This window comes from Heterodontus francisci, unplaced genomic scaffold (genome assembly GCF_036365525.1).
Source record: "Heterodontus francisci isolate sHetFra1 unplaced genomic scaffold, sHetFra1.hap1 HAP1_SCAFFOLD_51_2, whole genome shotgun sequence".
Taxonomy (NCBI): Eukaryota; Metazoa; Chordata; class Chondrichthyes; order Heterodontiformes; family Heterodontidae; genus Heterodontus; species Heterodontus francisci.
The window spans coordinates 2,737,406-2,809,494 of NW_027141369.1; the positions used below are offsets into that span (position 1 = coordinate 2,737,406).

The following is a 72,089-nucleotide window of genomic DNA, read 5'->3' on the forward strand; positions in this document are numbered from 1 at the left end:
TTTCATGTTGTGCATCAGGTCGGTTCTGCTTTTTGCTTAAATAACAGATGTCATCTCTGCTGAGTAGGTGGGGAAGAAACAGTTGCCCACCTCCTTCTGGAATGTGTCTTTGCAAAGCAGGTGTGGAAAGAGATGCAGTGGTTTTTGTCGAGATTCATCCCAAGCAGCTCTGTAACACAGGAGTCTGTGCTCTACGGGCTGTTCCCAGGGATGCACACCGAGATAAACATCAACTGCTGCTGGAGGACCATCAATTTGGTGAAAGAAGCTCTTTGGTCTGCCCTAAACTTGCTGGTCTTCCAGCGCAAAGAGTTGTTCACGACCGAGTGTTGCAGACTGGCACATTCCAAGGTCCAGGACTACGTGCTGAGGGACACACTAAAGCTTGGGGTAGCCACTGCAAAGGCTCAATGTGGAAAGACCACTGTGTAAGGTCCTCCCGCCATAGTGAACTAAGGAACTGGACCCATGGGAAACCCCTCGGGCTGTATACACCAGATATGATTTTGCTGTAAAATGTACATGGCAGGTAAAATGGAATGGAAGGGTTGTGAGGCAACTCACCCCTCTATTGAAGAAAACTTAATGAACCAGATCGAAGAAAGGAGTGAGATAGAGAGTAAAATAGCCCTGGTCTGTTCCTACTAACCCCCCGACACCCGACTTAAAATGGCATCATTTTCTCCTGCTTCTGCACATTCTAATCCATTGATGTTTGCAAACCTTTCATCTGTCCCTTTAATTCCTGTTTCCTAATCCATTGATGTTTCACAATATCCCAATCCATTGATATAACTCAGTCCATAGAATTTCCCAATCCAGATATTTTCCAGTCCATTGACTTTCCCAATCCATTAATGGTTCCTGTCCATTGACATTCCCAATCCATTTATATTGCCTGTGATTTCAAAGCAACTGTGGAATACAAATAGTATCAGTATTATCAGATGCATCGAGATGAGGTGCAATAGCACCTTTGCACTTTTTGGACTGTCAACTTGTGCTGTTTTGAACTGTTTTGGAATGCATTTTTTTTCCAGATTTCTATGCATGAAGTATATTTGTAGGAATAAAAACCTGGGAATTCATGTGCATAGTTCTTTGAAGGTGGCAGGACACATTGAGAGAGTAGTTAGCAAAGCATATGGGATCTTGGGCTTCATAAATAGAGGTATTGAGGACAAAAGCAGGGAAGTTATGCTGAACCTGTATAACGTTCTAGTTTGGCCATGAGCAGAGAATTGCATCCAGTTCTAGTCACCACACTTTTGGAGGGATGTGAGTGTCCTTGAGAGGGTGGAGGAAATTTACCAGAATGGTTCCAGACATGAGGGATTTTAGCTGTAAGGTTAGGTTGGAGAAGCTGGGGTTGTTCTCCTTGCAGCAAAGGAGATTGAGGGGAGATTTGATAGACATGTACAAGATTATAATAAATATGACAGATTTAGATAACTTACAGGGCTATGGGGATAGAGCGGGGGAATGGGACTGAATGGATTGATTTACATGGGCTTGATGGGCAAAATGACTCCATGACTCAATGACTCTCTCTGCTTCTCTCTCTCTCTCTGTCTCTGTCCAACGCTTTACCTCTCTCTGCCTCTCTCTCTCTGTCTGTCTTTAGCTGGTCCTCTAACTTTCTATTGCACTCTCTCTCCCTCTCTTTCTCTCTCTTTTTTCACTCTCTCTCTCCATTACACACATATTTATGAATCACATGTCAAAGATGGAAACATAATGAAGGAATGGCTGCGCCCTTGAAAATGTTTCCGGCAGAATAGTTAAATGTTTAAAGTTTCTGTAGGGAGTTTGACCTGAGATGGTGGGACACAAGAACGTGAGGTTATTAAAGTCTTCAGCAAATGTAATGGGAAATAATTTTCTTCACTGGTGAACCCAAAGGAACAAATATGGCACCAGAATGAGAAAAGTCAGAGGATTGAGAAACATCCAATGGATCTTCACATATACAAGTCAGCAGACCCACAGAGATACAGTAGATTGAGAGTTCAGATCCAGTCATAGACTGGACAAATATCGAGCCAGTGCTTTTTTCTTTATAAACCCAACATCTGTCCACTTGGCTATTGCACCTCGTCTCGATGTATCTGATAATACTGACACTACTTGTATTCCACAGTTGCTTTGAAATCACAGGCAATATAAATGGATTGGGAATGTCAATGGACAGGAACCATTAATGGATTGGGAAAGTCAATGGACTGGAAAATACCTGGATTGGGAAATTCTATGGACTGAGTTATATCAACGGATTGGGATATTGTGAAACATCAATGGATTAGGAAACAGGAATTAAAGGGATAGATGAAAGGTTTGCAAACATCAATGGATTAGAATGTGCAGAAGCAGGAGAAAATGATGCCATTTTAAGTCGGGTGTCGGGGGGTTAGTAGGAACAGACCAGGGCTATTTTACTCTCTATCTCACTCCTTTCTTCCATCTGGTTCATTAACGCATCCTCTCTCTCTCAGAGCGGTGGGAATCACTGGAACCCACACTTGCTGCTCAGGTTGTTTGGTTCCGGGAAAATACACGATCCACATCAGATTGACAGGAAGGATAAATGTGATTCATAGCCAATCATATTCCTTTTGGTGATGTATGCTCAGCCTTGTTATATCAGCAAAGGCAGCAGGAAATGCAAATCCTGAAGAGTTTTGATAGAGTGAAGAAGGAGAAAGTGTTGCCAGTGTCAGAAGGGTCAGTAACCAGAGGAAACACATTTAAAGTAATTGGCAAAATAATGAGAGTTTATTTATTTAGAAATACAGCACTGAAACAGGCCCTTCGGCCCACCTAGTCTGTGCCGACCAACAACCACCCATTTATAATAACCCTACAGTAATCCCATATTCCCTACCACCTACCTACACTGGGGGCAATTTACAACAGCCAATTTACCTACCACCTGCAAGTTTTTGGCAGTGGGAGGAAACCAGAGCACCCGGCGAAAACCCACAAGGTCATAGGAAGAACTTGCAAACTGCGCACAGACAGTACCCAGAATCAAACCCTGGTCCCCAGAGCTGTGAAGCTGCGGTGCGAAGCACTGCACCACTGTGCACCACTGTGTTGTGATGAGGAGATTGTTTTTTCAGCAATGTGTTGTTCTGGTCTGGAATGCAATCCTGAAAGGTCAGTGGAAGCAGATTCAATGGTAACTCCAAATGGAATTGGATAAATACCTGACATGGAAAATATAACAGGGCAATGAGGGAAAGGACAGGAGTGCGGGATGTGGGATTAATAGAATAGCTCTGTTAAATATCCAGCATATGCAAAGTAATAAGGTTCAGTGCTTGGACCTCAGATATTTTCACTCTATTAATGGCAGAGAAGGCTCGAGGGACCATGTGGCTACTCCTCATGTTCTTCCCAGTGTCCAGGATGAAGTGCAACAGGACACTGATTTCCAGATGGTTGAAACAATCAGCGGAAAACAAATGCAATGGGCATCCTTCAGGAAAACATCACATTTAAGATGAGAAACTAATCACAAGGCATGGAGGAAGATTGAACCCGTGATCGTCACTTTACGAAACTGACGCCTGACCAATTGGCAACCATGCCTCTGGGTAATTAGTACCTGAGGCTCCAGAGCAGGATTTGTGATTCTTTTTCAATTTGGTTGAAACAGCATCGAGAAACATGCACAGAAATAAAGAGGGATTGTGGAATGGGTAACAGATCCTCATTTACATCATCAGCATCATGAAATCTTCATTCAGACGTTCCATTCCCATCCTCAGCTTTTCTCACATCTGAACAATAATATAATTGAGTGGACATTGGGTTGTTACTGGGCAGATTATGTAAATAGACTGTGTACATCATCACAGGAAGTGATGTAATATAATCTGTACGGCACCTCATGGAGAGTTGTCGATGAAACCTTCCATGCAAGAAATGTAGAGTAATCTCAGGTTTTTTTTAACCATCAGACTCTTATAAATTCTGTACTAAGACTTGACAGATATCAGAATATTATATGGGGGCCACAGTAAACCAAAGTGAAGATGGAGAAATCTTTGCCTCTACCGGAGAACTTTGAAAAGGTCACTGGACTGAACCAAGCCGAGGAGTGGCCGAGATGGTTCCAGAGGTTTGCAAGAGATCGTACTGCATCGGGTCTCGTGCAGAAGCCAGACATGGAGCAGGTCAGTACGCTATTGTATGCAATGGAGGGAGTGTGGCTGCAACATCCTCATGAAGAACAGAAGGTTACGTATGAAGAAGTTATTAAGGCACTCAAGACCTATTTTAATTCAGGAATAAAATGTCATCGTGGAGCCAAATTTAAAACGCTGCATTTGCTGACAACGCAACCACCAGGTGGTGCTGTACTAGCACATGCGCAAATGCAGCCTCTTCCACTGAAACATCACTGTCTGTGACATTCAGGCAGCTGCCAGGATTAAAGATGGTGCAATTCAATGTGTTATAGAAAACAACTTCGACCCAAAAAGACTTTCAAAGGTTGCCGTCGCCGCCTCCATCCCACCCCCAACAATCCCCTGCTCCCTCCTGAGCATTCGCCAGTTATATAGTACCAAGTCATCTTAATTCACCTAAAGTGAATTACTTTCGGAGCAGTGACTGTCGTTTCAGAAGCAAATATGGCACATATCTACACAATGGACATGTTTTGGTTGATACTCGGAGAATGTTGTGCTGTTTGAAGTCTCATCAGAAGGACAGCACCCCTGACAGTGCTGCACACCCTCTGTAATTCAGTGAAGTTTCATAGAGTCATAGAGTTATACAGCACAGAAACAGGCCCTTCGACCATCATGTCCGTGCCGGCCATCAAGTACCTATCTATTCTAATTCCATTTTCCAGCACATGGCCGTAGCCTTGTATTCTGTGGCGTTTTGAGTGCTCATCCAGATACTTCTTAAATGTTGTGAGGGTTCCTGCCTCTGCCACTCCTTCAGGCAGTGTGTTCCAGATTCCAACCACCCTCAAGGTGAAACATTTTTTCCTCAAATCCCCTCTAAACAGTGCCATCCCATTCTCCGGACGATCATTCCCCGCTTCCCCCATCCCACTCTCTGACTGCTCACTCCCCGCTTCCCCCACCACCACCCCCATCCTGCTCTCTGGCCGCTCACACTCAAGGCCATGGGATCTGCCGCTTCCCTCCTCTCGGCCACTCGCTCCAACATTACCCCATCACCCCTCGAGGGTCGCCTTGCTTCTGCGGGTGGTGCGGTGATGAATGATCAAATGTTGGAGCGAGTGGCCGAGAGGAGGGAAGCGGCATGGCCTAGAGCTAGTGTCTGGAGGGACGTGGGAAGAAGTACGGCATGAGTGGACGGAGAGAGGGCAGTGTGGGGATGTGGGTAGCGAGCGGCCGGAGGGCGGGGGAGCGGGGTAGCAGGGAGCGGGCAGCGAGTGGCCTGGAGTGAGTGGCCGAGGGGGGAGAGCGTTTTCTCGCGCATGCGCCAGTTAATCCTGGAAGACGTAGGCTGAGCATGCGCAGCATCTCAGAGCGCAGGAGACTGTTTGTGCATGTGCGAGCTTGGAGCACTCTGATGACGTCGGCTGGCCGCTGCATTGTCAGGAATCACTTTGAATTTAATAAGCGTCCAAAACAGAAAGGGGAGAGTATTCACTCATTTATCAATGACTTGTACAAACTCACGGAGGTTTGTGAATACGGCAACTTAAGAGAAGAGCTGAATGGAGACAGGATTGTGTTCGGGGTATTACACAACACCCTTTCAGATCATCTACAGTCCAGGGCTGATCTCACATTAACGAAAGTGATTCAATTGAGCAGACAAGCAGAGGTTAGAAAGTTTAACCAATCCGTTGTTCGAGGGGACAGGGAGAGTCTGATCTCGAGAGTAGCAGACTCAATTGAATTCGGAAAGAAAACAAAAGGAAAAATTAGTGGTAAAAGACAAGAAAGATGGGAAGAGCATCTAGTGGTAGCTGCAACGAATTGCAGTAGGTGTGGCCGAGAGAGAAACAAGTGGGAAAACTGTCCCGCCAAAGAAGCTGAGTGTTTTTCCTGCAGAAAGATGGGACACTTTCAGTCAGTGTGTGGCAGTAAAATACCAGCACTGAATATAATTAAAGGGAAATTCCCAGAGAGCAAAAACATTAATGAAGTACAGGATATCCAAAGTGTGGAAATACATTTTTTAGGTGAAATCCAGAAAGCAGGTGAGAGTTGCTGAACGACAGAAATTCTTAAATATTTTAAGATAGAGGTAGATAGATTCTTGATAAACAAGGGGGTGAAAGGTTATTGGGGGCAGGTGGGAATGTGGAGTTGAGGTTAAAATCAGATCAGCCATGATCTTATTGAATGGTGGAGCAGACTCGAGGGGCTGAGTGGTCTACTCCTGCTCCTAATTGGTATGTTTGTATGTAAGAAAACATGTTCTAGATACAATGAGAACTGTCATTTGTTTGGAAATGGATTTGAACCCCCTTTTATCAAAACATTACAGAGCTTTAATTTTTCTACAATTAACAGACAAATCCTTGTGGAGTTGAGATTGACAGAAACAATGGGCTGGATTCTATAGAGCCCTCAACGTCGAGATCTGTGGTGGGGGTGGGGTGGGGGCCGCCTGATGATGGCCCCGGATGAGGCCCGCCACGGACCTCAACGCCGGCAGGGCCTGGCTCGATATTGCCGGCGACAGCGAGGCCTTGTGGGGGACCCCCACCGCTCGGCAACGGGACCACAAACCTGCATTAATTATTATCCCATCACTTCCTGATATCCCGCTGCGATCTTCAGCCCAGTGACCGGCACTGCCGTGCCTTCGGAGCCCCATCCGGGGAAATGAGGTGCAACATTGGTGGGGAGGGGGGAGAAGGTAAGTTTCTCAGTGTGGGGGAGGGGGGACGGAGTCAAATTAATGTCATAGGTGCAGGGGATGGTGGGAAGGGTTATAGTTTACAGTTTGTGCAGTTTTGGGCGGAAGGTCAGATGGTAAAGGTAGGTTTTGGGAGGGAAAGGGCAAATAATTAATTTAACTGTTATTGGGAGGATGGGAGAGAGGCAAAAGCAATGTATTTATTTCATTTCATTTAATCTTCCTTTAAATATTTTCCAGTAGGACTAACAGCCCTTTAAAAATGGCTGACACTCCAGTCCAGTACTAAGGCAGTGCTGCACTATCAGAAATGCTGTTTTTCAGGTGAGACAGAAAACTGAGGATCCCTCTGCCCTCTCAGGTGGATGTTTAAGGTACCATGGCACTATTTCAGAGAATAGAAGGGGAATTATTTCTGGGATGCTGGTCATTGTTTAACCCTGAATCAACATGACTTAAAAACAGATTATCTCGTTTTTATCACATTGTTGTTTCTGGGAGCTTGCTGTGCGCACATTGGCCACCATGTTTCCTACATGACTACAGTGACTACACTTGGAAAGTCCTTCATTGGCTGTAAAAGGCTTTGCAACGTCCTGTGGTCGTGAAATGCAAGTCTTGCTTTTTCCATTGTTATCAGTGTCATTGTGATCAAAAGATCGGATGCGTGAACACAAAGTTTAAATCAATTTTGATTAAAATAATGTAAAAGCATCTATATTCTTGCACTGTACTTAATAATCTCCATCTTCCTATCCTTACAGAGTGCAATGTCATCGACCCTGAAATTGATTCCAGAATCTCATAGAATCTTAGACTCAAAGAAAGTTTAAGGCACAGAAAGAGGCCACTTGGCCCTCAGACAATTTCAGCCCAGTTCTGATGAAAGGTCACAGACCACAAACGTTAACTCTGTTTCTCTCTCCACAGATGCTGCCAGACCTGCTGAGTATTTCCAGCATTTTCTGTTTTTATTTCAGATTTCCAGCATCTGCAGTATTTTGCTTCTGTGTTAATTTGAAAGTTACTGAACCACCTGTCTGCAATTCACACTAGGGTCTCCCATGAAATGATTCTGTATAATATTGATATAATTAATACAGATTCCGACACAGAGCTTCCTGTGGGGAATTGGGGTTATGAAAACCAGCAGACTCTGCAGGAATTTCCACTGGGAGCACAAATTCACAAAATCTACCTTTTATATATCGATTCATTTTAATTGTCCTTCTGGAAAATTATTTTGCAACAATTTAAACATCAACCCACATCTCCATGACTGGGTCAATTATGAGGTCATCCTCTGACAGGTCATGTGACAGCTGGAGCCACAAGACATCAGAACCAGATTTGTGACTGGATTAAAACCCGGAATCCTGTCCCAATGGCTTTTCAAATAAAACTGTTGCTGTTTGAAAACACAGCAGTTAAACTTTCTGCCTGACCATGAGGGGAGCTAGGGAGAAATTTTCAAAACTAAATCCTTCAACAAAATAGTTCAAAAACCATTAATATCGAAATCATGTGAGGATTCATATGCAGTAGAGAAACAAGCAGAATACAGAAAGTACAGAGGAGAGCTGAAAAAGGAAATGAGATCAGCAAGAGAGTGTATGAGAAAAGATTAGCGGGTCACATAACTGGGAACACTGAAGTCTTTTACCAACATATGGACAGTCAATGAAAGGGTGGGTCAATTAGAGATTCTGTGGAGACAGAGGGTGTTGCTGAGGCACTAATTAAGTATCACAAAATAAGCGGATGCTGCAAATGTCACAGTAAAGGAGGAGGAAGTGAAGAAATTGGACAGGATGAAAATAGATAAAGAGGAGACAATTACAAGGTTGGCAGCACTCACAGTAGAAAAGTCACCCAGTTTGAATGGGCTGCATCCTGGGTTGCTGAGGGAAGTAAGGGTGGAAATATCAGAGACTAGAACCACAATCTTTCAATCCTCCTTGAATATGGGAATGATGCCAGAGGACTGGAGGATGCAGGTAAGCTTGGGTAGTTCGATCTTAGTTTAATTTGACCATTTTTATCATGTATCCATTGTAATAACTAACAAGGTCAAGAAAGCCATTTTATAATTAACACATGACCAAAGGAGCCATTTTGTGTTCAGTACTAATGTGCCGTGTAGAGGACACTATTTGTGATTAAACATTAGCACAACACGGGAAGAAACGGTTACCGATTATAAGCTCTCACTCAATTGGTGCAGAGTATGAGCACCAGGGGTTACTTTTGACAGTTGAAGAGATCATCGCATCTCATTTGATCGCTACCACCCACTCCAAGCTGGGTAGCCCCCAATCAGTTAGGTGCTGTCCTGCCACAACCTGCTTGCTTCAATGGGTGCTTGGAGCTTAGAGAGTCATCTCTCAACAGGCGGATCGATAATCAATGCATCAAGAAAAACAAGCTCAACAAAGAAGACACCAGTCCTTCGCATCGCGAGCTGGAATGTGAGGACCATGTGTCCTGGCCTTACTGACACCCTTCTGCAGGTTGATGACACACACAAGACAGCTGTGATGGACAAGGAACTCACAAGGCTCAATGTGGGCATTGCTGTGCTACAAGAAACTAGACTCGTTCAAAGTGGATCCCTCAAGGAGAAACACGACACCTTCTTCTGGCAGGGGAAAGCCCAAGAGGCAACTCGTGAGCATGGAGTGGGTTTCACAGTAAAATACACGCCACTTGAGATGAGTGAACCACCCATAGTAGGCTCAGAGAGACTTCTTACTCTTCACTTGTCAACAAGCGCGGGCCCAGTTAATCTCATGTGCATCTATGTCCCAACACTCACCTCCACCCCAGATGTCAAGGATCAATTCTATGTGACACTTGACACTGCCATCAGTAGAATTCCCAGCATTGAGGGACTGTACATTCCCGGAGACTTCAACACAAGCTTGGGTACAGACTACAGCTTTGCAAATGTGCATAAGGTACCAGGGGATTGGCAAGATGAACGAAAATGGACAGAGGTTGCTGGAGCTATGCTGTCACCATGGATTCTGTGTGATGAACAGCTACTTCCAGGTCAAGCTGTGCCACAAGGTGTCCTGGAGACATCCGAGATCATGCCATTGGCACCAGCTAGACCTTATCTTCACCAGACATACCACCCTCAGCAGTGTCCTCATCACTCACAGCTATCACAGCGCTGACTGTGACACTGACCACTCCCTGGTGTGTAACAAGGTCAGGCTTCAGCCAAGGAAGCTTCATCCATCCATGAAGAAAGGTCGTCTTCTGATCAACAGTTGCCAAACCACTAACCCAGAAAGGACCCAGGAGTTCCTCAACATCCTTGATCAGGCTCTTTCAGACAACAATGCTCAAGGCCTCAGTGCAGTGTCAAAGTGGAATCATCTGCACACCACCATCTATAACTCTGCACTCACTGTGTATAGGAAAAGAGATGGGAGGAATGCTGACTGGTTTGAGGCTTATTGGACTGAAATGGAGTCAGTTACTGTCACTAAGAGGAGAGCCCTCATGAACTACAAACAAGTCCCCAGCAAACAACATCTAAATGCTCTCAGAGCTGCCAGGATCAAGTCTCTGCAGACTGCTCGGCACTGCACCAATCAATACTGGTTAAAACTCTGCTGCTGAATCCGGGTTTGCTGGAGGGATGTATGAAGGAATTAAGAAAGCAATGGGTCCAGTAGTAACTAAATCAGCACCTTTTGAAGACAAAGACAGGCACGATCATCACTGAACCTAACAAGCGGATGGAAAGGTGAGTGGAGCATTACCTTGAACTCTACATAACGGAGAACATTGTGATTGAAGTCGCTCTCAGTGCCATTCCAGACTTCCCTGTCATGGAGGAACTGGACAGTGAGCCCACCATAGTCGAGCTCAACAAGGGCAAACATTGTCACCTTGTACAAAATTAAGGGGGATCGCAGTGACTGCAGCAATTATCGGAGCCAGCTACTCAGTTCCACTCACCTGCTCGATCCCTTTCCTCCTGCAAGTTCCTTTGCTTCAAGTATCCATCCAATTTGCTTTTCAAATCATTGATTGTCTCTACTTCCACCACACTCGTGGGTCAGGACATTACCACTCACAGCATAAAAAAATTCCACCTCACTCAAGGATGGGAAATATTTATATATTCTATATTTAGCTTATTCGCTATCTCTACGAGAATAGAATGGCAGTCAACATGAAAGGGAACCCAAAAATCTTCAAGCAGGATATAAATAATAAGCAGGTAGTCAGCGGTGAAGTGGGCCCCATTAGGGACAAAGAGGGTAATATATACTTAGAGCTGCAGGGCAATGTTAATCTAGTTAATAAGTACCTTGTATCAATGATCACTTCGGAAGTGGAATTTGACAAAATATCAGGAGAAGTGGAGAGTGTAGAGGCAATGGAGAGGGTACAAATTGAGAGAGGGAGGTAATGCAAAGGCTGGTTATGCTTCAGGAAGATAAATTACCTGGTCCGGATGGCTTTCATCCCAGATTGCGAAAGGAAATGTGGATGCAGATAACAGAAAGGCTTGCTATAATCTTCCAATCTTCCCTGAATACGGGGGAGGTGTCAGAGGATTAAACAGTTGCAAATGTGACACCCTTATTCAAGAAAGGGTGTAAGGACAGTCCGGGTAACTACAGGCCAGTTAGATTAACAGCAGTGGTGGGTAAGGTTTTAGAAAGAACAATCAGGGAAAAAATCAACAGTCACTTGTAAAGGTTTGAGTTAATTAAGGAGAGTGAGCATGGATTTATAAATGGGAGTTCATGCTTGACTAATCTAACTGCATTTTTTGATGAACTAACAGAGAAGGTTTATGAAGGGCATGCAGTGGATGTTGTTTATATGGATTTTAAGAAACGACACATAAAAGGGTGATTAACAACATTGAGGTTCATGGAATAGGAGGGTCAGTGTCCAATTGGATAGAAAATTGGCTTAAGGACAGAAAACAGCAAGTCGTAATAAATGATTCATTCTCAGACTGGAAGGTTGTCGACAGTGCTGTTCCCCAAGGGTCACTGCTGGAACCACTGCTTTTTACTTGCGACAGATAAATGACTTGGATCTTGGAATATAGAGTAGAATCTCAAAATATGCCGATAACACCAAACTTGGAGAAGTGGCAAACAGTGAGGATGAAATGAACCACCTGCAACAAGACAGTGATAGGCCAGCAGAATGGGCAGACAGGTGCAGATGGATTTTAATAGTGACTAGTGTGAGGTGATGCATTTTAGCAGAAGGAATAGGGAGAGGCAATATATACTTAATGGCACAGTTCTAAAGAGTTTGCAGGAATAGAGGGACCTGTTCACTGAACAATGAACAACGTGAACAATTACTTCTTGTTGTGTGCTCTCAGATTTGTCACCTTCACTGGACTGGAGTGAGGTGACATCTACTGGCAGGAAGCAAGAACTGCAATCAAGCAGCAGAAATTCCATCGTCTGTCAGGGTGAAAGAAACATTGCAATGTGAGGAAATAGTGAATGGGTTTGATTGGGTTGATGGAGGCATGATTCCACTTGTGGTGGAGTCCAAAGCAAAGGCCAGAAATATAAAATTGTCATTATTAAAAGATATGAGGAATTCATGATAAATGTATTTAGGTAGTGAGTGGGTGGAATCTAGATAAAATAGAAAGTGAGATTGGGTGGACAGAAGCAGTGTGAAAGGATGGCTCAAACAAAAGGTAAACGCCCTGAAAGGTGAACTCTGTTTCTCTCTCCACAGATGCTGCCAGAGTTTCTGAACATTTCCAACACTTTCTGTTTTTATTTCAGAATTTGCAAGATGTTGCTTTGCTCTGAAAAAAAAATGGATGGTCGGCTTTGGCTGCCAGTGAAATTCCACAGGAGCTAAAAGGAAGTGGCATGTTGATCTAGGGGTATGATTCTTGCTTAGGGTGAGTGATTAATTAATGTGTGAGAGATCCTGGGTTCAGATCCTGGACATGCCCTTCTTCTTTGGCATTTTTCGTTCAAGGTCATTGATTGGTTTCAGCCTTGCAGAAGGCGGAATTGATTTCCATATGGAACCTGCTTGAGGACCAGAGAGCTGGATTCAAAGAGCATGATTAACTAAATGTACAGATAGCCAAGTGGGAATATAAAGTTTTTGCAGTAATTGTGACCTGACTCCAAAAACAACAGGACTGGGTTCTGGACTGGAATGGAATCGAATTCTTCAGTGTTTCTGCTGTTTGGCTTGCATTGACTCATCGATTTTCTTGTTTTTCACTTTGTCGATGCCTTTGAATAATTGTGGATCCTTCTTCAGATTGTCTTCTTTCACCAGGTAGTTCTGACCTCTGATGATGATGATCGGAATGAGCTTCAACTCACTGATAGTTTTGGAACTGAACAGATTTCCTTTGCTTGAGTCTATAACATGGAACTCAGTCTGACATGTGGACCCATGGGAGGATTTGAATGCCACCCCTGCGTTGGAGAATACAGTTGCATCCATCCAATAAGAGAGCGAGTAGAAGTGACAGTTCAGTCAGTCAAACATTAAACTTTTAATTTCAGGGTGGTGAGTTTGAGTGCCATTTTGGTTTTCCCTTTTTTAAGGCTTCATTAGCAGAGAGTACAAGGAGTGTTTGAAATGAAATTCAGCAAAAGTATGAGAAAGTCTCACTTTGATTCGGGACTCTTATCTCTCTGCAGCATCTCGCTGTGAAAGATTGAACTTCATCTCATTTCATTCCCAGCTCGGGGTCAGTGCGGCTCTGTGGGACTTCTGGCTGTCTCCTACTTCACAATCCATCAGTGCTGAGAAAGCAATGGGGAATATTATTCACGGCTCTGTAACCTGAGGACACCGATTTAAGGTGAATGGCAAAAGAACCAAAGGCAACATGAGGTAAAACTTCTTTTGCACAGCGAGTGGTTAAGATCTGATATGCACTGCTTGAGAGTGTGATGGAGGCTGATTCAACCATGGCTTTCAAAATGGTATAAGATAATTATCTGAAGTGGAAAAATTGCATGTTTTCATGGAATACATGAGTCTGTGGCATGAGCTGAGTTGCTCGTGCACAGAAGCAGCACAAGCACAATGAGCTGAATGGCTTCCTTTTGTTCTGTAACTATTCTATGATCTATGATTCTTTTCAGAGTGAAATCAACACTCACATACAAGAAACTGACAAGTACACTGTAAACTTCGCATTACTAGACAAGAAATTGACAGATACAGTGTGAAACTCACAGTCACGTAGCAGCAGTTGGCAGGTAACATGTAAAAATCTTTCTTTCATATCCCAACTGCAAGGTACAAAGGAAATTAGGTACAAACCCAGGCTCACACTTCAAAGACTGAGAGATACAAAGCAAAACACATGTTCACCTACAAGTACAGAGACGAAGACACACTCAGAGGAGGTGCAGATTAAAGAAACATGCATGTAACAGAAACTGATAGGGATAGAATCAAACCCTTTCTCACTTCTCAGAAACTGATAGATATAGACAAAAGCTGATGCTCACATACAAGTTGTTGAAAGATATGTGGTGAAACTCACAGAGCAATAGCAGAAACAAACAAGTACTGAATAATACCCACAGTCACAGACCAAAAACTGAAATATACTGAGTTAAACACCACTTTCACACACCAGAAAATCATGGCCACAAAGTGAAGCTGACTCTATCCTCCCAGCCACTGACAGGTGCAAATGAAAACACTCACGACGATTCCAGGACATGAAATGTACGTAATAAAACCTTTCAGCTGAAAGAATAGCATTAATGACAGGTGTGATACCCAGAATGCTCAGCGGCCTAGAATCCGCCCTATCTGTGACAGGGGTGGGGCGCGCAGGCGCGGTAGAGAGCTTTGTCAGCAGCAAGAGCTGCGGGTTCGGAGTTGGAGCGGGATATTCACAAAGTGCGAGAAGACTTTGCGGGCTCACACAGCTGGAGCAGGGCCTCAGGGCCACAATAAGATGGAACAATCCCATCTGTATCCCTGCGGATGGCGGTGGTGAAGCTTTTCCCGGTGAGGCTTCCCGAAACGGCGTCCATAAATGGATAAGATTTGGGTACTGGTCAGGGAGCGTCTGTAAATGGATAAGAATTGGGGACTGGGCAGGGAGCGTCTGCAAATGGATAAGAATTGGGGGACTGGGCAGGGAGCGTCTCTAAATGAATAAGATTTGGGTACTGGTCAGGAAGCGTCGATAAATGCTTAAGAATTGGGGACTGGTTCGGGAGCGTTTTTTTATTCGTTCGTGGGATGTGGGCGTCGCTGGCTCGATCTCAGCTCGAGTAATGTGTCCAGTTCTGGGCACCAGGCTTTAGAAAGGACATCAACGCTTCTGAGACAGTTCAGAGGAGATTTACAAGAATGATACCAGAGATGAGGGGTGTCAGTTCTCTGGACAGGCTGGTGAAGCTGGGATTGTTCTCCTCAGAGTAGAGAAGGTTAAGGGAAGATTTAATAGAGGTGTTCAGAATCATGAAGGATTTTCATAGGGTAGAGAGGGAGAAACTGTTTCCACTGTCCTGGGGGTCAGTAACCAGAGGACACAGATTTAAAATAATTGGCCAAAGATGTCAAGGGGAGGTGAGGAGAGATCTTTTTACCCAGTAACTGATTCGGATTTGGAATGAATTGTCTGACAGGGTGGTGGAAACAGATTCAATTATAACTTTCATAAAGGAATTGGACAAATATTTCAAAGTGAAATTCTCCAGGATTATGGGGAAATAGGCAGGGGGTTGGACTAATTGCATCTTTTTGTCAGAGAGTCAGCAGAGGCACAATGGGGCCGAATGGCCTCCTTCTGTGCTGTATGATTCTATGAACATAAGAACGAAGAGCCGGAGTCGGCAAGTCAGCCACTCGAGCCTGCTCTGCCATTCAGTACAATCATGGCTGATCTCATCACGGCAGTTCTTGTTTCTTGCCAGTAGATGTCATTTCACTCCAATACAGTGAAGTTTACAAATCTGAGAAAGACACAACAGGAAAGAATTGTTCACATTATAGTGTATGTGTGTGATTTAGAAATACTAGGAGTGGAGACGAGTTATTACTTGTCTGCTCGATCCCCATAGCCCTGTAAAATTATTTCATTCAAGTGCCCATTCAAATTCATTTTGTCATCCTCGATTGTCTCCATTTCCACCGCCCTCGTGGGCAGCGAGTTACAGATCATCACCAATCAGTGTAAGAAAGTTCTTGCGCACATTCCCCCTGTACCTCCTGTCCAAAACCTTCAATCTGTGTCCCCTAGTCCTTGTACCAATAGTTAACGGGAACAATGTTTCCTTGCCAACTTACTTAAAACTGTCATAGCACCTCACTCTCCTTTGATGCAGGTAGAACAACCCTAGCTTTTCCAACCTAACATTGTAACTAAAATCCTCCATCCCTGGATCCATTCTGGTGAATTTCCTCTGCATCCTCTCAAGGACGCTCACATTCTTTCTTAAGTGTGGTAAGCAAAACTGGAAGCAACACTCCAACTGGGGCCTAACCAGAGCTTCATAATGGTTCAGCATAACTTCCCTGCTTTGTACTCAATGCCTCTTTTTTTCAAGCCCAAGATCCCATATGCTTTGCTGACCACTCTCGCAATATGTCTTGCCACCTTCAAAGATTGATGCACATGAACCCCAAGTCCCTCTATTCCAGTACACTCTTTAGAACTGTGCCATTAAGTAAATATTGCCTCTCCCTATTCCTTATGCCAAAATACATCACCTCACACTTGTCACTGTTAAATTCCATCTGCCACCTGTCTGCCCATTCTGCTAGCCTATCATTGTCCTGTTGCAGGCAGTCATATCATCCTCACTGTTTGCCACTCCTCCAAGTTTGTTGTCATCGGGATATTTTGAGATTTTACTCAATATTCCAAGATCCAAGTCATTTATCTTTAGCAAAAAAAGCAGTGGTTCTAGCACTGACCCTTGGGGAACACCACTGTCGACTATCCTCCAGTCTGACAAAGAATCATTTAATAAGAGTCCCTGTTTTCTGTCCTTAAACCAATTTTCTATCCAATTGGACACTGACCCTCCTATACCACGAACCTCAATTTTGTAAACCCCACTTTTAAACGCTTGTCAAACGCTTCCTTAAAATCCATATAAACAACATCCACTGCATTCCCTTTAGCAAGCTGCTCTGTTAGCTCATCAAAAATGCAGTTCGATTAGTCAAGCATGAACTCCCATTTATAAATCCATGCTCACTCTACTTAATTAACTCAAACCTCTCCAAGTGACTGTTGATTTTTTACCCTGATTATTCTTTCTAAAACCTTACCCACCGCTGCTGTTAATCTAACTAGCCTGTTGTTAGCCGGACTGTCCTTACACCCTTTCTTGAATAAGGGCGTCGCATTTGCCACTGATTACTCCTGGCACCTCCCCCGTATCCAGGGAAGATTGGAAGATTATGGCAAACTCTTCCATTATCTGCATCCGCATTTCCTTTCGCAACCTGGGATGCCAGCCATCCAGACCAGGTGATTTATCTACCCTAAGCACAGCCAGCCTTTTTAGTACCTCCCTCTCTCAATTTGTACCCTCTCCATTGCCTCTACTCTCTTCACTTCGACTGATATTTTGTCAAATTCCACTTCCTTAGTGATCACTGATACAAAGTACTCATTAAGTAGATTAACATTGCCCTGCACCTCTAAGCTTATATTATCCTTTTTGTCCCTAATAGGCCCGACTCAACCTCTTACTACCCACTTATCATTTACATGCTGCTCGAAGATTTTTGGGTTTCCTTTCATGTTGACTGCCAGTCTATTCTCATAGAAATAGAGAATAAGCAAATATAGAAGATGTAAGTATTTCCCATCCTTGATGAGGTGGAACTTTCTTTTGTTGTGGGTGGTAATGACTTGGCCCACGAGTGTGGTGGAAGCAGAGACAATCAATGATTTGAAAAGGAAATTGGATGGATACTTGAAGGAAAAAACTTGCAGGAGGAAAGGGATCGAGCAGGTGAGTGGAACTGACTAGATTGCTCCGGGGAGAGCCAGCATGGACGTGATAGGCCAAACGACCACCTTCTGTGCTGTAAATGACTCTGTGTTGTTTCTCAAATTCAATCCACTGGTGCTTGGTAAATAATTTCAATGTAAATTGTGCAACCGGAAAATCATAACCAAGGCAAGGGACGCATGAGGAAGCAAAACTGCTGAAACCTGGGACTTTTAGATCTTCAGTCTAACGCTCTCCCAACTGAGCTATTTCAGCCCTACATTAATAGTGGCTTGGTGTCCTTGTTTTGGAAGAAAATACATACATTCAAGTTTTCCAAAAAATTAAAGAACACAACATGTGAGTAATATTCCCCATTGCTTTCTCAGTACTGATGGATTGTGAAGCGGGAGACAGCCAGAAGTGCCACTGAGCCGCACAGACCCCGAGATGAGAATGAAATGAGATCAAATTCAATCTTTCATTGTGAGATGCTGCTGAGAGGTCAGAGTCCTGAATCAAAGCGAGACTTGCTCATTTCAAACACTCCCTGTACTCTCTGCTCATGAAGCCTTACAAAAGGGAAAAACAGAATGGCACTCAAACTCACAACCCTGCCATTAAAAGTCTCATATTCGACTGACAGAACTGTAACTTCTACTCGGTCTCTTATTGGATGGATGCAACTCCAACGCAGGGATGGCATTCAAATCCTCACATGGGTCCACATGTCAGACTGAGTTCCATGTTGTAGACTCAAGCAAAGGAAATCTGCTCACTTCCAAAACTATCAGCGAGTTGAAGCTGATTACAATCAACATCATCAGAGGTCAGAACTACCTGGTGAAAGAAGACACCCTGAAGAAGGATCCACAATTATTCAAAGGCATCGACAAAGTGAAAAACAAGAAAATCGATGAGTCAATGCAAGCCAAACAACAGAAACACTGAAGAATTCCATTCCATTCCAGTCCAGAACCCAGTCCTGTTGTTTTTGGAGTCAGGTCACAATTGCAGCAACAACTTTATATTCCCACTTGGCTATCTGTCCATCTAGTTAATTGCAATTTTTTCGACAAGCTGTTTGAATCCAGTTGTCTGGTCCTCAAGCCAGCTCCGCATGGAAGTCAATTCCACCTTCTGCAAGGCTGAAACCAATAGATAACCTTAATCTAAAAATGCCAGCAGACCATGGCTCGTCCGGGACTTGAACCCAGGATCTCTCGTATGTTAATTAACTATACACCCTAAGCGAGAATCATACCCCTAGACCAACGAGCCACTGACAAGTCTAGCTTTATTAGCTGCTGTGGAATTTCACTGGAACCCCCCCAGGCAATCATCCATTTTTTTCAGATCAAAGCAACATCCTGCAAATGCGGAAATAAAAACAGAAAGTGCTGGAAATGTTCAGCAGCTCTGGCAGCAACTGTGCTGTGAGAAACACAGTTAACGTTTCAGGGCACTCACCTTTTGTTTCAGCCATCCTTTCAGACTGCTTCTGTCCATTCAATCTCACTTTCTATTCTATCCACATTCTAACCATTCACTACGTTACTACATTTTTCATGAATTCCTCATTTCTTTTATTAATGACAATTTTGTATTTCTGGCCTTTGCTTCAGACACCACCACAAGTGGAATCATGTCTCCATCTACCCAATCAAACCACTTCGCTGTATCCTCACATTGCAATGTTTCTTTAACCCTGACAGACTGTGGAGTTTCTGCTGCTTAATTGCAGTTCTTGCTTCCCGCCAGTAGATGTCACCTCACTCCAATACAGTGAAGTTTACAAATCTGAGAGAGACACAACAGGAAATAATTGTTCACATTATAGTGAATGTGTGGGATTTAGAAATACTAGGAGTGGAGACGAGTTATTATTGCACTCTGCTATTACATCTTTTATAATGGACTCCAGCATTTTCCCCCCGACTGATGTCAGGCTAACCGGTATATAATTCGCTGTTTTCTTTCTGCCTCTTTTTTTAAATAGTGGAGTTACATTAACTACCGTCCAATCCATTGGAACTGTTCCAGAGTCGATAGAATTTTGAAAAAAGACCAGAAATGCATCTGCTATTTCAAGGGCCACTTCCTTAAGTACTCTGGGATGTAGATTATCAGGCCCTGGGGATTTATCGGCCTTCAATCCCATCAATTTCCCAAACATTCCCTACTAATACTGATTTCATACAGTTCCTCCTTCTCACTAGACCCTATGTTCCCCAACATTTCTGGGAGATAATTTGTATCCTCCTTTGTGAAGACAGATCCAAAGTATGTATTTAATTGGTCTGCCATTTCTTTGTTCCCCATTATAAATTCCCCCGTTTCTGACTGCAAGGGGCCTACATTTGTCTTCACTAATCTTTTTCTCTACACATATCTATAGAAGCTTTTACAGTCAGTTTTTATGTTCTCTGCTAGCTTACTCTCATACTCTATTTCCCCCTTCTTAATCAATCCTTTTGTCCTCCTCTGCTAAATTCCAAACTGCTCACAATCTTCAGGTTTGCTGCTTGTTCTGGCCATTTTATATTTCTCCTCCTTGGATCTAATACTTTCCTTAATTTCTTTTGTAAGCCACAGTTGAGCCACCCTTCCTGTTTTACTTTTGCACAGACAGGAATGAACAATTGTTGTAATTCATCCATGCGCTCTTTAAATGCTAGCCATTGCCTATCCACTGTCAACCCTTTACGTAACGTTCCCCAATCTATCATAGCCAACTCCCACCTCATACCTTCATAGTTTTCTTTGTTTAGATTCAGGACCCGAGTCTCGGAATCAACTCCATCTTAATGAAGAATTTTATCATATTACGGGCGCACTTCCCCAAGGGAACAACAAGATTGTTAACTAATCCTTTCTCATTACACAATACCCAGTCCAGGATGGCCTGTTCTCTAGAGGTGTTATACACCTCTATCAATTCTCCACTCAATCTCCTTTGAGAAAGGCAGAATAATCCTAGCTTTTACAGCCTAACCTTCTAACTAAAATCTCCCATCCCTGGATCCATTCCGGTAAATCGCCTCTGCGTCCTCTCAAGGACCCTCACATTCTTTCTAAAGTCTGCTGAGCAGAACTGGAAGCAACACTCCAATTGGGGCCTAACCAGAGTTTTATAATGGTTCAGCATAACTTCCTTGCTTTTGTACTTAATGCCTCTATTTATAAAGCCCAAGATCCCATATGCTTTGCGAACCACTCTCGCAATATGACTTGCCTCCTTCAAAGATTGATGCACATGAACCCCAAGTCCCTCTATTCCAGTACACTCTTTAGAACTGTGCCATTAAGTATATATTGCCTCTCCCTATTCCTTATGCCAAAATACATCACCTCACACTTGTCACTATTAAATTCCATCTGCCACCTGTCTGCCCATTCTGCTAGCCTATCACTGTCCTGTTGCAGGCAGTTCATATGATCCTCACTGTTTGCTGCTCCTCCAGGTTTGGTGTCATCGGCATATTTTGAGATTCTACTCTGTATTCCAAGATCCAAGTCACTTATCTTGAGCAAAAAAAGCAGTGGTTCTAGCACTGACCCTTGGGGAACACCACTGTCGACTATCCTCCAGTCTGACAAAGAACCATTTAATAAGACTCGCTGTTTTCTGTCCTTAAACCAATTTTCTATCCAATTGGACACTGACCCTCCTATGCCACGAACCTCAATTTTGTTAACCGCCCTTTTTTGTGGTACCTTGTCAAACGCTTCCTTAAAATCCATATAAACAACATGCACTGCATTCCCTTCATCAACCTGCTCTGTTAGTTCATCAAAAAATGCAGTTAGATTAGTCAAGCATGAACTCCCATTTATAAATCCATGCTCACTCTCCTTAATTAACTCAAACCTCTCCAAGTGACTGTTGATTTTTTACCCTGATTATTCTTTCTAAAACCTTACCCACCGCTGCTGTTAATCTAACTAGCCTGTAGTTACCCGGACTGTCCTTACACCCTTTCTTGAATAAGGGTGTCGCATTTGCCACTGTTTAATCCTCTGGCACCTCCCCCGTATCCAGGGAAGATTGGAAGATTATAGCAAGCCCTTCCGTTATCTGCATCCGGATTTCCTTTCGCAACCTGGGATGTGAGCCATCCGGACCAGGTGATTTATCTTCCCTAAGCACAGCCAGCCTTTTTAGTACCTCCCTCTCTCAATTTGTACCCTCTCCATTGACTCTACTCTCTTCACTTCGACTGATATTTTGTCAAATTCCACTTCCTTAGTGATCACTGATACAAAGTACTCATTAAGTAGATTAACATTGCCCTGCACCTCTAAGCTTATATTATCCTTTTTGTCCCTCATAGGCCCGACTCAACCTCTTACTACCCACTTATCATTTATATGCTGCTCGAAGATTTTTGGGTTTCCTTTCATGTTGACTGTCAGTCTATTCTCATAGAAATAGAGAATAAGCAAATAGAGAAGATGTAAGTATTTCCCATCCTTGATGAGGTGGAATTTTTTATGTTGTGGGTGGTCATGTCTTGGCCCACGAGTGTGCTGGAAGCAGAGACAATCAATGATTTGAAAAGGAAATAAGATGGATACTTGAAGGAAAGAAACTTGCAGGAGGAAAGGGATCGAGCTGGTGAGTGGAACTGACTAGATTGCTCCGGGGAGAGCCAGCATGGACGTGATAGGCCAAATGACCACCTTCTGTGCTGTAAATGACTCTGTGTAGTTTCTCAAATTCAATCCACTGGTGCTTGGTGAATAATTTCAAAGTAAATTGTGCAACCGGAAAATCAGAACCAAGGCAAGGGACGCATAAGGAAGCAAAATTGCTGAAACCCGGGATTGAACCAGGTACTTTTAGATTTTCAGTCTACGCTCTCCCAACTGAGCTATTTCAGCCCTATGTTACCAATGGCTTGGTGTCCTTGTTTTGGAAGAAAATACATACATTCAAGTTTTCCAAAAAATTAAAGAACACAACATGTGAGTAATATTCCCCATTGCTTTCTCAGTACTGATGGATTGTGAAGCGGGAGACAGCCAGAAGTGCCACTGAGCCGCACAGACCCCGAGCTGAGAATGAAATGAGATCAAATTCAATCTTTCATAGTGAGATGCTGCTGAGAGGTAAGAGTCCTGAATCAGAGCGAGACTTGCTCATTTCAAACACTCCCTGTACTCTCTGCTCATGAAGCCTTACAAAAGGGAAAAACAGAATGGCACTCAAACTCACAACCCTGCCATTAAAAGTCTCATATTCGACTGACAGAACTGTCACTTCTACTCGGTCTCTTATTGGATGGATGCAACTCCAACGCAGGGATGGCATTCAAATCCTCCCATGGGTCCACATGTCAGACTGAGTTCCATGTTGTAGACTCAAGCAAAGGAAATCTGCTCTCTTCCAAAACTATCAGCGAGTTGAAGCTGATTACAATCAACATCATCAGAGGTCAGAACTACCTGGTGAAAGAAGACACCATGAAGAAGGATCCACAATTATTCAAAGGCATCGACAAAGTGAAAAACAAGAAAATCGATGAGTCAATGCAAGCCAAACAACAGAAACACTGAAGAATTCCATTCCATTCCAGTCCAGAACCCAGTCCTGTTGTTTTTGGAGTCAGGTCACAATTGCAGCAACAACTTTATATTCCCACTTGGCTATCTGTCCATTTCGTGAATTGCAATTTTGTCGACAAGCTCTTTGAATCCAGTTGTCTGGTCCTCAAGCCAGCTCCGTGTGGAAGTCAATTCCACCTTCTGCAAGGCTGAAACCAATAGATAACCTTAATCTGAAAATGCCAACAGACCAGGGCTCGTCTGGGATCTGAACCCGGGATCTCACGCATGTTAATTAACCATACTCCCTAAGCGAGAATCATACCCCTAGGCCAACGAGCCACTGACAAGTCGAGCTTTATTCGCTGCTGTGGAATTTAACTGGAAACCCCCAGCCAATCATCCATTTTTTTTTCAGATCAAAGCAACATCCTGCAAATGCGGAAATAAAAACAGAAAGTGCTGGAAATGTTCAGCAGCTCTGGCAGCATCTGTGCTGTGAGAAACACAGTTAACGTTTCAGGGCACTCACCTTTTGTTTCAGCCATCCTTTCAGACTGCTTCTGTCCATCCAATCTCACTTTCTATTCTATCCACATTCTAACTATTCACTACATTACTCCATTTTTCATGAATTCCTCATTTCTTTTATTAATGACAATTTTGTATTTCTGGCCTTTGCTTCAGACACCACCACAAGTGGAATCATGTCTCCATCTACCCAATCAAACCACTTCGCTGTATCCTCACATTGCAATGTTTCTTTAACCCTGACAGACTGTGGAGTTTCTGCTGCTTAATTGCAGTTCTTGCTTCCCGCCAGTAGATGTCACCTCACTCCAATACAGTGAAGTTTCTAAATCTGAGTGAGACACAACAGGGAATAATTGTTCACATTATAGTGAATGTGTGGGATTTAGAAATACTAGGAGTGGAGACGAGTTGTTATTGCACTCTGCTATTACATCTTTTATAATGGACTCCAGCATTTTCCCCACGACTGATGTCAGGCTAACCGGTATATAATTCGCTGTTTTCTTTCTGCCTCTTTTTTTAAATAGTGGAGTTACATTAACTACCGTCCAATCCATTGGAACTGTTCCAGAGTCGATAGAATTTTGAAAAAAGACCAGAAATGCATCTGCTATTTCAAGGGCCACTTCCTTAAGTACTCTGGGATGTAGATTCTCAGGCCCTGGGGATTTATCGGCCTTCAATCCCATCAATTTCCCAAACATTCCCTACTAATACTGATTTCATCCAGTTCCTCCTTCTCACTAGACCCTATGTTCCCCAACATTTCTGGGAGATAATTTGTATCCTCCTTTGTGAAGACAGATCCAAAGTATGTATTTAATTGGTCTGCCATTTCTTTGTTCCCCATTATAAATTCCCCCGTTTCTGACTGTAAGGGGCCCACATTTGTCTTCACTAATCTTTTTCTCTACACATATCTATAGAAGCTTTTACAGTCAGTTTTTATGTTCTCTGCTAGCTTACTCTCATACTCTATTTCCCCCTTCTTAATCAATCCTTTTGTCCTCCTCTGCTAAATTCCAAACTGCTCACAATCTTCAGGTTTGCTGCTTGTTCTGGCCATTTTATATTTCTCCTCCTTGGATCTAATACTTTCCTTAATTTCTTTTGTAAGCCACAGTTGAGCCACCCTTCCTGTTTTACTTTTGCACAGACAGGAATGAACAATTGTTGTAATTCATCCAAGCGCTCTTTAAATGCTAGCCATTGCCTATCCACTGTCAATCCTTTAAGGAACGTTCCCCAATCTATCATCGCCAACTCCCGCCTCATACCTTCATAGTTTTCTTTTTTTAGATTCAGGACCCGAGTCTCGGAATCAACTCTCTCACTCTCCATCTTAATGAAGAATTTTATCATATTATGGGCGCACTTCCCCAAGGGACCCCACACAACAAGATTGTTAACTAATCCTTTCTCATTACACAATACCCAGTCCAGGATGGCCTGTTCTCTAGAGGTGTTATACACCTCTATCAATTCTCCACTCAATCTCCTTTGAGAAAGGCAGAATAATCCTAGCATTTCCAACCGAAACTTGTAACTAAAATCCCCCTTCCCTGGATCCATTCTGGTAAATCGCCTCTGCGTCCTCTCAAGGACCCTCACATTCTTTCCAAAGTCTGCTGAGCAGAACTGGAAGCAACACTCCAATTGGGGCCTAACCAGAGTTTTATAATGGTTCAGCATAACTTCCCTGCTTTTGTACTCAATGCCTCTATTTATGAAGCCCAAGATCCCATATGCTTTGCGAACCACTCTCGCAATATGACTTGCCTCCTTCAAAGATTGATGCACATGAACCCCAAGTCCCTCTATTCCAGTACACTCTTTAGAACTGTGCCATTAAGTATATATTGCCTCTCCCTATTCCTTATGCCAAAATACATCACCTCACACTTGTCACTATTAAATTCCATCTGCCACCTGTCTGCCCATTCTGCTAGCCTATCACTGTCCTGTTGCAGGCAGTTCATATCATCCTCACTGTTTGACGCTCCTCCAGGTTTGGTGTCATCGGCATATTTTGAGATTCTACTCTGTATTCCAAGATCCAAGTCACTTATCTTGAGCAAAAAAAGCAGTGGTTCTAGCACTGACCCTTGGGGAACACCACTGTCGACTATCCTCCAGTCTGACAAAGAACCATTTAATAAGACTCGCTGTTTTCTGTCCTTAAACCAATTTTCTATCCAATTGGACACTGACCCTCCTATACCACGAACCTCAATTTTGTTAACCGCCCTTTTATGTGGTACCTTGTCAAACGCTTCCTTAAAATCCATATAAACAACATCCACTGCATTCCCTTCATCAACCTGCCCTGTTAGTTCATCAAAAAACGCAGTTAGATTAGTCAAGCATGAACTCCCATTTATAAATCCATGCTCACTCTCCTTAATTAACTCAAACCTCCCCAAGTGACTGTTGATTTTTTACCCTGATTATTCTTTCAAAACCTTACCCACCGCTGCTGTTAATCTAACTAGCCTGTAGTTACCCGGACTGTCCTCACACCCTTTCTTGAATAAGGGTGTCGCATTTGCCACTGTTTAATCCTCTGGCACCTCCCCCGTATCCAGGGAAGATTGGAAGATTATAGCAAGCCCTTCCGTTATCTGCATCCGCATTTCCTTTCGCAACCTGGGATGTGAGCCATCCGGACGAGGTGTTTTATCTTCCCTAAGCACAGCCAGCCTTTTTAGTACCTCCCTCTCTCAATTTGTACCATCTCCATTGACTCTACTCTCTTCACTTCGACTGATATTTTGTCAAATTCCACATCCTTAGTGATCACTGATACAAAGTACTCATTAAGTAGATTAACATTGCCCTGCACCTCTAAGCTTATATTATCCTTTTTGTCCCTCATAGGCCCGACTCAACCTCTTACTACCCACTTATCATTTACATGCTGCTCGAAGATTTTTGGGTTTCCTTTCATGTTGACTGTCAGTCTATTCTCATAGAAATAGAGAATAAGCAAATAGAGAAGATGTAAGTATTTCCCATCCTTGATGAGGTGGGATTTTTTATGTTGTGGGTGGTAATGTCTTGGCACACGAGTGTGGTGGAAGCAGAGACAATCAATGATTTGAAAAGGAAATTAGATGGATACTTGAAGGAAAGAAACTTGCAGGAGGAAAGGGATCGAGCTGGTGAGTGGAACTGACTAGATTGCTCCGGGGAGAGCCAGCATGGACGTGATAGGCCAAACGACCACCTTCTGTGCTGTAAATGACTCTGTGTTGTTTCTCAAATTCAATCCACTGGTGCTTGGTAAATAATTTCAAAGTAAATTGTGCAACTGGAAAATCAGAAGCAAGGCAAGGGATGCATAAGGAGGCAAAATTGCTGAAACCCGGGATTGAACCAGGGACTTTTAGATTTTCAGTCTTACGCTCTCCCAACTGAGCTATTTCAGCCCTACAATGACAGTGGCTTGGTGTCTTTGTTTTGGAAGAAAATACATACGTTCAAGTTTTCCAAAAAATTAAAGAACACAACATGTGAGTAATATTCCCCATTGCTTTCTCAGTACTGATGGATTGTGAAGCGGGAGACAGCCAGAAGTGCCACTGAGCCGCACAGACCCCGAGCTGAGAATGAAATGAGATCAAATTCAATCTTTCATAGTGAGATGCTGCTGAGAGGTAAGAGTCCTGAATCAAAGCGAGACTTGCTCATTTCAAACACTCCCTGTACTCTCTGCTCATGAAGCCTTACAAAAGGGAAAAACAGAATGGCACTCAAACTCACAACCCTGCCATTAAAAGTCTCATATTCGACTGACAGAACTGTCACTTCTACTCGGTCTCTTATTGGATGGATGCAACTCCAACGCAGGGATGGCATTCAAATCCTCCCATGGGTCCACATGTCAGACTGAGTTCCATGTTGTAGACTCAAGCAAAGGAAATCTGCTCTCTTCCAAAACTATCAGCGAGTTGAAGCTGATTACAATCAACATCATCAGAGGTCAGAACTACCTGGTGAAAGAAGACACCCTGAAGAAGGATCCACAATTATTCAAAGGCATCGACAAAGTGAAAAACAAGAAAATCGATGAGTCAATGCAAGCCAAACAACAGAAACACTGAAGAATTACATTCCAGAAACCAGTCCTGTTGTTTTTGGAGACAGTTCACAATTGCAGCAACAACTTTATATTCCCACTTGGCTATCTGTCCATTTAGTTAATTGCAATTTTGTCGACAAGCTCTTTGAATCCAGTTGTCTGGTCCTCAAGCCAGCTCCGCATGGAAGTCAATTCCACCTTCTGCAAGGCTGAAACCAATAGATAACCTTAATCTAAAAATGCCACCAGACCAGGGCTCGTCTGGGACTTGAACACGGGATCTCTCGCATGTTAATTAACCATACTCCCTAAGCGAAAATCATACCCCTAGACCAACGAGCCACTGACAAGTCAAGCTTTATTAGCTGCTGTGGAATTTCACTGGAACCCCCCAGCCAATCATTCATTTTTTTTCAGATCAAAGCAACATCCTGCAAATGCGGAAATAAAAACAGAAAGTGCTGGAAATGTTCAGCAGCTCTGGCAGCATCTGTGCTGTGAGAAACACAGTTAACATTTCAGGGCACTCAACTTTTGTTTCAGCCATCCTTTCAGACTGCTTCTGTCCATCCAATCTCACTTTCTATTCTATCCACATTCTAACCATTCACTACGTTACTACATTTTTCATGAATTCCTCATTTCTTTTATTAATGACAATTTTGTATTTCTGGCCTTTGCTTCAGACACCACCACAAGTGGAATCATGTCTCCATCTGCCCAATCAAACCACTTCGCTGTTTCCTCACCTTGCAATGTTTCTTTAACCCTGACAGACTGTGGAGTTTCTGCTGCTTATTTGCAGTTCTTGCTTCCCGCCAGTAGATGTCACCTCACTCCAATACAGTGAAGTTTATCAATCTGAGTGAGACACAACAGGAAATAATTGTTCACATTATAGTGAACGTGTGGGATTTATAAATACTAGGAGTGGAGACGAGTTATTATTGCACTCTGCTATTACATCTTTTATAATGGACTCCAGCATTTCCCCCACGACTGATGTCAGCCAAACCGGTATATAATTCGCTGTTTTCTTTCTGCCTCTTTTTTTAAATAGTGGAGTTACATTAACTACCGTCCAATCCATTGGAACTGTTCCAGAGTCGATAGAATTTTGAAAAAAGACCAGAAATGCATCTGCTATTTCAAGGCCACTTCCTTAAGTACTCTGGGATGTAGATTATCAGGCCCTGGGGATTTATCGGCCTTCAATCCCATCAATTTACCAAACATTCCCTACTAATACTGATTTCATCCAGTTATTCCTTCTCACTAGACCCTATGTTCCCCAACATTTCTGGGAGATAATTTGTATCCTCCTTTGTGAAGACAGATCCAAAGTATGTATTTAATTGGTCTGCCATTTCTTTGTTCCCCATTATAAATTCCCCCGTTTCTGACTGTAAAGGGGCCCACATTTGTCTTCACTAATCTTTTTCTCTACACATATCTATAGAAGCTTTTACAGTCAGTTTTTATGTTCTCTGCTAGCTTACTCTCATACTCTATTTCCCCCTTCTTAATCAATCCTTTTGTCCTCCTCTGCTAAATTCCAAACTGCTCACAATCTTCAGGTTTGCTGCTTGTTCTGGCCATTTTATATTTCTCCTCCTTGGATCTAATACTTTCCTTAATTTCTTTTGTAAGCCACAGTTGAGCCACCCTTCCTGTTTTACTTTTGCACAGACAGGAATGAACAATTGTTGTAATTCATCCATGCGCTCTTTAAATGCTAGCCATTGCCTATCCACTGTCAACCCTTTAAGGAACGTTCCCCAATCTATCATCGCCAACTCCCGCCTCATACCTTCATAGTTTTCTTTGTTTAGATTCAGGACCCGAGTCTCGGAATCAACTCTCTCACTCTCCATCTTAATGAAGAATTTTATCATATTATGGGCGCACTTCCCCAAGGGACCCCACACAACAAGATTGTTAACTAATCCTTTCTCATTACACAATACCCAGTCCAGGATGGCCTGTTCTCTAGAGGTGTTATACACCTCTATCAATTCTCCACTCAATCTCCTTTGAGAAAGGCAGAATAATCCTAGCTTTTCCAACCGAACCTTGTAACTAAAATCCCCCTTCCCTGGATCCATTCTGGTAAATCGCCTCTGCGTCCTCCCAAGGACCCTCACATTCTTTCCAAAGTCTGCTGAGCAGAACTGGAAGCAACACTCCAATTGGGGCCTAACCAGAGTTTTATAATGGTTCAGCATAACTTCCCTGCTTTTGTACTCAATGCCTCTATTTATGAAGCCCAAGATCCCATATGCTTTGCGAACCACTCTCGCAATACGACTTGCCTCCTTCAAAGATTGATGCACATGAACCCCAAGTCCCTCTATTCCAGTACACTCTTTAGAACTGTGCCATTAAGTATATATTGCCTCTCCCTATTCCTTATGCCAAAATACATCACCTCACACTTGTCACTATTAAATTCCATCTGCCACCTGTCTGCCCATTCTGCTACCCTATCACTGTCCTGTTGCAGGCAGTTCATATCATCCTCACTGTTTGCCGCTCCTCCAGGTTTGGTGTCATCGGCATATTTTGAGATTCTACTCTGTATTCCAAGATCCAAGTCACTTATCTTGAGCAAAAAAAGCAGTGGTTCTAGCACTGACCCTTGGGGAACACCACTGTCGACTATCCTCCAGTCTGACAAAGAACCATTTAATAAGACTCGCTGTTTTCTGTCCTTAAACCAATTTTCTATCCAATTGGACACTGACCCTCCTAAACCACGAACCTCAATTTTGTTAACCGCCCTTTTATGTGGTACCTTGTCAAACGCTTCCTTAAAATCCATATAAACAACATCCACTGCATTCCCTTCATCAACCTGCTCTGTTAGTTCATCAAAAAATGCAGTTAGATTAGTCAAGCATGAACTCCCATTTATAAATCCATGCTCACTCTCCTTAATTAACTCAAACCTCCCCAAGTGACTGTTGATTTTTTACCCTGATTATTCTTTCAAAACCTTACCCACCGCTGCTGTTAATCTAACTAGCCTGTAGTTACCCGGACTGTCCTTACACCCTTTCTTGAATAAGGGTGTCGCATTTGCCACTGTTTAATCCTCTGGCACCTCCCCCGTATCCAGGGAAGATTGGAAGATTATAGCAAGCCCTTCCGTTATCTGCATCCGCATTTCCTTTCGCAACCTGGGATGTGAGCCATCCGGACCAGGTGTTTTATCTTCCCTAAGCACAGCCAGCCTTTTTAGTACCTCCCTCTCTCAATTTGTACCATCTCCATTGACTCTACTCTCTTCACTTCGACTGATATTTTGTCAAATTCCACATCCTTAGTGATCACTGATACAAAGTACTCATTAAGTAGATTAACATTGCCCTGCACCTCTAAGCTTATATTATCCTTTTTGTCCCTCATAGGCCCGACTCAACCTCTTACTACCCACTTATCATTTACATGCTGCTCGAAGATTTTTGGGTTTCCTTTCATGTTGACTGTCAGTCTATTCTCATAGAAATAGAGAATAAGCAAATAGAGAAGATGTAAGTATTTCCCATCCTTGATGAGGTGGGATTTTTTATATTGTGGGTGGTAATGTCTTGGCACACGAGTGTGGTGGAAGCAGAGACAATCAATGATTTGAAAAGGAAATTAGATGGATACTTGAAGGAAAGAAACTTGCAGGAGGAAAGGGATCGAGCTGGTGAGTGGAACTGACTAGATTGCTCCGGGGAGAGCCAGCATGGACGTGATAGGCCAAACGACCACCTTCTGTGCTGTAAATGACTCTGTGTTGTTTCTCAAATTCAATCCACTGGTGCTTGGTAAATAATTTCAAAGTAAATTGTGCAACCGGAAAATCAGAACCAAGGCAAGGGACGCATAAGGAAGCAAAATTGCTGAAACCCGGGATTGAACCAGGGACTTTTAGATTTTCAGTCTTACGCTCTCCCAACTGAGCTATTTCAGCCCTACAATGACAGTGGCTTGGTGTCTTTGTTTTGGAAGAAAATACATACGTTCAAGTTTTCCAAAAAATTAAAGAACACAACATGTGAGTAATATTCCCCATTGCTTTCTCAGTACTGATGGATTGTGAAGCGGGAGACAGCCAGAAGTGCCACTGAGCCGCACAGACCCCGAGCTGAGAATGAAATGAGATCAAATTCAATCTTTCATAGTGAGATGCTGCTGAGAGGTAAGAGTCCTGAATCAAAGCGAGACTTGCTCATTTCAAACACTCCCTGTACTCTCTGCTCATGAAGCCTTACAAAAGGGAAAAACAGAATGGCACTCAAACTCACAACCCTGCCATTAAAAGTCTCATATTCGACTGACAGAACTGTCACTTCTACTCGGTCTCTTATTGGATGGATGCAACTCCAACGCAGGGATGGCATTCAAATCCTCCCATGGGTCCACATGTCAGACTGAGTTCCATGTTGTAGACTCAAGCAAAGGAAATCTGCTCTCTTCCAAAACTATCAGCGAGTTGAAGCTGATTACAATCAACATCATCAGAGGTCAGAACTACCTGGTGAAAGAAGACACCCTGAAGAAGGATCCACAATTATTCAAAGGCATCGACAAAGTGAAAAACAAGAAAATCGATGAGTCAATGCAAGCCAAACAACAGAAACACTGAAGAATTCCATTCCAGAAACCAGTCCTGTTGTTTTTGGAGACAGTTCACAATTGCAGCAACAACTTTATATTCCCACTTGGCTATCTGTCCATTTAGTTAATTGCAATTTTGTCGACAAGCTCTTTGAATCCAGTTGTCTGGTCCTCAAGCCAGCTCCGCATGGAAGTCAATTCCACCTTCTGCAAGGCTGAAACCAATAGATAACCTGAATCTAAAAATGCCACCAGATCAGGGCTCGTCCGGGACTTGAACACGGGATCTCTCGCATGTTAATTAACCATACTCCCTAAGCGAAAATCATACCCCTAGACCAACGAGCCACTGACAAGTCAAGCTTTATTAGCTGCTGTGGAATTTCACTGGAACCCCCCAGCCAATCATTCATTTTTTTTCAGATCAAAGCAACATCCTGCAAATGCGGAAATAAAAACAGAAAGTGCTGGAAATGTTCAGCAGCTCTGGCAGCATCTGTGCTGTGAGAAACACAGTTAACATTTCAGGGCACTCACCTTTTGTTTCAGCCATCCTTTCAGACTGCTTCTGTCCATCCAATCTCACTTTCTATTCTATCCACATTCTAACCATTCACTACGTTACTACATTTTTCATGAATTCCTCATTTCTTTTATTAATGACAATTTTGTATTTCTGGCCTTTGCTTCAGACACCACCACAAGTGGAATCATGTCTCCATCTGCCCAATCAAACCACTTCGCTGTTTCCTCACCTTGCAATGTTTCTTTAACCCTGACAGACTGTGGAGTTTCTGCTGCTTATTTGCAGTTCTTGCTTCCCGCCAGTAGATGTCACCTCACTCCAATACAGTGAAGTTTATCAATCTGAGTGAGACACAACAGGAAATAATTGTTCACATTATAGTGAACGTGTGGGATTTATAAATACTAGGAGTGGAGACGAGTTATTATTGCACTCTGCTATTACATCTTTTATAATGGACTCCAGCATTTCCCCCACGACTGATGTCAGCCAAACCGGTATATAATTCGCTGTTTTCTTTCTGCCTCTTTTTTTAAATAGTGGAGTTACATTAACTACCGTCCAATCCATTGGAACTGTTCCAGTGTCGATAGAATTTTGAAAAAAGACCAGAAATGCATCTGCTATTTCAAGGGCCACTTCCTTAAGTACTCTGGGATGTAGATTATCAGGCCCTGGGGATTTTTCGGCCTTCAATCCCATCAATTTCCCAAACATTCCCTACTAATACTGATTTCATACAGTTCCTCCTTCTCACTAGACCCTATGTTCCCCAACATTTCTGGGAGATAATTTGTATCCTCCTTTGTGAAGACAGATCCAAAGTATGTATTTAATTGGTCTGCCATTTCTTTGTTCCCCATTATAAATTCCCCCGTTTCTGGCTGTAAGGGGCCCACATTTGTCTTCACTAATCTTTTTCTCTACACATATCTATAGAAGCTTTTACAGTCAGTTGTTATGTTCTCTGCTAGCTTACTCTCATACTCTATTTCCCCCTTCTTAATCAATCCTTTTGTCCTCCTCTGCTAAATTCCAAACTGCTCACAATCTTCGGGTTTGCTGCTTGTTCTGGCCATTTTATATTTCTCCTCCTTGGATCTAATACTTTCCTTAATTTCTTTTGTAACCACAGTTGAGCCACCCTTCCTGTTTTACTTTTGCACAGACAGGAATGAACAATTGTTGTAATTCATCCATGCGCTCTTTAAATGCTAGCCATTGCCTATCCACTGTCAACCCTTTCAGTAACGTTCCCCAATCTATCATCGCCAACTCCCGCCTCATACCTTCATAGTTTTCTTTGTTTAGATTCAGGACCCGAGTCTCGGAATCAACTCTCTCACTCTCCATCTTAATGAAGAATTTTATCATATTATGGACGCACTTCCCCAAGGGACCCCACACAACAAGGTTGTTAACTAATCCTTTCTCATTACACAATACCCAGTCCAGGATGGCCTGTTCTCTAGAGGTGTTATACACCTCTATCAATTCTCCACTCAATCTCCTTTGAGAAAGGCAGAATAATAGTAGCTTTTCCAACCGAACCTTGTAACTAAAATCCCCCATCCCTGGATCCATTCTGGTAAATCGCCTCTGCGTCCTCTCAAGGACCCTCACATTCTTTCCAAAGTCTGCTGAGCAGAACTGGAAGCAACACTCCAATTGGGGCCTAACCAGAGTTTTATAATGGTTCAGCATAACTTCCCTGCTTTTGTACTCAATGCCTCTATTTATGAAGCCCAAGATCCCATATGCTTTGCGAACCACTCTCGCAATATGACTTGCCTCCTTCAAAGATTGATGCACATGAACCCCAAGTCCCTCTATTCCAGTACACTCTTTAGAACTGTGCCATTAAGTATATATTGCCTCTCCCTATTCCTTATGCCAAAATACATCACCTCACACTTGTCACTATTAAATTCCATCTGCCACCTGTCTGCCCATTCTGCTACCCTATCACAGTCCTGTTGCAGGCAGTTCATATCATCCTCACTGTTTGCCGCTCCTCCAGGTTTGGTGTCATCGGCATATTTTGAGATTCTACTCTGTATTCCAAGATCCAAGTCACTTACCTTGAGCAAACAAAGCAGTGGTTCTAGCACTGACCCTTGGGGAACACCACTGTCGACTATCCTCCAGTCTGACAAAGAACCATTTAATAAGACTCGCTGTTTTCTGTCCTTAAACCAATTTTCTATCCAATTGGACACTGACCCTCCTATACCACGAACCTCAATTTTGTTAACCGTCCTTTTATGTGGTACATTGTCAAACGCTTCCTTAAAATCCGTATAAACAACATCCACTGCATTCCCTTCATCAACCTGCTCTGTTAGTTCATCAAAAAATGCAGTTAGATTAGTCAAGCATGAACTCCCATTTATAAATCCATGCTCACTCTCCTTAATTAACTCGAACCTCTCCAAGTGACTGTTGATTTTTTACCCTGATTATTCTTTCTAAAACCTTACCCACCACTGCTGTTAATCTAACTAGCCTGTAGTTACCCGGACTGTCCTCACACCCTTTCTTGAATAAGGGTGTCGCATTTGCCACTGTTTAATCCTCTGGCACCTCCCCCGTATCCAGGGAAGATTGGAAGATCATAGTAAGCCCTTCCGTTATCTGCATCCGCATTTCCTTTCGCAACCTGAGATGTGAGCCATCCGGACCAGGTGATTTATCTTCCCTAAGCACAGCCAGCCTTTTTAGTACCTCCCTCTCTCAATTTGTACCCTCTCCATTCACTCTACTCTCTTCATTTCGACTGATATTTTGTCAAATTCCACTTCCTTAGTGATCACTGATACAAAGTACTCATTAAGTAGATTAACATTGCCCTGCACCTCTAAGCTTATATTATCCTTTTTGTCCCTCATAGACCCGACTCAACCTCTTACTACCCACTTATCATTTACATGCTGCTCGAAGATTTTTGGGTTTCCTTTCATGTTGAATGTCAGTCTATTCTCATAGAAATAGAGAATAAGCAAATATAGAAGATGTAAGTATTTCCATCCTTGATGAGGTGGAATTTTTTATGTTGTGGGTGGTAATGTCTTGGCCTACGAGTGTGGTGGAAGCAGAGACAATCAATGATTTGAAAAGGAAATTAGATGGATACTTGAAGGAAAGAAACTTGCAGGAGGAAAGGGATCGAGCTGGTGAGTGGAACTGACTAGATTGCTCCGGGAAGAGCCAGCATGGACGTGATAGGCCAAACGACCACCTTCTGTGCTGTAAATGACTCTGTGTTGTTTCTCAAATTCAATCCACTGGTGCTTGGTAAATAATTTCAAAGGAAATTGTGCAACTGGAATATCAGATCCAAGGCAAGGGACGCATAAGGAAGCAAAATTGCTGAAACCCGGGTCCTTTACATCTTCAGTCTAACGCTCTCCCAACTGAGCTATTTCAGCCCTACATTAACAATGACTTGGTGTCCTTGTTTTGGAAGAAAATACATACATTCAAGTTTTCCAAAAAATTAAAGAACACAACATGTGAGTAATTTTCCCCATTGCTTTCTCAGTACTGTTGGATTGTGAAGCGGGAGACAGCCAGAAGTGCCACTGAGCCGCACAGACCCCGAGCTGAGAATGAAATGAGATCAAATTCAATCTTTCATAGTGAGATGCTGCTGAGAGGTAAGAGTCCTGAATCAAAGCGAGACTTGCTCATTTGAAACACTCCCTGTACTCTCTGCTCATGAAGCCTTACAAAAGGGAAAAACAGAATGGCACTCAAACTCACAACCCTGCCATTAAAAGTCTCATATTCGACTGACAGAACTGTCACTTCTACTCGGTCTCTTATTGGATGGATGCAACTCCAACGCAGGGGTGGCATTCAAATCCTCCCATGGGTCCACATGTCAGACTGAGTTCCATGTTGTAGACTCAAGCAAAGGAAATCTGCTCACTTCCAAAACTATCAGCGAATTGAAGCTGATTACAATCAACATCATCAGAGGTCAGAACTACCTGGTGAAAGAAGACACTCTGAAGAAGGATCCACAATTATTCAAAGGCATCGACAAAGTGAAAAACAAGAAAATCGATGAGTCAATGCAAGCCAAACAACAGAAACACTGAAGAATTCCATTCCATTCCATTCCAGAACCCAGTCCTGTTGTTTTTGGAGTCAGGTCTCAATTACTGCGACAACTTTATATTCTCACTTGGCTATCTGTACATTTTGTAAATTTCAATTTTGTCGACAAGCTCTTTGAATCCAGTTCTCTGGTCCTGAAGCCAGCTCCGTAAGGCTGACAGCAATCAGTAACATTAAACTAAAAATGCCAAGAGCTCATTGGTGATTTGAACCTAGGGTCGCTCACACTTTCATTAATCACACTCCTTAAACAAGAATCACACCCGTTGACCAAGGAGCCACTGACAGCAAGGTGTTGTATTAGCTCCTGTGGAATTTCACGGGCACCCACAGTGGATCATCCAACCCATAATCCTGAGATTAAAAGTGTCCTGTTCCACTAACTGAACTGTCACTTCTACTCTGTCTCTTATTGGACGGATGCAGTTGTCAGCTCCTCCCCAGGGTTGGCAGTTTTTTCTCTGTGAACCAGCTTCCTCTCAATTCCCAAATTTATCAGTAAATCCACTGACAAAATCTCCAAAGTGTTATTTATTCCTCTCACTCCTCGACAATAAAATTTCGATCTCTTTGCTCTTTTTACCTTCCAAACATTGATATCCATTTTGCTCAGCATTTATTTCTCTCTCCTTTTTATTTAGTTCATGCATTTTCTTAGAAACATTTCATTTCAATTATTTCTGGGGCAAGAAATGAACAGAAGAGATTTGCTGCAATGATACCAGGGGTGAAGGATTTCAGTTCTGTGGAGAGATTGGAGAAGCTGAGGTTGTTCTTCTTGGAGCAGAGAACGTTCAGAAGAGATTTGTCCAAGGTGTTCAAAATCATGATGGTTCTCAACACTTTAAATCAGGAGAAACTGTTTCCTGTGGCAAAAGGGTCAGTAAGCAGAGCACACAGATATCAGGTGATTGGCAAAAGAACTAGAGGTGACATGAAGAACCATTTGTTACACAGTAATGTGTTGTGATCTGGAATGCACTGCCTGATTGGGAGATGAAAGCAGATTCAATCGTAACTTTCAAAAGGGATATGGATAGATGCTGGAAGGGAAAATGTACAGGATTACAGGAAAAAGCCACGCAGCAGGACTAATTGTAATTTGTCTCGACCAAAGAGACAACACTGGCATGATGGACCAAATGGTCTCTTTGTTCTTCATTCTGTGATTCCATAGACATCATGTTACTAGAATTCCCTCTGACCTGGAAGAGAATCAAACCGAAATTCGAGGTATTGTAAACACCACCCATGCCATGTTGTTTATTCTCTGTTTTTCACATTGGCTGCCCCTCGTTCTTTATGTGTTTCCAGCCTGGTCTGCTCCTCTGACCTTCATTCCTGACACTCTATCGACCGTGGCTGACTCATTGTTTGCAATGTTGTGTAATGGTGACTTCACCTTTAAGAAACTGTACCTTTAAGAGACCAAGCCACTGATGCAACAGATGACATCATCATACATATATAAGGAGACACCATTTTGAGAGACACATTCGAACATGGCTTGGAGAGAGCACACACACACCAATGAGAAAAAGACCTGGGACCTGTGATCATGCCATGTAGATAAGAAAGACAATAAATACTGTTTGGATTGAATCTGAATATAAAGCCTGGGGTCATCATTTAATGTAGACGTAAGAACACAGCACAACACTATATTTTTCTGACATTGAGGATTAAAAAGAAGTAATCACACAGACAACCAGGGACATACAGAAGACTTACATTGACAATTCCAGATTTAAATAAATAACGATCATCATGTGTACACAACAACAGCCAGTCTTTCCAGCCTTTACAGAGATAGACAGCAACCCAGGGCCACACTGGAGCAAATGGCTCACAAGACTTGAACTCCTAATGATGGCACTCGCTATCAATACACACCGAAGAAAGAGAGCGTTACTCCTACACTCTGCTGGACCAAAAGTTGACAATACCTTCAATACACTCAGAGACACTGGAACCGAAAATGATTATGATGTTGCGATGCATTTTCTAACAAGATATTTTCAAGAAAGGGCAAATCCTCACTATGAAATTTATGTTTCAGGCAAGCAAAACAATATGGTGCGAGACTCTTGACCACTACATGATGAGACTCAGAAGTCTGAGAAAGAGGCAAATAACGTGACGACGAGATTCCCCTGAGAAACACACAAAACACAAGGACACAGAGGAAACCCAGAGAAAGGTCAAGGAAGACCAAGACAGAAATCACAATCACATTCAAACATCCAATCATTGCAGTGGTGAGGATCCTTATTACAAAACTTGTCCTTCGAGAGGGAAGAAGTGTAAAGTCTGCAGAAAAATGGGACATTTCACTACAGTATGCTGATCGAAGCCTGCAGGAAACATTCATAGATTTAAATGCCAGAAGGAAGATTACATATTTGCAGCACAAGAGAAGATTTTTGTTGCTCACGACCACAGGTCCCGACACGTGCCCATGTGTGATGTGTTCATAGGCAATTCGACAATATCTGCAGTAATTGACTCGGAGCAATGATCAACATGATGGATGCTCCGACATTCCACAAGTAACAGAGAAAACAGAAACTGTAATTGAACAAGCTGATATCTAAAATCTTCTCCCATGGATCAGATACTCCTCCACCAGTGCTAGGGATCATCCAAGTTACTTTTAAATCCTCCCAGGGGTCCACATGTCAGACTGAGTTCCATGTTGTAGAAACAAGCAAAGAAAATCTGCTCAGTTCCAAAACTATCAGCAAGTTGAAGCTGATTACGATCAACATCACCAGAGGTCAGAACTACATTGTGAAAGAAGACAGTCTGAAGAAGGATCCACAATATAGACAAAGACATCGGCAAAGTAAAAAAGAAAACTTTATTTTAGTTTGTTCAGTTTGTTTCTACTGTGCCTACCCACTGTTTTTTTCATGTTTGTCATTGTGGCTGTTTAGTTTTTCAGTCCATTAACACCCTATCTGCACTAATGCTTTGTCTTTCAGCACACCATTAACATATTGTTTGCCTTTTTCTGGTCAACTATTCTGTGGCCTTGTCCTATCTACACCTTCTCCTTTGTTATCTCTTGCCCCACCCCCGCTTTACTTGCTTATAATCTTTTACATTTCTAATATTTGCCAGTTCTGAAGAAGGGTCACTGACCTGAAACGTTAACTCTGCTTCTCTCTCCACAGATGCTGCCAGACCTGCTGAGTCTTGTCAGCACTTTCAGTTTTTATTTCAGATTTCCAGCATCCGCAGTATTTTGCTTTTAAGAAAATCGATGAATCAGTTTCCTTATTTATTTCTGACAAATGATTGATTTGAGTTAGGTAAGGTACCAAGGGTTACAGAAACAAGCAGACAAATGGTGTTAATATAGAGATCAGCAAATATCTAATTGAATGGTGGAACAGACTCGAAAGGCTGCATGTCCTCATCAAGTTCCTATGTTTCTCTTCATTGTCCAAACCCCAACAGTAAACGTCTTTGTTCTCTCCATAGACGTTGAATGAGCCATCGTGTGTTTCCAGTGTTTTGACTTGTTTAAAGGTCGGTTTTTGGAATGAGCCGATGGAATTTAAAACTGATATCCGGCTTCAAACTGCTATTAACCGAGGCCACGCCATCGTCGGATCATTTAATGACCACTCAAAATTCACCTGAGACCAGTGTCAGTGTGCAGCTATGAGAGGGGATTTCTGTACAGTCAGGGCAGGGAACAGAAGTGAGACCAGTGTTAATGTGCAGCTATGAGAGGGGATTTCTGTACAGTCAGAGCAGGAAACAGCAGTGAGACCAGTGTTAATGTGCAGCTATGAGAGGGGATTTCTGTACAGTCAGAGCAGGGAACAGCAGTGAGACCAGTGTTAATGTGCAGCTATGAGAGGGGATTTCTGTACTGTCAGAGCAGGGAAAAGCAGTGAGACCAGTGTTAATGTGCAGCTATGAGAGGGGACTTTTGTACAGTCAGGGCAGGGAACAGCAGTGAGACCAGTGTTAATGTGCAGCTATGAGAGGGGATTTCTGTACAGTCAGGGCAGGGAACAGCAGTGAGACCAGTGTTAATGTGCAGCTATGAGAGGGGATTTCTGTACAGTCAGAGCAGGGAACAGCAGTGAGACCAGTGTTAATGTGCAGCTATGAGAGGGGATTTCTGTACAGTCAGAGCAGGGAACAGCAGTGAGACCAGTGTTAATGTGCAGCTATGAGAGTGGATTTCTGTACAGTCAGAGCAGGGAACAGCAGTGAGACCAGTGTGAATGTGCAGCAATGAGAGGGGATTTCTGTACAGTCAGAGCAGGGAACAGCAGTGAGACCAGTGTTAATGTGCAGCTATGAGAGGGGATTTCTGTACAGTCAGAGCAGGGAACAGCAGTGAGACCAGTGTTAATGTGCAGCTATGAGAGGGGATTTCTGTACAGTCAGGGCAGGGAACAGCAGTGAGACCAGTTTTAATGTGCAACTATGAGAGGGGATTTCTGCACCATTAGGGCAGGGAACAGCAGTGAGGGAGAGAAGCTGTCGGTGTCTGGGCAGGGTCTGAGTTTATCGAATAGTATCAAGAAAGAGCAATTATATTGGGACTGGGTTGTGTTCTCTCTCACACACAGACAGTTACTCTCCCTCCCTCTGTCTTGCTCTCTCTCACAGACACAAACCACTTTTTTCTCTCTCTTGTGAACTCTGTCTCATACTCTTTCTCTCTGCCCATTTTCCAGTAGAAATAGAAAACCTTCTGCTAGTTTGGAGAATCTGGAGTTGTTCTTCTTTGGGAAGAGAAGGTTGAGATGAGATTTGATAGAGGTGTTCAAAATCATGAAGGGTTTGGACAGAGTAGAGAGGGAGAAACTATTCCCATTGGCAGAAGGGTCAAGAACCAGAGGGCACAGATTTCAGGTGAAAGGCCAAAGAACCAGAGGCAACATGAGGAAAAACTTTTTTATGCAGCGAGTGGTTAAGATCTGGATTGCACTGCCTGACAGTGTGGTGGAGGCAGATTCAATCATGACTTTTGAAAGAGAATTTAATAATTATCTGAAGAAAAGAAAATGCAGGGTTACAGGCAAAGGCGGGGGAGTGTGACTAGCTGGCTTGTTCTTGCAGAGAGCTGGCATGGACACAAAGGGCTGAATGGCCTCCTTCTGTGCTGTAACCTGTCTATGATTCTATGACTCTAAGCCTAGAGATTACCAGTGCCTGTGAGTGCCTCAAATGTCTACAGGTGCTGAACCAGCCCACAAACCAAGGAATGAAGCAGTAATTAAAGTTCAGAAATCCTAAGGTATCAGGATGTGGGAGGGACTATTGCTCTCAGTTTAAAGTACTGATTTCATTAATTGAATATCCTTAGTGTCCCAGCTCAGTGTAATCCTGAGCAATAATTGCCAGCAGGTTTTTGAAGTGACAATTAAATGAGGCCCTGTTGGTGGATGTTAAAGATTCCCCAGCGCGATTGAAAGAATCACAGGGAATTCTCGCACTGTCCTGACCAACATTCCTGACTCAGTAACATCACCTGAAACAGCTGAACACAAAGAACTAACTGAAGGGTCAAAGTGCAAGGGAGAAAAACCAAACCCGTGTCAACTTCACACAGGAACCCATCGACCATCAGAAAACACACTTCATGAGCTGCAATGTCTGATCATTGAGTCACAGGTATCCCCTCCTGCCTGGCTTCGTTCCGTGTGGGAATGGGAATTAGAATGTTTCAGCAACTCATGAAAGTATCCCTGGAGCAGTTGAAACAGCATTCCCCGTGTTTCAATAAGAAATTCTGATCTGAAATGAAGAAAAAACAGAAAATGCTGGTAAAATTCAGCAGATCTGTCCATCGCAGGACTGATACAAGCTCAATTCTCAATCCAAACAGTGAGAGATCCAAACACTGAGACAGAATATGAACAGAGAGAGAAAAAACAGGTTAACTGTGCTATGAGAGTAAAAACAGGAAATGCTGGAAATACTCAGCAGGTCTGGCAGCATCTGTGGAGAGAGAAGCAGAGTTAACAATTTCAAGTCAGTTACCCTTCATCACAGCTGACAAATATTAGAAATATAAAAGGTTTTAAGCAAGTAAAGCTGGGGGTGGGGCAAGAGATAACAAAAGAGGTGTTGATTGGACAAGGTCACAGAGAATAACTGACCAGAGGGGCATGGAACAAAGGCAAACAGTGCTGAACAGTGCTCAATGGTGTGCTGAAAGACAAAGCGTTAGTACAGAGAAGGTGTGAATTGACTGTAATGCACAAAGCACTCCGAACACAAACATTAAACATTTTTTTAAAAAACAGAAACAATGGGTAGACACAGTAGAAACAAACTAACCAAACTAAAAAAAATGAAATAAAGTAACCAAAGAAAAAGGAAAAACTAAACATAAAAAAGTGTGTTGGGGGGGTGGGGGTGGGGTCCGTCATGCTCTGAAATGATTGAATTTAATGTTCAGTCCGGCAGGATGGAGCGTGCCAAATCACTGACCTGAAACGTTAACTCTGCTTCTCTCTCCACAGATGCGGCCAGACCTGCTGAGTATTTCCAGCATTTTTTGTTTTTGTTTTAGATTTCCAGCATCTGCAGTATTTTGCTTTTATGTTATGAGAGTACTTCTACTGTTTTTGTAAACATGTTTTAAATATGCAAAGTTGAATTATGGACACTGATTCCTCCAGTTCTCTGGCATCATTCGCATATTCAAGGAGGATTGAAAGATTGTGGTGCGAGTCTCCGCTATTTCCAACCTTACCTCCCTCAGCAACCCAGGATGCAGCCCATTCAAACTGGGTGACTTTTCTACTGTGAGAGCTGCCAACCTTGTAATTGTCTCCTCTTTATCTATTTTCATTTCGTCCAATTTTCTCACTTCCTCCTCCTTTCCTGTGACATTGACAGCATCCGCTCATTTTGTGATGACAGATGAAATGTACTTAATTAGTACCTCAGCCACACCCTCTGCCTCCACAGGATCTCCTAATTGACCCACCCTTTCATTGTCTGTCTATATGTTGGTAAAAGACTTCAGTGTTCCCAGTTATGTGACCTGCTAATCTTTTCTCATACATTCTCTTGCTGATCTCATTTCCTTTTTCAGCTCTCCTCTGTACTTTCTGTATTCTGCTTGTTTCTCTACTGCATATGAGTCCTCACATGATTTCTATGTTAATGATTTTTGAACTATTTTGTTGAAGGATTGAGTTTTGTAAATTTCTCCCTAGCTCCCCTCATGGTCAGGCAGAAAGTTTAACTGCTGTGTTTTCAATCAGCAACAGCTTTATTTGAAAAGCCATTGGGACAGGATTCCGGGTTTTAATCCAGTCACAAATCTGGTTCTGATGTCTTGTGGCTCCAGCTGTCACATGACCTGTCAGAGGATGACCTCATAATTGACCCATTCATGGAGCTGTGGGTTGATGTTTAAATTGTTTCAAAATAATTTTCCAGAAGGACAATTAAAATGAATCGATATATAAAAGGTAGATTTTGTGAATTTGTGCTCCCAGTGGAAATTCCTGCAGTCAGGTTTTCAGATCCCCAATTCCCCACAGGAAGCTCTGTGCTCAGAGTCTGTATTCATTATAACAACATTATACAGAATCATTTCATGGGAGACCCCAGTGTGAATTGTAGACAGGTGGGTCAGTTTTAACTTTCAAAGTAACACAGAAGCAAAATACTGCAGATGCTGGAAATCTGAAATAAAAACAGAAAATGCTGGAAATACTCAGCAGGTCTGGCAGCATCTGTGGAGAGAGAAACAGAGTTAACGTTTCTGGTCTGTGACCTTTCATCTGAACAGGGCTGAAATTGTCTGTGGAACAGAAACGATGGGCCAAGTGGCCTCTTTCTGTGCCTTCAACTTTCTCTGACTCTGTGATTCCATGAGATTGTGGAATCAATTTCAGGGTCGATGACATTGCACTCTGTAAGGATAGGAAGATGGAGATTATTAAGTACAGTGCAAAAATACAGATGCTTTTACATTATTTTAATCAAAATTGATTTAAATTTTGTGCTCACGAATCCTATCTTTTGATCACAATGACACTGATAACAATGGAAAAAGCAAGAGTTGCATTTCACGACCACAGGACGTTGCAAAGTGTTTTACAGCCAATGAAGGACTTTCCAAGTGTAGTCACTGTAGTCATGCAGGAAACATGGTGGCCAATGTGCGCACAGCAAGCTCCCAGAAACAACAATGTGATAAAAAACGAGATAATCTGCTTTTTAGTGATGATGATTCAGGGTTAAACAATGACCAGCACCCCAGAGATAATTCCCCTTCTATTCTCTGAAATAGTGCCATGGTACCTTTAACATCCACCTGAGAGGGCAGAGGGATCCTCAGTTTTCTGTTTCACCTGAAAAACAGCATTTCTGATAGTGCAGCACTGCCTCAGTACTGTACTGGAGTGTCAGCCATTTTTAAAGGGCTGTTAGTCCTACTGGAAAATATTTAAAGGAAGATTAAATGAAATGAAATAAATACATTGCTTTTGCCTCTCTCCCATCCCCCCAATAACAGTTAAATTAATTATTTGCCCTTTCCTTCCCAAACCTACCTTTACCATCTGACCTTCCGCCCAAAACTGCACAAACTGTAAACTATAACCCTTCCCACCATCCCCTACACCCATGACATTAATTTGACTCCGTCCCCCCACCCTCACACTGAGAAACTTACCTTCTGCCCCCTCCCCATCAGTGTTGCACCTCATTTCCCCGGATGGGGCTCCGAAGGCACGGCAGTGCCAGTCACTGGGCTGAAGATCGCAGCAGGATATCAGGAAGTGATGGGATAATAATTAATGCAGGTTTGTGGTCCCGTTGCCGAGCGGTGGGGGTCCCCCACAAGGCCTCGCCGTCGCCGGCAATATTGAGCCAGGCCCTGCCGGCGTTGAGGTCCGTGGCGGGCCTCATCCGGGGCCATCTTCAAGCGGCTCCCACCCCACCCCCACCACAGATCTTGACGTCGAGGGATCTAGAGAATCCAGCCCATTGTTTCTGTCAATCTCAACTCCACAAGGATTTGCCTGTTAATTGTAGAAAAATTAAAGCTCAATAACCTTTTGATAAAAGGGGGTTCAAATCCATTTCCAAACAAATGATAGTTCTCATTGTATCCAGAACATGTTTTCTGACATACAAACATACCAATTAGGAGCAGGAGTAGACCACTCTGCCCCTCGAGTCTGCTCCACCATTCAATAAGATCATGACTGATCTGATTGCAACCTCAACTCCACATTCCCACCTGCCCCCGATAACCTTTCACCCCCTTGTTTATCAAGAATCTATCTACCTCTGTCTTAAAATATTTCAGAATTTCTGTCGTCCAGCAACTCTCACTTTGTTTCCTGGATTTCACCTGAGAAATGTATTTCCACACTTTGGATATCCTGTACTTCATGAATGTTTTTTCTCTCTCGGGATCTCCCTTTAATTATATTCACCGCTGGTATTTTACTGCCACACACTGACTGAAAGTGTCCCATCTTTCTGCAGGAAAAACACTCAGCTTCTTTGGCGAGGCAGTTTTCCCACTTGTGTCTCTCTCGGCCACACCTACTGCAATTGGTTGCAGCTACCACTAGATGCTCTTCCCGCCTTTCTTGTCTTTTACCACTAATTTTTCCTTTTGCTTTCTTAACAAATTCAATTGAGTCTGCAACTCTCGAGATCAGACTCTCCCTGTCCCCTCGGACAACGGATTGGTTAAACTTTCTAACCTCTGTTTGTCTGCTCAATTGAAACTCTTTCGTTAATGTGAGATCAGCCCTGGACTGTAGATGATCTGAAAAGGTGTTGTCTAATACCCCGAACATAATCCTGTCTCCATTCAGCTCTTCTCTTAAGTTGCTGTATTCACAATCCTCCGTGAGATTGTACAAGTCATTGAAAAATGAATGAATACTCTCCCCTTTCTGTTTTGTATGCTTATTAAATTCAAAGTGATTCCTGACAATGCAGCAGCCAGCCGACGTCATCACAGCGCTCCAAGCTCGCACATGCACAAACAGTCTCCTGCGCTCTGAGATGCTGTGCATGCTCAGCCTACGTCTTCCAGGACAAAGTGGCGCATGTGCGGGAAAACTCTCTCCCCCCACTCGGCCACTCACTCCAGGCCGCTCGCTGCCCGCTCCTTGCTACCCCGCTCCCCCGCCCTCCGGCCACTTGCTACCAACCCACCACCGCACTGCCCTCTCTCCGTCCACTCACGCCCCGCTTCCCCCCCACGTCCCTCCAGACACTAGCTTTAAGCCATGCTGCTTCCCTCCTCTCGGCCTCTCGCTCCAACATTCGATCATTCTTCACCGCACCACCCGATAAAGCAAGGCGAGCTTCGAGGGGTGATGGGGCAATGTTGGAGCGAGTGGCCGAGAGGAGGGAAGCGGCAGAGCCCATGGCCTGGAGTGTGAGCGGCCAGAGAGCAGGATGGGGGTGGTGGTGGGTGAAGCGGGGAGTGAGCAGTCAGAGAGTGGGATGGGGGGAAACGGGGAATGATCGTCCGGAGAATGGGATGGCACTGTTTAGAGGGGATTTGAGGAAAAATGTTTCACCTCGAGGGTGGTTGGAATCTGGAACACATTCCCTGAAGGAGTGGTAGAGGCAGGAACCCTCACAACATTTAAGAAGTATCTAGATGACCACTCAAAACGCCACAGAATACAAGGCTACGGCCACGTGCTGGAAAATGGAATGAGAATAGATAGGTACTTGATGGCCGGCACGGACATGATGGCCGAAGGGCCTGTTTCTGTGCTGTATAACTCTATGACTCTATGAATCCTCACTGAATTACAGAGGGTGTGCAGCACTGTCAGAGGTGCTGTCCTTCTAATGAGACTTCAAACAGTGCGACGTTCTCCGACTATCAACCAAAACGTGTCCTTTGTGTAGATATTTTTTTTTAGAGATACAGCAATGAAACAGGCCCTTCGGCCCACCGAGTCTGTGCCGACCATCAACCACCCATTTATACTAATCCTACACTAATCCCATATTCCTACCACATCCCATCATTTCCCTACCACCTACCTATACTGGGGGCAATTTATAATGGCCAATTTACCTACCAACCTGCAAGCCTTTTGGCTTGTGGGAGGAAACCGGAGCACCCAGAGAAAACCCATGCAGACTCAGGGAGAACTTGCAAACTCCACACAGGCAGTACCCAGAAATGAACCCGGGTGGCTGGAGCTGTGAGGCTACAGTGCACGCCACTGTGCCACTGTGCCATATTTGCTTATGAAATGACAGTCACTGCTCCGAAAGTAATTCACTTTAGGTGAATTAAGATGACTTTTTACTGGATAACTGGCGAATGCGCAAGAGGGAGCGGGGGACTGTTGAGGGTGGGATGGAGGCGGCGATGGCAACCTTTGAGGGGATTTTTAGGTCGAAGTTGTTTTCTGTGATAAATTGAGTAGCTCCATCTTTAATCCTGGCAGCTGCCTGAATGTCACAGACAGTGACGTTTCAGTGGAAGAGGCTGCATTTGCGCATGTGCTAGTACAGCGTCACCTGGTGGTTGCGTTGTCAGCAAATGCAGCGTTTTAACTTTGGCTCCACGATGACATTTTTTTCCTCAATTAAAATAGGTCTTGAGTGTCTTAATAACTTCTTCACACGTAGCCTTCTGTTCTTCATGAGGATGTTGCCTGCACACTCCCTCCATTGCAGACAATAGCGTACTGACCTGCTCCATGTCTGGCTTCTGCACGAGACCCGATGCAGTACAATACCTTGCAAAGTTCTGGAAACATCTCGGCCACTCCTCGGCTTGGTTCAGTCCAGTGACCTTTTCAAAGGTACAGGCAAAGATTTCTCCATCTTCGCTTTGGTTTACTGCAGCCCCCATATAATGTTCTGATATCTGTCAAGGCTTAGTACACAATTTATAAGAATCTGACGGTTAAAATAACCTGAGTTTACTCTGCACATCTTGCATTGAAGGTTTCATCTACAACTCTCCATGAGGTGCCGGACAGATTATATTACATCACTTCCTGTGATGATGCACACAGTCTATTTATATAATCTGCCCAGTAACAACCCAATGTCCACTCTTATATTATTGTACAGATGTGAGAAAAGCTGAGGATGGGAATGGAATGTCTGAATGAAGATTTCATGATGCTGATGATGGAAATGAGGCTGATCTGTTACCCATTCCACAATCCCTCTTGATTTCTGTGCATGTTTCTCGATGCTGTTTCAACCAAATTGAAAAAGAATCACAAATCCTCCTCTGGAGCCTCAGGTGTCCATTAACAAAAGGCATGGTGGCCAAGTGGTAAGGCGTCAGTCTTGTAAACTGAAGATCACGGGTTCAATCCCCGTACATGCCTCATGATTAGTTTCTCACTTTAAATGTTATGTTTCCAGAACAGATGTCTGTTGCATTTGTTTCAGCCATCTGGAAATCAGTGTGATGTTACACTTTATCCTGGACACTGGGAAGAACATGAGGAGTAGCCACATGGTCCCTTGAGCTTTCTCTGCCATTGATGGAGTGAAAATATCTGAGGTCCAAGCACTGAACCTTATTACTGTGCATTTGCTTGATATTTCACAGAGCTATTCTATTAATCCCACATCCCACACTCCTGTCCTTTCCCCCATTGCCCTGTTATATTTTCCATGTCAGGTATATATACAATTCCATTTAGAGTTCCCATTGAATCTGCTTCCACTGACCTTTCAGGGTTGCATTCCAGACCAGAACAACACACTGCTGAAATAACAATCTCCTCATCACAACGCTAATTCTTTTGTCAATTACTTTAAATGTGTTTCCTCTGGTTACTGACCCTTCTGTCACTGGCAACACTTTCTCCTTCTTCACTCTGTCAAAACTCTTCAGAATTTGCATTTCCTGCTGCCTTTGCTGAAATAACAAGGCTGAGCACACATCACCAAAAGGAAAATGATTGGCCCTGAATCACATTTATCTTTCCTGTCAATCTGATGTGGACCTTGTATTTTCCCGGAACCAAACAACCTGAGCAACAAGTGTGGGTTCCAGTGATTCCCACCGCTCTGAGAGAGAGAGGATGTGATAATGAGCCAGAGAGAAGAAAGGAATGAGATAGAGAGTAAAATAGCCCTGGTCTGTTTCTACTAACCCCCGGCCCCCTACTTAAAATGGCATCATTTTCTCCTGCCTCTCCACATTCTAATCCATTGATTAATGCAATCCTTTCATCTGGAACATAGAACATAGAACAGTACAGCACAGTACAGGCTCGTCGGCCCACGATGTTGTGCCGAACCTTTAACCTACTCGAAGATCAAACTACCTACATACCCTTCATTCTACTATCATCCATGTACCTATCCAAGAGTTGCTTAAATGTCCCTAATGTATCTGCTTCTACTACCACCGCTGGCAGTGCATTCCACGCACCCACCACTCTCTGTGTAAAGAACCTACCTCTGACATCTCCCCGAAACCTTCCTCCATCACCTTAAAATTATGCCCCCTGGTGATAGCCCTTTCTGCCCTGGGAAAAAGTCTCTGGCTATCCACTCTATCTATGCCTCTCATCATCTTGTACCCCTCTATCAAGTCACCTCTCATCCTTCTTCGTTCCAATGAGAAAAGCCCTAGCACCCTCAACCTTTCTTCGTAAAACATACCCTCCAGTCCAGGCAGCATCCTGGTAAATCTCCTCTGCACCCTCTCTAAAGCTTCCACATCCTTCCTGTAATGAGGCGACCAGAACTGAACACAATATTCCAAGTGTGGTCTAACCAGGGCTTTATAGAGCTGCAGCATAACCTCGCGGCTCTTAAACTCAATCCCCCTGCTAATGAAAGCCAACACACCATCCGCCTTCTTAACAACCCTATCAACTTGGGTGGCAACTTTGAGCGATCTATGGACATGGACCCCAAGATCCCTCTGTTCCTCCACACTCCCAAGCATCCTGTCTTTAAGCCTGTATTCTGCATTCAAATTCGACCTTCCAAAATGAATCACTTCACACTTTTCCAGGTTGAACTCCATCTGTCCCTTTAATTCCTGTTTCCTAATCCATTGATGTTTCACAATGTACTGAACTGTCCCAATCCATTGAAATAACTCAGTCTATAGAATTTCCCAATCCACTGATATTTTCCAGTCCATTGACTTTCCCAATCCATTAATGGTTCCTGACCATTGAATTTCCCAATCCATTTATATTGCCTGTGATTTCAAAGCAACTGTGGAATACAAATAGTATCAGTATTATCAGATACATCGAGACGAGGTGCAATAGCCAAGTGGACAGATGTCAGGTTTATAAAGAAAAAAGCACTGGCTCGATATTTGTCCAGTCTATCACTGGATCTGAACTCTCAACCTACTGTTTTTCTGTGGGTCTGCTGACTTGAATATGTGAAGAACCATTGGATGTTTCTCAATCCTCTGACTTTTCTCATTCTTGTGCCATATTTGTTCCTTTGGGTTCACCAGTGAAGAAAATTATTCCCTATTACATTTGGTGAAGACTTTAATAACCTCACATCCTTGTGTCTCACCATCTCAGGTCAAACCCCCTACAGAAACTTTAAACATTTAACGATTCTCCTGGAAACATTTTCAAGGGCGCAGCCATTCCTTCATTACGCTTCCTTCTTTGACATGTGATTGACAAATATGTGTGTAATGGAGAGAGAGAGAGTGAAAAAAAAGAGAGAGAGAGTGCAATAGAAAGTTAGAGGACCAGCTAAAGACAGATAGAGAGAGAGAGGCAGAGAGAGGTAAAGCGATAGACAGAGAGAGAGAGAGAGAGAGAGAGAGAGAGAGAGAGAGAGAGAGAAGGAGAGAGAGTCATTGAGTCCTGGAGTCACTACAGTACAGGAAGTCATTTTGCCCATCAAGCCCATGTAAATCAATCCATTCAGTCCCATTCCCCCGCTCTATCCCCATCGCCCTGTAAGTTATCTAAACCTGTCATATTTATTATAATCTTGTACATGTCTATCAAATCTCCCCTCAATCTCCTTTGCTCCAAGGAGAACAACCCCAGCTTCTCCAACCTAACCTTACAGCTAAAATCCCTCATGTCTGGAACCATTCTGTTAAATCTCCTCCACCCTCTCAAGGACACTCACATCCCTCTAAAAGTGTGTTGACCAGAACTGGATGCAATTCTCTGGTTGTGGCCCAACTAGAAATTTATACAGGTTCAGCATAACTTCCCTACTTTTGTGCTCAGTACCTCTATTTATGAAGCCCAAGATCCCATATGCTTTGCTAACTACTTTCTCAATGTGTCCTGCCACCTTCAAAGAACTATGCATATGAATCCCCAGGCTTTTATTCCTAAAAATATGCTTTATTCATATAAATCTGTAAAAGATGCATTATACAACAGTTCAAAACAGCACCAAGTTGACATTCCAAAAAGTGCAAAGGAAATCAGTTTTCTTCAATACAGGAGTGAGTTGCCTCTCAACCCTTCCACTCCATTTTACCTGACATGGACATTTTACATCAAACCCATATCTGGTGTCTCCAGCACAAGGGTTTCCAATGGGTCCAGCTGCCCAGTTCACGATGGCGGGGGGACCTTACACAGTGGTCTTTCCCCATTGAGCATTTGCAGTGGCTACCCCAAGCTTTAGTGTGTCCCTCAGCACGTAGTCCTGGACCTTGGAATGTGCCAGTCTGCAAAACCCGGTCGTGGACAACTCTTTGCGCTGCAAGACCAGCAGGTTTCGGGCAGACCAAAGAGTATCTATCACCAAATTGATGGTCCTCCAGCAGCAGTTAATGTTTATCTCGGTGTGCATCCCTGGGAACAGCCCGTAGAGCACAGACTCCTGTGTTACAGAGCTGCTTGGGATGAACCTCGACAAAAGCCACTGCATCTCTTTCCACACCTGCTTTGCAAAGACACATTCCAGAAGGAGGTGGGCAACTGCCTCTTCCCCACCGCAGCCACCTCGAGGGCCGCATGTGGAGGGGGCGAGACTTCGGGCATGCAGGAAGGATCTGACAGGAAGGGCTCTTCTTACCACCAGCCAAGCTACATCTTGGTGCTTGTTTGAAAGTTCTGGTGATGAGGCATTCTGCCAAATGACTTTGGCAGTCTGCTCGGGGAACCATCCGACCGGATCCACCATCTCCTTTTCCCGTAGGGCCTTGAGGACATTCCGTGCAGACCACTGCCTGATGGATTGGTGGTCAAAGCTGTTTTCCCTCAGAAACATTCCCACGCAGGATAGCTGGTACGGCACAGTCCAACTGGATGAAGCGATCCGCGGCAATGTGACCAGCCCCATCCTTCGCAACACCGGGGACAGATAAAACCTCAGCACATAGTGACACTTGGTGTTTGTGTACTGGGGCTCTACACACAGCTTGGTGCAGCTGCACACGAAGGTGGTCATCAGGATGCGGGCGACGTTGGGTACATTTTTCCCGCCCTTGTCCAGAGGTTTGAACATCGTGTCCCTCCCGCCCTGGTCCATTTTAGATCTCCAGATAAAGCGGAAAATGGCTCGGGTGACTGCCACAGTGCAGGAGTGGGGTATGGGCCAGACCTGCGCCACGTACAGCAACAACGAGACTGCCTCGCACCTGATGACCATTTTCTTACCCACAATGGAGAGAGATCGCTGCTCGCACACACTCAGTTTATTGTGCACCCTGGTCACTCGCTCCTTCCAGGTTTTGGAGCAGGCCCCGGCCCTTCCGAACCGTATCCCCAGCACCTTCAGGTAGTCTGACCTGATGGTGAAGGGGACAAAGGATCGGTCGGCCCGGTTCCCAAAGAACATGGCCTCACTCTTGCCATAGTTGACTTTGGTTCGAACTGGTCGCAGATGCTCATCTGTCTGCGAGGGGATGGTGGATCCGAGCAGAAGACAGCAACATTGTCCATGTACAGGGAGGCTTTTACCTCAGTGCGTCCACTGACTGGGATTGTCACCCCTCTTATGCCTGCATCCTTCCTAATGGACTCTGCAAAAGGTTCGATACAGCAATCAGACAAGACAGGAGAGAGAGGACAGCCCTGTCTGACTCCAGATTGGATCAGGAAACTTTATGATTTCCACCCATTGATTGAGACTGCACTACTGATGTTTGTGTAAAGCAGTTTGAACCAATTCCAGATTCCCTCCCCAAACCCCATTTTGGAGAGCACGTCCATCATGAATGTGTGCAATATCCCGTCAAAAATCTTCTCCTGGTCCAAGCTGATGAGGCAGATGTCCATATCCCTGAGTAGTGTGAGACTATCAGAGAGCTTCCTGCTGCGTACAGTGCAGGCCTGGTCAGGGTGAATCACCTGCTCCAGAGCAGACTTGACTCGACTGGCGATGACTTTGGACAGAATCTTGTAATCTGCATTAAGCAGTGAGATGGGCCGCCAATTTCTGATTTCCGCCCTCACCCCCTTCCGCTTGCAGATGAGGGTGATGACGCCTTTCCTCATGGATTCTGACATGTTGCCGGCCAGGAGCATACTCTCGTATACTTCCAGCAGGTCTGGGCCGACCCAGTCCCACAGGGCCGAATACAACGCAACCGCGAAGCCGTCGCTTCCGGGAGATGTACTCGTCTCGATGGACCTGATGGCCTTTGTCAGCTCGTCCAGTCTCTCCCTCCTGCTGTCATCCAAGACCTCTGTGATAGATGACAGGAAGAACTGGGAAGCCGTGCTGTCTGTGGGCTTCGCGTCTCACAGCCCAGCATTAAAGGATTTGCTGATCCTTAATATTTTTTTCGAGATACAGCACTGAAACAGGCCCTTCGGCCCACCGAGTCTGTGCCGACCATCAACCACCCATTTATATTAATCCCATATTCCTACCATATCCTCACCTGTTCATATATTTCCCTGCCACCTACCTATACTAGGGGCAATTTATAATGGCCAATTTATCTACCAACCAGCAAGTCTTTTGGCAGGAAACCGGAGCACCCGGAGAAAACCCACGCAGACACAGGGAGAACTTGCAAACTCCACACAGGCAGTCTCCAGAATTGAACCCGGGTCACTGGAGCTGTGAGGCTGTGGTGCTAACCACTGCGCCACTGTGCCGCTATGTTGGATTGCAAAGACGTTACTGAGCCATCCTGTTCCTTCAAGCTGCTGATAACAGAGCTCTCTCTGTGTACATTTTGGAAGAAGAAACGTGAGCACGTCTCATCCTGCTCAATGGAGAGGACTCTGGACCGGAAGATGATCTTGGAGGCCTCCGTGGCAAAGAGCGAGGCCTGCTGGTTCTTCACCTCTTGGAAGTCCTCCTTGACCTCGACTCCCATCGACTGCAGCCAGAGCAGATTTTGCATTCTTTTCTGGAGTCGGGACATTTCCCTCTGTCTCTCTCTCGCCATCTGATCACCTTTGAAGAGAAAGAACCTTTATCTTAACAACCTTAATAAAAGTGCGTCCCTCAGCATGTAGTCCTGGACCTTGGAATGTGCCAGTCTGCAAAACTCGGTAGTGGACAACTTTTTGAGCTGCAAGACCAGCAGACTTCGTGCAGACCAAAGAGTGTCTATCACCAAATTGATGGTCCTCCAGCAGCAGGGAAATGGACCGGGTCCGGAGGGACACGATGTTCAAATCTCTGGACAAGGGCGGGAAAAATGTACCCAACGTGGCCCTCATCCTGATGACCGCCTTCGTGTGCGGCTGCATCAAGCTGTGTGTAGATCCCCAGTACGCAAACTCCAAGTGTCACTACGTGCTGAGGTTCTATCTGTCCCCGGTGTTGCGAAGGATGGGCCTGGTCACATTGCCGCGGAACGCTCCATGCAGTTGGGCGGTGCCGTACCACCTATCCTTCGTGGAGCAGTTTCTGCGGGAAAACACTTTTGACCACCGATCCATCAGGCAGTGGTCTGCACGGAATGTCCTCAAGGCCCTACGGGAAAAGGAAACGGTGGATCATGTCGGATGGTTCCCCGAGCAGACCGTCAAAGTCATTTGGTGGAATGCCTCATCACCAGAACTTTCAAACAAGCACCAAGACGTAGCTTGGCTGGTGGTGAGAAGGGCCCTCCCCGTCAGATCCTTCATGCACACCCGAAGTCTCGCCCCTCCGCACAATGCCCCCGCGTTGGCTGTGATGGGGAAGAGACGGTCGCCCACCTCCTCCTGGAATGTGCCTTTGCAAAGCAGGTGTGGAAAGAGATGCAGTGGTTTTTGTCAAGGTTCATCCCAAGCAGCTCTGTAACACAGGAGTCTGTGCTCTACGGGCTGTTCCCAGGGACGCACACCGAGACAAACATCAACTGCTGCTGGAGGACCATCAATTCGGTGAAAGACGCCCTTTGGTCTGCCCAAAACTTGCTGGTCTTCCAGTGCAAAGAGTTGTCCACCACCGAATGTTGCAGACTGGCGCATTCCAAGGTCCAGGACTACGTGCTGAGGGACGCACTAAAGCTTGGGGCAGCCGCAGCAAAGGCTCAATGTGGAAAGACCACAGTGTAAGGTTCCCCCACCAAGCTGGACTGAGGGGCTGGATCAATGGGAAACCCCTCGAACTGTATCGTTAATATTCTCAATTGCTGTCAATGTAAAGCTGTAATTGACATGACAATTGTGAAACAGAAGGGTTGGGAAGAAACTCATGACAGTATTGAAGGAAACTGATCTCCCTTGCAATGTTTGTATTTTTTGGTGCTGTTTGGAAACTGTTTGGCAATGTAATTTTTACAGATTTTTATGAATAAAGTATATTTTGGAAATAAAAAAAAGTAAGGTTCCTCCCACCAAGCTGAACTGAGGGGCTGGATCCATGGGAAACCCGTTGAACTGTTTTGTTGATATTTTCTTTTGCTGTAAATGTGAAACTGTAATTGGCATAACAATAGTGAAATGGAAGGGTTGTGAAGAAACTCATGATAGTATAGAAGGAAACTGATCTCCCTTGCAATGTTTGTATTTTTTGGTGCTGTTTGAAACTGTTTGGCAATGTAATTTTTGCAGATTTTTATGAACAAAGTATATTTTTGGAAATAAAAAAAAAAGTTCAAAGCAATACAGTGGTTTTTGTCATGGTTTATTCCAAGCAGCTTGATAACACAGGAGTCTGTGCTCGATAGACTGTTCCCAGGGACGCACACTGATACAAACATCAACTGCTTGGAGGACTATCAATTCAGCGGGAGATGCCTTTTGGTTTGCCAGAAACTTGCTGGTCTTCCAGTGCAAAGAGTTGTCTGTGACGGAATGTTGCAGACTGGCACGTTTCAAGGTCCAGGACTACGTGCTGACGTGCTGAGGGATGCACTTAAGCTTGGGGCAGCCGCAGCAAAGGCTCAATGGGGAAAGGCCACAGTGTAAGGTCCCCCCACCAAGCTGAACTGAGGGGCTGGATCCATGGAAAACCCCTCGAACTGTATCGGGAAAATTCTGTGTGCTGTAAATGTAAAATGACAATGAAATGGAAGAGTTGTGAGGCAACTCATGATTGTATAGAAGGAAACTGATCACCTTTGCACTGTTTGTATTTTTTGACTTGATGCTGTTTTAAACTGTTTGGGAATGTAATTTTTACAGATTTTTATGAATAAAGTATATTTTGGAAATAAAGAAAAAAGTTCTCCCAGGATGAGGCTAACCTATTGTACTGTGGGTTTGCTGATGCCTGCGATGTCTTCAAATGTGGGATACTCAACTGCAGAATTTGTGATAGTTGGGGGTCTGCTTTTGCACTCACCCCTGATTATATGAATCAAAAATAGAATTTACTCGCTGTTGCTGGACAGTGTTTCTGCTCCCAAATATTTTTTGCTATGAACACTCCTGCTCGTTTCTTTGCAGCTCCAAGTACGCACTTCTCCACCTCAATGCTTGGACTTAGCTGGCAGGGGAGAGACCGTGATCAGTGGCGTTTGATAATGCAGGTGCTGTTTTTGTGTTTTTTTGGGGGTGGGAGGTGGTTTCAGCACCGTATTTAGGGCATTCCGCCCTTTGGGATTAAAGATCTACCGTGGTGGTGGTTTCCCTGTCAGTTGAGGATTTAGTACTTGTCCCAGGAAAACGTCAAGTAAAAATGGCTGCAACCAACACCAGAGATCCAGGCCAGGGGGTGCGTAACACCGTTTGGGTGGCGGTGAAAGATAGTGAAGGAGGTGCACCCATCGACTGCGCCTACTTCATTAAGAATTTTGTTTTTCCAAAATATACTTTATTCATAAAAATCTGGAAAAAAACACTGCAGCCTCACAGCTCCAGCGACCCGGGTTCAGTTCTGGGTACTGCCTGTGTGGAGTTTGCAAGTTCTCCCTGTGACCTCGTGGGTTTCCGCCGGGTGCTCTGGTTTCCTCCCACAGCCAAAGACTTGCAGGTTGAAAGGTAAATTGGCCATTGTACATTGCCCCGAGTGTAGGTAGCTGGTCGCAGAATTGAGGGAAGGTGGGGATGTGGTAGGGAATATGGGATTAATGTAGGATTAGTGTAAATGGGTGGTTGGTGGTCAGCACATACTCGGTGGGCCAAAGGGCCTGTTTTAGTGCTGTATCTCTCCATGACTCTATGAGATTTCAAAAAGTGTGAAATAAATCAGTTTTCTTCAACACAGGAGTGAGTTGCCTCACAACCCTTCCATTCCATTATACCTGCCATGTACATTTTACAGCAAAACCATATTTGGTGTATACAGCCTGAGGGGTTTCCCATGGGTCCAGTTCCTTAGTTCACTCTGTCGGGAGGAACTTACACAATGGTCTTTCCCCATTGAGCCTTTGCAGCGGCTACCCCAAGCTTTAGTGTGTCCCTCAGCACGTAGTCCTGGACCTTGGAATGTGCCAGTCTGCAACACTCGGTCGTGGACAACTTTTTGCGCTGGAAGACCAGCAAGTGTAGGACAGACCAAAGAGTGTCTTTCACCGAATTGATGGTCCTCCAGCAGCAGTTGATGTTTGTCTCAGTGTGCGTCCCTGGGAACAGCCCGTAGAGCACAGACTCCTGTGTTACAGAGCTGCTTGGGATGAACCTCAACAAAAACCGCTGCATCTCTTTCCACACCTGCTTTGCAAAGACACATTCCAGAAGGAGGTGGGCAACTGTCTCTTCCCCACCTACTCAGCAGAGATGACATCTGTTATTGAAGCTAAAAGCAGAACCGACCTGACGCACAACATGAAACCAGCAGCCAGAACATTATATGACTTGAAATTAGCCAAGGCAGTTGTGCAAAAGACAGTGAGACACTGCGCAAATAAACACTGGACAAAATCACAAATGTAACAATGCTTTCAAAAGCAAATCTCCCGAGTATGCTCACACTCGTCAAGCAGAGGTGACTTTGCTGGCTCAGGCACATTCGCAGGATGGAAGATGACACATTCCCAAGGGGAGGTCGCCGGAGACAGAAGACCAGTTGGATGCCCAAAGCCCCACTTCAAGGATGCCTGCAAGCAGGACATGAAGGCCCGAAACATCGATTTTCACACATGGGAGACACTGGCCAACAACAGAGGGAAATGGTGATATTACCCCTGGACTGGTGTGTGCGTCACCATGACAATCAGTGACGACAGCAACTTGACAGCAGGTGCCAACATGGAAAACAGCGACACCTGATAATCCCATCTCATATGTGGCACTTGTGGAAGAACCTGCCTCTCACAGATTGACCTCTTCAGCTATCGGACAAAGTGCACCATGGGAAACTATCCCATCACCAGTGGATTTGCTGCAAGTCCATCATCTCACATGGAAGGAAGGATGACGACGACATCTACAACCAGGGCGGCCCATCCTGCCTGTGGCAGCTCTTTCATTTCCTTTCAACTATTTATCGAAATTCCCTTTTCAACCTTACGATTGAGTCTCCTTCCACCATCCTCTCAGGCAATACATTCCAGACCAAAAACAACAACAACTTGTGTGTAAATTTGTAGAGCACCTTTAACGTAATACAGCGTCCCATGGCACTTCACAGGAGTGTCGGAAAGAAAAATTGGACCCCAGGCCACACAAGACCCTATTAGAGCAGATGGCCAAAAGCTTGGTCACAGAAGTAGGCTTCCATGAGTGTTTTAAAGGAGGGAAGAGAGGTCGAGAGGCGGAGAGTTCAGGGAGGGAAATCTCAGGCTTCGGGCCTGGACAGCTGATGGCACAGCTGCCAGCGGTGGAGCGATAAAAATCAGCGATGCTCAAAAGACCAGAATTGGAGCAGGGCCGGAATCTCGGGGGGAGTGAACCAAATAAAATCCTGCCCTTTGTATCCCCCTCACAGCTTACATTCCCACCGAGCTTTTTATAATCAATCAATTTCCCTCTTGCAGTTCTACTTCACACCAAGAGATGTCAGTCTCATGCCATTTCACAGCAAGCTGCAGACAAGCTTACTTTACTGTCAGTCCAATACTGTGTTGAGTGGACAAGGATGTGTGTGGTGTGCAGTGTGTGGTATGCAGCAAGGTTAGACTCAAACCAAAGAAGCTGCATCACTCCAAGCGGAAGGGCCGCCCGCGCATCAACACTAGCAGAATTTCTTATCCACAGCTGTTACATAAGTTTCTAAATTCACTTGATAAAGTCCTTCAAAACACTCCGACAGGGGATGCAGAGACCAAGTGGGCCCACATCAGAGTTGCCATCTATGACTCAGCTATGATCACCTATGGCAAACGTGTGAAGCAGAATGCAGACTGGTTTCAATCACACTTTGAAGAGCTGGAACCTGTCATAGCCGCTAAGCGCATTGCACTGTTGAACTACAAGAAAGCCCCCAGCGAGTTGACATCCGTAGCTCTTAAAGCAGCCAGAAGCGCTGCACAAAGAACAGCCAGGCACTGTGCAAATGACTACTGGCAACACCTATACAGTCATATTCAGCTGGCCTCTGACACCGGAAACATCCGAGGAATGTATGATGGCATTAAGAGAGCTTTTGGGCCAAACATCAAGAAGATCGCCCCCCTCAAATCTAAATCAGGGGACACAATCACTGACCAACGGAAGTAAATGGACTGCTGGGTGGAGCACTACCGAGAACTGTACTCCAGGGAAAATGTTGTCACTGAGACCGCCCTCAATGCAGCCCAGTCTCTGCCAGCCATGGATGAGCTGGACGTACAGCCAACAAAATCGGAACTCAGTGATGCCATTCATTCTCTAGCCAGCAGAAAAGCACCTGGGAAGCACAGCATTACCCTGAAATAATCAAGAGTACCAAGCCTGCTATACTTCCAGCACTCTACGAACTGCTTTGCCTGTGCTGGGACGAGGGAGCAGTACCACAGGACATGCGCGATGGCAATATCATCACCCTCTATAAGAACAAGGGTGACCGTGGTGACTGCAACAATTACCGTGGAATCTCCCTGTTCAGGATAGTGGGGAAAGTCTTCACTCGAGTCGCTTTAAACAGGCTCCAGAAGCTGGCTGAGCGTGTCTACCCTGAAGCACAGTGTAGCTTTCGAGCAGAGAGATCCAACATTGACATGCTGTTCTCCCTTTACCAGCTATTGGAGAAATGCCGTGAACAACAGATGCCCCTCTACGTTGCTTTCATAGATCTCACCAAAGCCTTTGACCTCGTCAGCAGACGTGATCTCTTCAGACTACTAGAAAAGATTGGATGTCCACCAAAGCTGCTAAGTATCATCACCTCATTCCATGACAATATGAAAGGCACAATTTAGCATAACGGCACCTCATCAGACCCCTTTCCTATCCTGAGTGGCATGAAACAGGGCTGTGTTCTCGCACCTACATTGTTTGGGATCTTCTTCTCCCTGCTGCTCTCACATGCGTTCAACCCTTCAGAAGAAGGAATTTTCCTCCACACAAGATCAGGTGGCAGGTTGCCCGTCTAAGAGCGAAGACCAAAGTATGGAAAGTCCTCATCAGGGAACTCCTCTTTGCTGACGATGCTGCATTAATATCTCACACTGAAGAGTGGCTGCAGAGTCTCATCGACAGGTTTGCGGCTGCCTGCAACGAATATGGCCCAACCATCAGCCTCACGAAAAAGAACATCATGGGACAGGACGTCAGAAATGCTCCATCCATCAATATCGGCGACCACGCTCTGGAAGTGGTTCAAGAGTTCACCTACCTAGGCTCAACTATCACCAGTAACCTGTCTCTCGATGCAGAAATCAACAAGTGCATGGGAAAGGCTTCCACTGCTATGTCCAGACTGGCCAAGAGAGTGTGGGAAAATGGCGCACTGACACGGAACACAAAAGTCCGAATGTATCAAGCCTGTGTCCTCAATACCTTGCTCTATGGCAGCGAGGCCTGGACAACGTATGTCAGCCAAGAGCGACGTCTCAATTCATTCCATCTTCGCAGCCTCCGGAGAATCCTTGGCATCAGGTGGCAGGACCGTATCTCCAACACATCCCCAGCATATACACCCTAGTGAGCCAGTGGTACTTGAGATGGCTTGGCCATGTGAGCCACATGGAAGATGGCAGGATCCCCAAGGACACATTGCACAGCGAGCTCATCACTGGTATCAGACCCACCAGCTGTCCATGTCTCCGCTTAAAAGACGTCTGCAAACGCGATATGAAGTCCTGTGACATTGATCACAAGTCGTGGGAGTCAGTTGCCAGTGATCGCCAGAGCTAGCGGGCAGCCATAAAGGTGGGGCTAAAATGTGGCGAGTCGAAGAGACTTCGCAGTTGGCAGGAAAAAAGACAGAAGCGCAAGGGGAGAGCCAACTGTGTAACAGCCCTGACAACCAATTTTATCTGCAGCACCTGTGGAAGAGTCTATCACTCCAGAATTGGCCTTTATAGCCACTCCAGGTGCTGCTTCACAAACCACTGACCACCTCCAGGTGCTTACCCATTGTCTCTCGAGACAAGGAGGCCAAAGAAGAAGAAGATTCTTCCACCTCTCTGAGATTTGCCTACATATTTTCTCCTCTATCTCTTCCTGTCTGTTTAGAGGCCTGTAGTACACTCCCAGCCAAGTGATTGTCCCCTTTTTGTTTTTAAGTTCTACCCATATGGCCTCATTTGAGGAATTTCTAAGATATCATCCTTCCTTACTGCAGTAATTGACTCCTTGATCAACAGTGCAATGCCACCTCCTCTTTTACTCCCTCACCTGTCTTGCCTGTAGATTCTGTACCCTGGAATACTGAGCTGCCAGTCCAGCCCCTCCCTCAACCATGTCTCTGTGATAGGAATAAGATCATAATCCCATGTGCTAATCATCGCCCTCAATTCATCTGCCTTATTAGTAAGACTCCTTGCATTAAAATAGATGCAATCCAGCCTTGCATTTTTCACTTGTGCCGTAACAGGTCTATATTTGCTCTGCCTTCCAGACTGACTCAGTTTCTCTTTTAAATTTGACTATGTTTAACCCCCTACTGTACCTCCACTCTGTATCCGACACCCCTGCCAAATTAATTTAAACCCCCGCTACCCCCCAAAACAGCACTGGCAAACCTCTCAGCAAGTATGTTGGTCCCGTTCCAGTTCAGGTGCAACCCGTCCAACTTGTATAGGTCCCACCTTTGCCAGAAACAGACCCAGTGGTCGAGGAAATTAAGGCCCTCCCTCCTGCACCATATCCTCAGCCATGCATTCATCTGCTCTACCCTCTTATTCCTATACTCATTAGCATGTGGCATTGGGAGTAATCCAGAGATTACAACATTTGAGGTCCTGCTTTTTAATCTGCTATCTAGCTCCCTAAATTCTGGTTGCAGGACCTCATCCCTCTTTCTACCTATGTCATTGGTGCCAATGTGTACCATGACCTCTGACTGTTCACCCTCCCCCTTGTCCTGCAGCCACTCTGTGACATCCTTGACCCATGCACCAGGGAGGCAACATACCATCCTGGAGTCACGTTTGCAGCCACAGAAATGCCTATCTGTACCTCTTACGATAGAATCCCCTATCACTATAGCTCTTCTACTCCTTTTCCTTCCCTCCTGTGCAGCAGATCCACCTGTGGTGCCACAGACTTGGTTCTTGCTGCATTCCCCTGAGAAGCTATCTCCCCCAATAGTATTCAAAGTGGAAAATCTGTTAGAAAGGGAGATGGATCCAGGGGACTCCTTCACTGCCTGCCTAGTTCTTCTACTCTGCCTGGTGGTGACCCATTCCCTTTCTACCTGAGCAGTCTTTACCTGCGATGTGACCACCTCCCTATACGTGCTATCCATGATGATCTCAGCCTCGCGGATGCTCCACAGTATCTCCAGCCGCCGCTCCAGATCCGAAACGTGGATTTCGAGTAGCTGCAGCTGGAGACACTTCCTGCACACGTGTTCGTCCTGGATACTTGAAGTGTCCCTGACTTCCCACATTGCACAGGAGGATCACTCCACATTGCTGAGCTGCCCTGCCATAACTTACCCTTAATTTATCCCCTTAAATTACCCAAAAATTAAATTATTTACACTAGGGACCTTGATTCTCCCCCAAAAAACACGACCTCCTTTATTGAAAAAACTGTAGACCTTTCCCTTTACTTTTAGTTACTTACCCAGCTATTTAGAGTAACTCCCGAACAGCAGATACTCACCAACCAATCACCTTGCAGCCTTCCTGTGACATCACAGCTCCTTTGTTTTCAAACTCCGGCGTGCCTGGACTGCTCTCCGCTTCTCACCTGGAAGGTGAGTGACTAGGCCGCGATTGTCAGGCTCAATTTATCGGCTCCACTCTCGGTGTTCTCCCCACAGGTCCGCTCCACTCCCGGAAGGTGAGTGACTGGGCCACGATCCTCGGGCTCAATTTATCGGCTCCACTCTCGGTGTTCTCCCCACAGGTCCAGTCCTCTCCCGGAAGGTGAGTGACTGGGCCGCGATCCTTGGGCTCAATTTATTGCTTCTGCTCTTGGCGTTCTCCCCACAGGTCCACTCCTCTCCGCTCCGCCCCCGGAAGGAAAGTAAGTCTGGTATCTGTGACGGACAATGAGGAGAAACACAATATAAGGAGAGAGTGAAATACATTTTACTCTTTAGACGATATTATTTATTATATTTCAGCTGTTCCTTGTTTCACAAATATTTTTGCGGGCTTTTCAAATTTGTGAATGGATTTCAGCTCTGACAATTTGCCACTGTCAATCTCCGCCCCATTTTCTCATTGCCCTTTGATGATCGGCGAAATAGCAGCTCCCTGATTGGTGACATGAACCAGCCAATGGGACTCAGCAGACAGTAACCAATCAGAAGTAGCCGGACTGCATTCCTCCAGAAGGTAAAGCAGGGAAGTGCGGGAGGAATTCCTCACTCTTTGTGAAAGTATTTGTGAGATTGTGGAAATGTCTGGAAGAGGAGCAGGGGAGAGACCATGATCCTGTCTCAGGTAAGTTTTTGAGTAAAATGGCTGTAACCAATTCTGTAACTTCAGGCCAGGGAGTGTGTAACATCGTTCGGGTGGTAGTGAAGGATAATGATGGAGATGCACTGGTTGATCGTACCTTCTTCATTAAGAAAATCCTGATTGATTGCTGTGGATTCCAAGCTGTAAACATCTTCTGCCTGCAGGACTTCCCCAGCTGTGGATATTTTGACGTGACGTCCAAGAACATGGCGGATGCAGCAAGTTCCTGAAGGTGTTCAAGGAGAAGGGAAACCAGGCGCCGCTGTCAATCCTCACAGTGGAGCCGCTCTTCACACTGCCATCGCAACGTGACCGGGTGGTGAGAAGCCACCTCTACAACCCCCATGTTCCTGTCGTGGATGTACTCACCTTCCTCACCAGGTATGTCGAGGTGGCCGGCGGCAGCACTGATGTCAAGGACCCATTTGGATTTGGACCAGCTCGCGGCAGGTCAAGGTCACCTTGAAGGTCGATGCCAACGGAGCCATCATCCATCCTCCCTCCAGCTTCGCTTTCGGGGGAAGTCGAGGCTTCATGGTCGATGCGGAGCAGCCCAGAGTTTGTCGTACCTGCGGCAAATCTGGTCACGTGGCAGCTAACTGCAGCACAGTCGTCTGCAAGAACTGCAAGAAGGAAGGCCATCAGACCAAGGACTGTAATCATTGTAAGTACTGCAACCTGTGAGGTGGGGCAGGCCACCTCTACAAAACCTGCCCAAACGCTGCCTCAGTTATGCTCAGGCAGCAAGGATCAAGGAAAGACCGGGTTAAGGAACGGTGAACATGTCTGGTGCCGGGAGGGAAACAAGCAATCCTCCCCACAGCGATGACAGTCTATCTGAGAAAGAGAAGAAAGGGGAGGCAGCTGCAACCAGTGACCCAACACCTACTCCGTGCCTGGAAACTCCTCCTCCACAGACAGAATTAATGGAGGAGGAGGCAGCAGATGGACAAACAGGTCAGTGGCAGGTGGTACAAAGGAAGACCACAAAGAAAAAACCTCCAAAAAAAGAACAGGTCAACACCCAACCAGTGGCAAGAGGAGGCTACCGTCTGAGACAGACTACAGCAGCTCCTCCTCACTGGACGAGGAAGGGCCGGAACGATGGCACCTCCAAAAGAAGCAGCAGAACTCAAAGGAGCTGGAAGATAAAGCCCACCAGCTCCGGGGCACTGGAAGCTGTGACACGCCCAGCGCACCCCAAACCAAAAGCATGGAACCCAAGGAGATGCTCAGTGCACCCCAGCTCCGGGAGACCGAGAGCAGCGAAGTATCCTGCGCACTCCAGCCCCAGCTCCGGGAAGTCAGGAACAGTCATGTCTTCCAGGAGGGACCGAGGGTAAAGACACCAACAATAGAGGACAACCCAAGCCTATTTGCCTACAAGACCCGCCCCCCCACCCGCCGATGTCACCCCAGTGGAACAAAACCCTCATGAATAACCATGAGGGGTTTCTGGGCTCAACGAATGTGAAACTGCTTGCGTACACTATGGGTATGCAGGAACATACTCAAGGACCGGGACTAGCAAGGACACCTGGTGTGGTCAGCAACACCCAACTTTATAGTGGATATAAAGATTGCTTCGATTAACATGCATTGTGTTAAATCCACCACGTGATGTGTTTCAACCTTGGATGACTTCGCAAAGGTCAAAGCTGGCGTACTGTTTCGTCAGGAGTGTGGAATCCTGCACCGCAGCACTTACAGGCAATGGTCACGATGGTGATCCCATGGGTCATCGATCTGGTCCAGAGGAAATGGTTCCTGTTCCTCCGGCCTGGGGATTCTGCTGCGGGAAGGCAACTTAACCATCTCTGAAGTTAAGATGCTGGTGGGCGGTCGCCTTCTCGTAGCAGATGTAATGTACAACAATGCTCCGCTCCAGTTCAGCAACGTATATGCCCCGGTCCAATACAGCGAGTGGCTGACCATCCTCCAGCAACTCACACTGCTGCTGGCGACATCCAGGCCGATCATTCTTGGAGGTGACTTCAACTGCATCATTGATGCAGCTGGACGATCTGGCAGTGACGACAGAAAACTGGACGCTCCGCCCAGATTCTTAAAGGAAACAGTATAAAATGCCAAACAGCACAATGTCTTCAGCAAACCTGCAGACAGTGAGCAGCGTAGATACACCTGGTCAAGATCGGACAGGTCTGCCCGTTCCAGGATTGACTTCCTGTATGTGTCCCCTGCTTTCACGGTCAGATCCACCGACGTCAAGCCGGTGTTCTTCTCCGACCACTGCCTCTTACTGGTTGACTGTCACTTACAGGATGACCAGCGGGTTGGCAGGGGGACATGGAAGCTCAATGCTACACTGCTAACCCCAGAGAACATTGATGAACTCAAAAGAGATTGAAAAAGTTGGAGAACAGTGAGACCCTCTTTGAGTATCCGGTGAACTGGTGGGAAGTGATCAAGGAGAACATCAAGAGGTTCTTTATGTCCAAAGGTGTTCAGAGGGTGAGAGAGACAGAGGGAAATGTCCACACCCCAGAAAAGAATGCAAAATCTGCTCTGGCTGCAGTCGATGGGGGTTGAGGTCAAGGAGGACTTCCAAGAGGTGAAGAGCCAGCAGGCCTCACTCTTTGCCACGGAGGCCTCCAAGATCATCCTCCGGTCCAGAGTCTGCTCCATTGAGCAGGATGAGACGTGCTCGCGTTTCTTCTTCCAAAAGGTACACAGAGAGAGCTCTGTGATCAGCAGCTTGAAGGAAGAGGATGGCTCGGTCACAACTTCGCAGTCTGACATACTAAGGATTAGCAAATCCTTGAATGCTGGGCTGTAAGACGTGAAGTCTATGGACAGCACGTCCTCCCAGTCCTTCCTGTCATCCATCACAGAGGTCTTAGATGACAGCATGCAGGAGAATCTGGACAAACCGCTAACTCTGGACAAGCTGACAAAGGCCATCAAGTCTTTTGAGACGAAGAAAACTCCCGGAAGCGACGGCTTACCAGTTGCGTTGTATTCGGCCCTGTGGTACTGGGTCAGCCCAGACCTGCTGGAAGTGTACGAGAGTACTCTCCTGGCCGGCAGCATGTCAGAATCCATGAGGAAAGGCATCATCACCCTCATCTACAAGCAGAAGGGGGAGAGGGCAGAAATCAGAAATTGGTGGCCCATCTCACTGCTTAATGTAGACTACAAGGTTCTGTCCAAAGTCATCGCCAGTCGAGTCAACTCTGCTCTGGAGTTGGTGATTCACCCTGACCAGACCTGTACTGTACCCAGCAGGAAGATCTCTGATAGTGTCATGCTACTCAGGGATACGATCACCTATGTATGGGTCAGGAAGGTGGACACCTGCCTCATCAGCCTGGACCAGGAGAAGGCTTTTGACAGCATATCGCACACATACATGATGGATATGCTCTCCAAAATGGGGTTTGGGGAGGGAATCTGCAATTGGATCAAACTGCTCTACACAAACATCAGTAGTACAGTCCAAAAAATTGGGTGGGAATCAGAAAGTTTCCAATCAAATCTGGAGTCAGACAGGGCTGTCCTCTTTCCCCTGCCTTGTGTGTTTGCTCTATCGAACCCTTTGCTGAGTCTATTTGGAAGGATGCGAGCATAAGAGGGGTGACAATCCCAGGCAGTGGAGTCACTCAGGTCAAAGCCTCCCTGTACATGGATGATGTTGCTGTATTCTGATCGGATCCGCTGTCCATTCACAGACTGATGAGCATCTGCGACCAGTTCGAACTGGATTCGGGAGCCAATGTTAACCATGGCAAGAGCGAGGCCATGTTCCTTGGGAACTGGGCTGACCGATCCTTTGTCCCCTTCACTGTCAGGTCAGACTACCTGAAGGTGCTGGGGATATGGTTTGTAAGGGCCGGGACGTGCACCAAAACCTGAGAGGAGCGAGTATCCAGGGTACAACATAAACTGAGCAAGTGGGAGCAGCGATCACTCTCTATTATGGGTAAGAACCTGGTCATCAGGTGCAAGGTGCTCACTTTGTTGCTGTAAGAGGCACAGGTCTGGCCCATACCCCACTCCTGTGCTGTGGCGATCACCCGAGCCATTTCCCGCTTTATCTGAAGATGCAAAATGGACCGGGTCTGGAGGGACACGATGTTCAAACCTCTGGATAAAGGCGTAAAAATGTACTCAACGTCGCCCTCAACCTGATGGCCGCCTTAGTATGTGGCTGCATCAAGCTGTGCGTAGAGCCCCAGTATGCAAACACCAAGTGTCACTACGTGCTGAGGTTCTATCTGACCCTGGTGTTGCGAAGGATGGATCTGGTCACATTGCCACGGAACGCTCCATCCAGTTGGACTGTGCCTTCGTGGAACTGTTGTTGTGGAAAAACACCTTTGACCACCAATCCATCAGGCAGTGGTCTGCACGGAATGTCCTCAAGTCTATTTTTGGAAAAGAAAAGTCTGGAAGAGGAAAGACCGGCGGGAAACATCGGTCCAAGGCCAAGTCTCGCTCCTCCCGGGCTGGACTGCAGTTCCCGGTGGGCCATGTTCACAGGCTCCTGAGAAAGGGCAACTATGCTGAGCGTGTGGGTGCCGGAGCCCCGGTCTATCTGGCTGCTGTGCTCGAGTATCTGACCGCTGAAATCCTCGAGTTGGCTGGTAACGCGGCCCGGGACAACAAGAAGACCCGCATCATCCCCAGACACCTGCAGCTGGCTGTCCAGAATGACGAGGAGCTCACCAAGCTGCTGGGAGGGGTGACCATCACTCAGGGCTGGGTGCTGCCTAATATCTAGGGCATTCTGCTGCCCAAGAAAACCAGCGCTCCGGGCACCAAAACCAAGGCAATCTGCCAGGATTTTATCAAATACCCAAAGGTTCTTTTCAGAGCCACCCACAGTATCATTCTTGTAAATCTCCTCTGTACTCTCTCCACAGCAATTGTGTCCTTTCTGTAATGTGATGACCAGAACTGTACGCAATACTCCAGCTATGGCCAAACCACCGTTTTAAACAGTTCTCGCATTACATCCCTGCTTTTGTCGACCAAGAAAGGAAAGCATTCCATATGCCTTCTTCACCACTCTATCTACCTGTCCTGTCACTTTCAGGGACCTGTGGACATGCACTCCAAAGTCTCTCACTTCTTCTACCCCTCTCAATATCTTCCCGTTTATTGAGTGTTCCCTTGCTTTGTTTGCCCTCCCCAAATGCATTCCCTCACACTTCTCCAGATTGAATTCCATTTGCCATTTTTCTGCCCACTCAACTAATCCATTCAAATCATTCTGAAGTCTACAGCTATCCTCCTCACTATCAATTACACGGCCAATTTTTGTGTCATCAGCAAATTTCCCAATCATAGCTCCCACATTTACTTCCAAATCATTAATATATACCACAAACAGCAAGAGACCCAACACAGAGCCCTGTGGAATGCCACTGAAAACCGCTTTCCATTCGCAAAAACATCCGTCGATAACTATCCTTTGTTTCCTGCCACTGAGTCAATTTTGGATCCAACCTGCCACATTCCCCTGTATCCCATGGGCTTTCATTTTACTGACCAGTGGGACCTTATCAAATGCCTTACTAAAATCCGTGTAAACCACATCCACCGCACTATCCTCATCAATGTTCCTTGTTACTTCCTCAAAAAACTCAGTCAAGTTAGTGAGACATGACCTTCCCTTTACAAATCCATGCTGACTATCCCTGATTAATCAATGCCTTTCTAAGTGGCAGTTTATCCTGTCCCTCAGAATTGATTCTAATAATTTACCCACCACCGAGGTCAGACTGACCGGTCTATAATTATTTGGCCTATCCCTCACATCCTTTTTAAATAATAGTACAACGTTCGCAGACCTCCAATCCTCCGGCACCTCCCCCAAGTCCAGTGAGGATTTGAAGATGATCCTCAGCGCATCCATTATTTCCTCCCTGGCTTCCTTTAACAACCTCAGATGCAAACCATCTGGCCCTGGTGATTTATTCATTTTCAAGGATGTCAGACCCTCTAGTACTTCCACTCTCATTATGCTTATCGTATCTAATATTTCAAACTCCTCTTCTTTTACTACAATGTCTGCATCATCCCTCTCCTTTGTGAAGGCAGAGACAAAAAACTCATGAAGAACCCCGCCCAAATCTTCTGGATCCACACAGAAGTTCCCTTGTACATCTCTGATAGGCCGTACCCTTTCCTTAGTTATCCTCTTGCTCTTAATGGACTGATAAAACATCTTTGGGTTTCCTTCAAGTAGTTGTATCCAGTCCACATCCACCAAATCACCTCTCAGTTTTGTAAAATTTGCCTTCCCCCAATTTAGAACTTTTACCTTTCGAGCTGCCCTGCCATTACTTAGCTTTACAAACTCATTATTGCTCGTGTAATAAGTGTAATAAGTAGAATAATCTACCAGCTACTCACCGATCAGCTTCTTCCCCTGTACCATGGAGGCTGAAAAGGCAGAAGAGACCAAAGAGCACCTCCTTCCCCCAGTCAGTGAAGTCCCTCACACATCAACTCACAGCTTTACACTCTGTCCAAACAGCACTTTCTAATTAGTAATTATTCATAAATTACACTAACTAAAACATTAGTAACCTGACCAATTACAAGGTAGCTATTTGAGGGTTTTTAAACAAAGAGCTTTTT

The 72,089-nt window shown here is 44.9% G+C and overlaps 3 non-coding genes across 3 annotated transcripts; 1 reads left to right on the top strand and 2 right to left on the bottom strand.

The window, feature by feature from the left end:
• Positions 1 to 27,249: 27,249 nt before the first annotated feature.
• trnaf-gaa (transfer RNA phenylalanine (anticodon GAA)) lies at positions 27,250 to 27,322 on the bottom strand. Its single transcript has one exon. It is a non-coding gene; the product is annotated as a tRNA-Phe (tRNA).
• Positions 27,323 to 31,863: 4,541 nt separating this feature from the next.
• trnaf-gaa (transfer RNA phenylalanine (anticodon GAA)) lies at positions 31,864 to 31,936 on the bottom strand. Its single transcript has one exon. It is a non-coding gene; the product is annotated as a tRNA-Phe (tRNA).
• A 17,558-nt stretch (positions 31,937 to 49,494) lies between these two features.
• trnat-ugu (transfer RNA threonine (anticodon UGU)) lies at positions 49,495 to 49,566 on the top strand. The gene has a single exon. It is a non-coding gene; the product is annotated as a tRNA-Thr (tRNA).
• Positions 49,567 to 72,089: the final 22,523 nt, after the last annotated feature.